This window comes from Oxyura jamaicensis, chromosome 5, assembly GCF_011077185.1.
Source record: "Oxyura jamaicensis isolate SHBP4307 breed ruddy duck chromosome 5, BPBGC_Ojam_1.0, whole genome shotgun sequence".
NCBI lineage: Eukaryota > Metazoa > Chordata > Aves > Anseriformes > Anatidae > Oxyura > Oxyura jamaicensis.
The window spans coordinates 22919054-22989381 of NC_048897.1; the positions used below are offsets into that span (position 1 = coordinate 22919054).

The following is a 70328-nucleotide window of genomic DNA, read 5'->3' on the forward strand; positions in this document are numbered from 1 at the left end:
TGGTCGCCTGCCCCCAGGACTCTGTAACCACCGGTGAGGCCGGGGGCTGTGTGTCGGCGAGAGCAGCCCCCCGGCACGATCCCAGACCGCTCGGTGGTGAAAGGCTGCCCCCGCTGCCTGCCCCCAGGCCCAAGGCTGGGAGAGGGGACCTCCTGCCTCAGCAAGTGTCCGAGCCCCTCCTGCCTTCCTCCTTGGGTTGGCGGCAGCTTGACCCAGCCCTGCAGGAGCCCTGGCAAGGGGCGAGCCTGACCTGTGGCCGGTCTGCGGCCTCCTGTGGACTCCGCAGGGCTCCGGCCTCCTGGGGGCACGGCCGCAGAGCTTGGGCTGTGAAGGAAGAGCAGGTGCAGCTGTGGGCAGCAGAAATCCTCTTGGCCCTAGAGGGGCTTCACCAACAGGGTGTGTTGTGCCGGGACCTCAACCCCAGGAACCTGCTGCTGGACATGGCTGGTAGGTGGTGGCCGAGGTGGCTGCCCCGAGGGGGAGGCTGGCCTCCTGGCCTGGAGACGGCTGCTTGCCCCATTTCCAGGGGGCTTGGGCTTTCCTGAGCCTGCTGGGGGGAGAGGGTGGGAAGCCGGGGATGTTTGGATGTTTCTGAGCCTGGAAGTGTGGTCCCAGCTGGGACTTCCAAGAGGTTATTATGAGAGATGTCCCTGCGGAGGGAGCGTAGCTGCAGGAATGTGCTGCTTCTGCTCCCATGTGGGTCTGGCTGCCTGGGAAATCCCAGCACAGGGCAGCTGAGAGCAGCCGAGCTGTGCCTGAGGTTAGTGGGATTGCTGTTTTCCCCTGCTTGTACTTGTGCCCCCAGGGTCTCCTTGAGCCTGCCCATCCCTTCAAGCCCTGAGCACCACTTGCAGCACAAGCTGAAGAGTTCCTGGTCAGCTGGCAAGGGCTGGGGCAAACTGGAGCAATACAAAACACCTAGGAAACAACAACAAAAGCAGTGTCCTGGCTGTCCCCACTGAGGGCATGTTGCCAGCTGAGGGGCTGGGGCTTGGCTTTGTGCTCCCACCACCCTCACCAGTTTTGTCCTAACCTCTTTGGCGCTGCTCTGCAGGTCACGTCCGTCTCACCTTCTTTGGCCAGTGGACAGAGGTGGCACCACAGTGCTGCAGCCAGGCGCTGGAGGAGCTGTACAGTGCCCCAGGTAAGGCACGTGTCCCCTGCCTTCTGCCCAGTGCCACCGACCAGGGTGGAGGGCCTTCTGCATGCAGCGAGACCGGCCTGGCACCTAACAGCCACGGGGCTGCTCAGGTCCCCTGCCTGCCTCCAGCCCCAATCCCTCTCTGTCTGTCTCTGCAGAAGTGGGGGGGATTGCTGAGCCAACCGAAGCGGCCGACTGCTGGAGCTTCGGGTCGCTGCTGTACGAGCTGCTGACAGGAGTGGTAAGAGGCAGAGGCGCTGCGCAGCGCTGGGATAGGGGGACAGAGGTGGCACCGTAGGGGCCACGCAGGGGCCAGGGGGCTGCGTTCCCGTGCTGGCACCTCAGCTCCATGCCACGCTGCAGTTTCTGGTGCTTGTTACGGTCTTTAGGTGCCAAGAGCCTTGATTTTACATCCTACCGTGCTGGGATGGGGTTGGGTGGTGATGAAGGCTCAGCCAGGTGTTACTGCCCTAGTCAGTGCTGCTGCTCACCACCACCCTCTGCCCCTTGCAGCCGCTGTCCCAAAGCCACCCGTCGGGGATTCACCCTCACACCCAGCTGCACCTGCCAGAGGGGCTCAGCCTGGCGGCCGTGTCACTTCTCACCCAGGTGAGGGGCTTGGGAGGGAGGACAGGGCCGGAGGCTGGCCGAAGCCCACCCTGGGCAGCTTTCCCAGTGCTCCCACCTCCCCCAGCCCCCCGTCTGTTTTTTCTGCAGCTCCTGCAGCACAACCCCAAGCGGCGTTTGGGTGCTGGTGGCGGCGGGATCGCCAAGCTCAAGTCCCACTCCTTCTTCAGCACCGTCCCGTGGAACAAGCTGGTGGGCTAGGCAGGAGGGGAGCGCAGCTGGCCACGGGGCCGCCTCCGTCCCCAGCCTGTGAACCCGCCTGGGGGCTCTGCCCGCGGAGGGGGGAGGTTTTCCTGCCAGGGCTGTGCTGTGGGGGTGTGTAGGGGGGAACAGATGCGTGCATGAGGTTTTTGAGGCATTAGATGTTCTGTCACCACGCCTGTGAGCCTGTGGTCCCTTCCACTCGGTCCCCATGGTGGGATGGGAGTCCGTGCCCTGAGCCCTGCTGTGCCACCCTTCCCACCCTTCCCAGCCTCAGCGGTCCTCGTCTTGGGCTCCCTGGGAGACACTGATGGCCCTCACTCGGCTTAGCACCGTGCCTTGGGATCTTCTCCCTGGGTTTTTTTCTCTGCTGCTACCACTGTTGACCTCCCCTTATTTTTTGTGGCTTCCCAGTGCGTTTCCCCTGGGCCCCGCTGGCTGGTGCCCGAGCCTGTGCTCCGTGCCCCGCACCAGCTGCATGTGTATGGGCAGCACCTGCTGGAGGGCAGAGGGAGGATGCAGCCCGCTGGTCTTACCCCCCCCCAGCTCTCTGAAAAGAATAAACCGCTCGTGACTACTTGCAGACGTGTTCTGTTCCTGAGCTGGGCTAAGCGTGTCTCGTGAGGGAGGGCCCAAAGCTGTATGAAACCTGCCTGGGAGCCCTGGGTTGGAGCCCGAGGTTTACCAGGGGCTGCTGGTTCCAGGACCTGATGCCATGAGCGGCAGCACCCTGCTCCCAGCCTCCCCTCCCTGCCAGCAGCAGGGCTCCTCCAGCAGAGGGAAGCAGAGCCCGGGAGCAGCTCAGCTCCCACAGCAGGCAGCACCACAGCAGGGCAGATGAAATGAACCAGGTTGCTGTGCTGCGGGTTGAGGGCTTGTGCCTGTACATTTCACTGCCTGGGTGGGTCAAAGGCCTCCTTCATTGCAGCTCCAGTAACTACAGGCATCGCCTTTCCCCGGCCTCGTTTATACAGGTACTGTGGGCCCACTGTATTCTACAGGTGCAGGGGTGCTGGGTACCAGCAGCATTTTTTCATCAGAACCTTCTCTTTGACTCCATTTATTTGTGCAAGAGCAGCTAGACATGCTGCTCTTCCCTTATAGCACACAGAGGTTTTTCCCTTCTCGCCCCTCCTAACCTTCTCCCTCCTTCAGGGACGAGGAGAAGCTGACTCCACACACATTTCTCCATGGCTGCCAGGAAGCAGCAGGGACCAGTCCTAGAAAATATTCTCCCTCTCAGCATCACAGCTGTGGGTGCAAGAGTTTTCCCTGAAAAGAGGCTGCCCTCACTCCTAGCTGGAAAGGGCAACCATTCTCTGAAGTTGATGTCAGAAATGGAAAAACCCTACCACAATCCAGGAATGATTTCTTAATGCCCCGGCAGAGACAGCTCCTTGGGAAAGTGCTGTTAGCACCACAGCTGAGAGACAACTTTTGCTTTACACCTCCTTGATCTTGCCTCTTTTCTCTCCTTCCACCCCCTTAATACCCTTTCTCTCACTTTCATGATTTACAGCACCCGTGTTGTTCTCCCTCTTGGCCCTCATGCCATTTAGCAACTGCTGGGATTTCCTTGTTGTCTGTAAATGTTCTGGTGCTAGACCAGGAAAAGGATGACTTCCAGGCCCAAAACCTCATCTTTACTGGGAAGAGACGATTCTGTGCCAGAGGGTTTGAGATCAGGAGAGTTCAGAGTCAGAGAAGCCTCCATTTACTACCACCAGGGAAGGACCCAGCTCCCTTCCCTCTCACCATCAGGTACCAGGCTGCTTACGCTGCCCTCGGGAAGCTGCCGATGCCAAGGCTCACCAGAACTGGCTCACCTCCTCACACACAGCCCACCTCGCAGTCGTTGCCCAGTTTTATTTTGTTTAAAATCCGCCGTGTTAAATATTTTAGTTACAAGTTCCGTGTAGAGAGGGTAAGAGTAATAAACTCCGCAGGCACTAGCAACCCCCTCACTCCCCCGTACATGTGTGCGCTATTGGATTAAGGACTGCCCCCCTCCCCCCCAAACCAGCAGCCTCGGGCTGGGATATACATTACACTTAGAGGCCTGACCCCCAGCTCCCTCCTCGCTGGTAGAAGGCCAAGCCCTCGCACGCAGGGAAACAGCAGTCGGACCCACCATCAGTGTGCTGTGACTCCAGGACAGCTGCTGGGGCTGGTTCTTAGCCGAGTGTCGGGCAGGTCATGGTGAAAGGGTTGCCCCCCACCCCCAGGAACAGTGCTACCCCCCAGAGATCGTCTGCTCTGTCCCCCCAGCCATGAACATTCGTGTCTCCATGGCCAGGCTGGAGAGAAACAAAATCTCCACGGGAAAGCAGGGGAGATGTAACCACCGCGTTCCTGTCTGAGGTGGGAGTGTAACTAGGGCACTGCCAGAGGCATGACACCTACCTCAGCCCTGCTCTGATCAAAAACTGCTGCAATGGGCCTGGGGGACCCCAGACTGCCCTTGCAGAACAGATGAATGTGAAATATTTTCAAGCAAAACAGGGACAGAACAGCAGCCTTTCCTCTCCTCCCCCCCCCAGGAACCTCAGTGCTAGGAAATAAAGCTGAACCTGCCTTGGAGGGGCAGGGAAGGGTACCCTAGCACAGCAGCAGCAAGCATTTTCCAGTGGTATAGGACAAGCTAGAGGTGAGAGGTTGGTGCCACGAGGGAGAGGACGCCATACAGACGGTTCTGGAAAGGCAGTGCCATTCAGTGGGTAGCCCACTGCGCAGCAATCCTGGTGAGAGACTGAACCATCCTTAAACAGAACAGGAAAGGAGGTAGGAGCTATCCTCACGATCCCCTCTGGGACACCTCCGACCTCAGGAGAGGGAGAGAGACTGGAATGACCCCTGCCAGTTCCTGAATGCCCTGTGTCGCCCCTGCTGGTGCCGCGGCCCTGCCCTGGGTGGGTTGCGTGGGGGTGAGGCTGCTCTACAGGTCGAGCAGCAGCACGCGGGGATCCTCCACCGCTGCCTTGATCTTGCGTAAGAAAGTCACTGCCTCTCTGCCGTCGATCAGCCGGTGATCGTAGGTCAGTGCCACGTACATCATGGGCCGCACCTCGATCTGAAGGGGAACAGTGAGATGGGCGTTAGCGTGCTCAGCCCTGCTGCCTGCTTGATGCCTCCTCTGAATTTGGGAACCTGGCTTTTTCCTATCCTGAATCAGGGGCTCCTGGGTGCGTCCTGCCTGGCACTGCACACCACACAGGACTCAGTCCCTTTCTGGACAAGCAGGTTATTCAGTTGTCCCCCTTACAGATACCGCAAGGCCCCTGCACACCTCAGGCAAGTACCAGTGCCAGCCAAGTTGTCCTTCACCCATTAGCCTCTGCTGCTCCTTCACCGTAAAGCCTTGTAGAAAGTGGCATCACCCCCTTGGAAAGCATGTGGGCTACGGTCCTCAGCCCCCTGAGCCCTCTCCTCTGCTTGCTGAAACCTCCTGTGCAGCTCTACTTACTTTGCCTCCAACGGCCACAGGCCTGTCGAAGATGGCATGCATGCCCAAGATAGCAGACTGGGGTGGGTTGATGATAGGCGTCCCGAAGAGCGACCCAAAAACCCCTCCGTTGCTGATTGTGAAAGTGCCACCATCCATGTCTTCGATGGCCAGTTCATTCTTCCGTGCCTAGAAGAAAGGCAAGGTCTTAGCAAGCCACTCACCTCAGAGAAGACAAAGGACAAGGGTTTGCATGCTCCCTCTCCAGGAATAAATGCTGACAGACAGAGCTTTACTAACTAATTTGTACAGCTGAAAACCAGCATAAATTACTTGCAAATACATTCTGGTTTTAAACCTGAACATTGCTGTCTTTGGGGAAGGATTTTCCTGCCTTGGACTCCAACTCCTGTTTTTGCAGGAGAGTTCAGCCTTGGCCTCCAAAGACAAAGGCGAAGACACACGATGTCACTCACACAGAGCTGCCCTTCCAGAAGGCCTCAAACAAGTAGACAGATCTGTCCTGTAAGGCATGGCACGGCTACAGCTGTAACTGGATCACTCCCCGCCACACAACTCAGTGTGTTAGAGGTCAGAGATGACACCACACAGGGACCGAGTCAATTCATGCCAATCCAGCAGCCTCAGCTCCTTCCATTCCTCCCAACCCTCTCCAAAACCACCTCCAGCTTCACTTACCTTCTCCCCCAGCTCATAGATAGCTCGCTCTATGTCAGCAAAGTTCATATTTTCTACATTCCTAATGACAGGAACCACAAGACCCTAGGGGGAAGCAAAGTGCACAATCAGCAACTTCAGGGCAGCGACAAACAGAGAACTGCCACTGGGCAGGAGCCTGGCCTCAGCCCACAGCAGGTGGTTGGCACAGCTGCCTCGTGCCCTGCCAGTCTGTCAGGAAGTCTGGCACGGCACCCACAAAGGGCCCGCAGAGTAAATCAGACTTCTTTGTATAGAAACCCATCCCAGCCAGGACTGTTCATATCCCAAACCGGCATCCATAAAAGCAGGTGAGATGATGAGAAGGGTTCAGCTGTCACCTCTTTCTCTGTGAGAAGAGCGCAGTCCCTTTGTGCAGGACCTCCCCTAGACTTTGGGAGCAGTGACAGTCCTGGCCAAACCTCTGCCTTACAACAGAACCAACTAATTCAACATGCGTATCGTCATCCCACACTCTACCTGGACAGAAAACTACCTTTGAAGCAGCAATATGATTTATGAAAATGGTGGGACAGTACAGCAGGGTTAGTCCAAGGACACGACATATGCAACTTTTACAGACTACACCATATTCTCATGAGTCCAAGAAAAACAGGTTTCCCTGGCTTGGCCTTACTCATTAATCACCTTGTTACTACATCTCCTACTACAGCGGCAGAATATTCTCGGTTCTCCACCTCCTCCCAAAACCCACCTCAGCAGCCCTCAACGTATCAGATGTCTCACCTAGATGAGCAGTTTCAGCAGTTTCTGCTGCAGTGGAGCTCAAAGCTGAGCTGACTCAAAGCGAGCCAATAACCATCCTAAACCTGAGGCTGCAGGAAACACGGCCAAAGCATCCAAGGTACCTACCCGGGGAGTTGCTACAGCAACGCTGATGTCCACGTAGTCCCTGTACACAATCTCTTTGGTCGTGTCATCAATCACTAAGAGACAAAAAAAAAGGAAAAGTTGTTACACACACAGCACCCAAGATTGAGAGCTCTAAAGGCCAGCAATATCCGTTAAATCGTAGCAACTTGCTCATCTCTAGCTCAAGCATAACTCCAGAGAAGACTGAGCCTTTACTGCTCCTGTAGGAGAAGTGTCAGGACAGACAGGAGGAAACCGAATCCAGATAGGTCAGTGCCTTTCAGACATTGCCTGGGTTATTCTCCTCTTCTGGGTTTGAGCAAAGACCTCTGGCAGTCCCCAGGAACTGCACTGCACCTACAGCCGCTACACCAACCGTCAGGCTCTGCCTCTTCAGGCTGGGTGAACACCTAGCATGCACAGCCCCAGCCCTGGCAAGCCCTTGCTAACAAGGCTCTTGGCGAGGTGTCATCTACCTCTGTAAGTGGCATTAGCAACATCAGATGCAGCCCAAAGGGCTCTGTCCCCCTCTTCCCTGTGTATTTGACTTGCTTGTCCAAGCTATTAGCCCTTGCCACATTCACCAACAGGACGTGCAGCTCACCAGTGAGGGTCACCACTCACCTGCGTTCACAACGGGCTGGTCCTGCAGAGCAAAAGCTGAAGCTTTCACAAAAGCTGACATGAAACCTAGTTTTAGGTTGTGCTTTTTCAGGAAGGGATCCTTGTGTACAGCTCTCATCTCCCGGATGTTGCTGCAAAACACAACAGTGGTCAGCAGGGAGTCCATAAAGACACTGTTCCCTCGCTCTGTCACAGATCTCAGTGCCTCCCCAAGGACTGCAAACCTGCACTACCAACTGGCAAAATCCCAGTCTCCTGAAAAATCCTTCAAATGTCAGAGATGAAACGGGCTGAGGCTCTAAGGCCCTTGCCAAAGGATCTACCAGGACCTGGTCCAGGACCATAAACTCAATAGGACAGGATTAATCCGCGTGTCCTGTACTGCCAGGCACACAAGCAAGATGAGGCATGGCGTATTTCCTGCTCGGGCCTGATAAAGCTGCAGACATCCCTGCTGAGCACGGCACTGCAGGTGGCAATTCCAGCTGTGTCAGGGCTGACACCGAAGAGTAAAAGAAATGGGAAATGCCAAGAAAAGAAGAAGAGAATGCCAAGAGAAGAAGAGATGCAAGCAATGAAAGAGGCAAAAGACTTCAACCGCTCCACAAGTCCAGTGCCAGCCAGCACAGTAATGCCTCAGAACCCCACTCTGGCTCCAGGAGTTGCATGAATATGAAAGAAACCTTCCCAGATGCTATGGCAGCAGGTGCTAGCTCACCCACAGTCCTCAAGCAAGTAAGTCATGTTTCTCCACCACTCATGTTTATTAGAAACAAGAACATTCACAAAAAGTCACCCAAGCAGTGGCCATGAGCTCTGCCTCTACTAGGCGAATCCAGATGCTGTGGAATTGCATGGTCCATCCCTCCCGCCTCCAGAGACCTTAAAGTCTTTGAAGAGACAGTTTCAGCAAGGGGCAGAGGTCTTTGTGGTTTAGAGTGTTTGTTTTCCTGCACCTAACCTTGTTTAGGGCTAGGATTACTGCCCAAAGACATTAGTGCCTCCCAAGACACAGGGACTGCAGCAATGAGGAGGAGGTTTGCTCTGAAAGTGGCTCATTAAGGCTTCCTCCTTTCAGACGCTGACCCCCCCACGGGAAGCGGGAGGCCCCAGCTCAGGCCCTCACCAGTCGAGAGCACAGCAATCAATCCAAACCAGATTACCAGATGCAACGAGAGCCCCAGGCCAGCGTAAAGCGACACCTCAGTGAGGCTCATAGAGGAGATAAAGCTGCAGCACTTCCCCTCCAATCAAGACTATTTTGCCAACCTTATTGTTCTGAGACCCAAATATTTACATGTTTTGTCTTAAGGAGCAGAATAGGATTTCACAAGGCAATTTGATTTGGGCACAATTTCCCCTTAATGCACTGTAACATAAGCTGCCCACCCTCCAAAGCCATTAGCGTGCTCAGCCCATGCAAGCACTTGAGTCAGGAGACCCCCACCTGCCTGGAGGGGAGGGGGAAGGATGTTGGTCTGTCTCTGGAAAGCTGAACCATCTGACAGCAAGGGCCTCAGACCTGTGCACTGCTCATCTGAGAGGCTGGCGAGCCCCAGGGAACCACCTCATGGGAGGCCAAACATGCCCAACGCCAAAAAAAAGTAACCTGGTGGAGTGGCAGAGAGCAGATGATACACCTTGTCGTCTCCTGGCAGCCACTCTGCAAGTGACACCAGTAACTCCTACTCTTCTGCTCAACATCTACCTATGCTCAACCAAGAGCCACACAGATGAGGAACTGAGTTGCCCCTTTAACAAGCAGCAGATGACTCCCAAGGAATGAGAGACCCTCAGGAAACTATGCATCCCTCCTGCTGCAACACCTCCAAACCCTGATGGAGATGTACAAGCAGTGGTACTCACCTAAGGAAGATGTCCCAAAAGACTTACTGTCAGTCTCCCCCAAGGGGATCAGCAACGTCTTGCCTGCTATTTCAAGACAACTGCCTGCACCTATTTAACCCAATACAGGGGAAAACAGAAGGTCTGCTCCTCACCTCATATCGATCTCATTGAAAGTGGTCAGCATGGCACAAGTATTCTGAGCCTCCTTCAGCCGCTGAGCAATACGCTGACGCATCCGATTCATTTTCACCTGAAAATTAAACAGAAATAAGCAGAGGCTGCCTCAAGTTCATCCAAGAGAGAAAACACCCAAGAAACTCAAAAGACTCTTCTTCTTGCCATCTCGTTGACCAGAAATGGGCTTAAGGTTTTCACCTCAGGTCTTCCTGAGGAACACGACAGGTTGAGGAGCTGCCCATTTCACTATGGAGCTGCCCCTTCAGACCTGTGTTCCTCAAACTCCAAGCTCTGTTAAGTTTCCAGCACAAGGCTAATACGAGCAGAGCAAGACAGCTAAGAAAGCAGGCTGCTCAACCCATTTTTTTTTTAGGAATGCACAAAACATCTGTAGCACCAACGGGCCCTTGCTGAGAGTTTGTGGACAGAGCAAGCAGACCGCAAGGAGCCATACATTTTCCATCAGCAAAGCTCAGGACAAGACTTTTGCCTAGAACCAAGATCAGACCTGCCTCTTTTCTCCACCCCACCTCTAAGTGGTGCCCTCACACAAAGCATTTCCCACTCTGTCACAGCCCTGTCAAGCTGGGTGTGAACAGGTAGATAGGGACCCATCCCCCAGTTCACAGCTTGTGCCAGAACAAGGTGTCACCCAGCAGCACGAGCAGCAGCAGGGCCCCTATTCCCGCGGCTTACCCTGTGCTCTGATCGGGCACCTTTGCTGGGCGCTGCCTCCCCAGGAGGGGCTGCCACTGGAGCTGCAGCCGGCTTCACTGCAGACACTGAGGGTAAAGAAGACATCAGTCAAAAAGGGAAGCCAGGGCCTGAAGAAAATGCCCTGAGGTGACAGCCCGTTTGAGCCCCGTGCTCAAACAACACAGTGCATAAGCAGCTGCAAACTGGGCCAGACAGATTCCAGGCACAGCCGAGTTCTCCAGCCTGGAGCATCCAGCACAGTAACACAGGGAAGCTTTCCCGGTAAGTGCCAGCCTGCTAATTGCTTTTAACCTTACCAACTCTCCCCTAGGAGAAGAGGAGAAAGCAGCTGTTGCCTCACCTGGTTTGCTGTCGATGGGCTGAGCTGACACAGGCGGCACTGGTGGCATCGTAGTGGGAATTGGTGCTGCAGCAGGGGGAGGAGCAGCTGCAGCTACAGGTTCAGGGGCTGCAGGAGGAGGAGGGGCTGCTGCTGGTTTGGCCTTGGCAGGAGCAGCTAAAAGACAAGGAAGAAAAATCATCGTAAGAGCAACCACGGTTTCTATTGTCAGGGATCTGTGAGTCCAACCAACCTGATAAAAGTTAATCCTCTGACAGATTGCCTTTATGTTCTCAGCACTAGAGAACAGCTAGGAGCCCCCACAAGAGGATCTCGTGGTGTTTTATCTCATCAACACTAGATCTCCTCACTGTGCAGGAGACTGGATGGTAAAGAGAAGAGGGTGGAGAAGGGAGTTGTGTCAGGGGAATTCTCATCTGATTTTAACCTACTGCTGCAGTCTCCTCCAGAGGGAGCAAAAGGCAAGATTCCCCCTCAGAAGGGCTATGACTATGCTTTTTCTTTTTTTCAGCGTTTCTTAGGATCCTTCCAAATGCCTGGCTTCTGTCTTCAGAAAAAGACAGGTTGAAATAGGAAGGTCTGTGCAAGTTATACACGCCTGACTTACCTCCAGTTTTCCTGAGTTTGAACAGAGGTGTCCCTCCTTCCACTTTGCCACCATCAGGTACCAGAAGGGCTTCAATCACACCAGCTGCTGGGGCTGGAACTTGCACCGATGTCTGCAAAATGGAAAATCTTGAGATTCCCCCAGATACTGGATGGGGAATGAATAAAGAAGCTGATATGCACAGATACACATTGTAATTTGGCACAGACAGCACCTCTGTCTTGCACCATTTCCACCAGTTAGTTTGTACAGCCTCTGCTGGGACGTTGTGCCAATACTCGGGAGCTGTAGGAGATGCTGGCAGTAGAAGGCATAGTCTGATCTTCCTGCTCCAGGGTACAATGCAGAACTGATCGTACTACTGCCAGCACCTTCCTGACAGCAAGATGGGAAGCAGAATGTGGCAGGGAGTTTTAGCAAGAACTTCAAAACCCAAGAGTTCTTTAAGGGGTGAGTACATTTAAAGGCTGAATTTAAAACACTCTGAAGACATCCCACGGCTCTGCAGATTTCTGTTTAAACACAAACAGGTTTTCAAGCTTAAAGCACGCAAGTGGGAAGACGAGTGGAATCACAGCTCCCACAAACATCAGCACCACTGATGCTTCTTTAAACGTACGAGGAGGGAAGAATTGTCAAACAACACTCACTTAAGGCACAGCCAGCTTTCACACTAAATGAGAAAAGCTTTTCTCTGTGAAGGGAGCAGGAGAGACAGGCAGGGCCTGCAGGCTCGGCTGCAGAGGAGCCATACAGGGTACTTGGTACAGAACCGGAAAAAGTTTTGGTCCAGAAGACTCCTACCTTGTCTGTTTCAATCTCACACACCACTTCATCTTCCGCCACTGTGTCTCCAACAGCTGAATGACAGATACGAAGAGCACTGTGAGGAAGGAGGCTCCAGCCTCCCCCCTCAACCCACAGCAGTCTCCCACTAACCCAGGATTTTCTCATGCCGGTTCTCCACAACTTCTAAAGAGAAGTCTAACTCAATCTGCTGCAGAGTCCAATTCCAGTTTAAACATCTCCCTTCAACATCACCCAGGACAGAGGTAATGAGGCAGTAACTGCACACCAAAATTAACCTTAACTACCTTGTTTGTCACAGGCTGAAGGACACAGAGCAGGCTCTCAGCCAGTGAACTGCAGTCCACCCCTGGGCTTTCCAGTGCAGAAGCAACGGTGCTGAGGATTGCAGGGAAGAGGTAAGTACTTACCTTTCTCCCACCTGACATCTCCTTCTGTGACTGACTCTGCAAAGGCTGGTGTGTTCACCGTAACCACGTCATCCCCTGTGAGAGAGACAGACAGACAGACTTGAACGCATTCAGAGCTCAGATGTTTTGGCACTGCTTTGTTTTTGTCACCAGGACTCTACTAGAGCTGGCAGGTCAACAGACATCAAACGTTAGCCTTCTTCAACATCAATTAAGATTTGAACACAAGAGAAATTCCCACCTGGCCAAAAGTCACACTGTGACAGAAATATCAGACAAAAGCTTTAGGGCCCAGAGACAAAACCTCAGCCACCCACTGAGGGAGGGCAGCAGCGAGCCTAGACCGAGGATGGAAAAGGCAGCTTCAGCTGTTGTCAGAAGAGCAACAGATAGCACAGGAGTCACCCTGCTGACTCCTGACTTCTTACTTACTATGTACTGCTGTGGTTCTGAAGTAACGGACAGCGAAGACACTGGAGCTATTTACTCTGGAGAGAGAGAAAGATATGAACACAGAAGAAAAAACAGAACACAGAAGAAAAAACACTTTCCTCTGGAGGCTGCCAGCACCAGTCTCAAGCTCAAAATTTACATTTGCTTGTTTAACTGATCTGAAGGCTGCTCAGCTGTTCGGATGTATTTGTTCCAAGGGACTCCTACTTACTGGTTCGAGGTGCAACAATCCCACTAAGAAGCAAGGAAGTAATTCAGTTTACAGTCACTAGTGCTCTCAGAAATTCAGTGAGAACTGCTATTTATGAAATCTTAATTTAGGGAGCCAGCCCAACAAATCTGCTGTATTTTAAATACTGATAAAAGGCTGACCTAGCCCTACACCCAAGATGAGTGCAGGAACCATATTTTACCTTTAGATCCGGACTGTCATGTCTACAGAAGTTGCTAGAATGCTCCAAAAAACAGAATGCATCATTAATTGCTAACATCAACACATCCAAGAGACAGCTGTTTCCCTCCACCATGTCCCTTCACAGGGAGCTGGCAACCACAAGCGTTCAAAGGATTTGTTTTATACCTATAGACACCGTATTTGGAAACCTGAAGTAAAAACGCTTTAGCTTTCCTCCAACACAAGCTGCTTGGTGCAAACAGACCAGTGTTTCAAGGTCTTATGAATGCACTCTTAAGGTAATAAATGTACTGGGGAAATAACCAGACTACCTCAGCAACACAAACCTTGTCGTGTGACTAAGAGCTCCCTGAACCATCCCACTTCTCCTGCAGGAGACCACCTCTTCCCGCATCCAGCAGCAATCCTACCAGGATGCCAGTGCAGAGCAAGGAAGATTTATAGTTGATAAACCCAGAGTAGAGACTGATTTATCACTGCTCTTCTCATTTCTGCCCATCCTACCTTGACATCTCCTTCCAGACAGACCTTATTTTCTTGAAACGTGCCACAGTTCCTGACCTGCAAAAGCTAGAGAGCCCAGATTTTTCTAGGGCTGGCTCCACGCTCCTATGAAGCGCACAGGGATTTTAAGACAGCTGTCTACACTCAGCCTCCCAGTTTTCAAGTCTTGTCAGGGTTAGAGCAGCCTCCACATATCACAGCTTCCTGTGGATACTTACACGAGCTTCCTGCTGTTGGTGTAGGCCAGTCCCTGGCTGCCAGCCACACCTGTGAACGAGAACGGCGTTACCCCACAGGAGCATCACCCAGCCCGCGGGCGTCCCCGTCAGCAAAAAATAAATACGAACTGCAGAGGACACTGCTATCTGCCCTGAAAGAAACTTGGGACTAAGAGGGGACACACAGCCAGACAGAGGCACCTCAGCAAACCTGCCCAGAGCCTGCTAAGAATGGTGGCCTTGTCTTCACTTCGATTTAAAGAGATGGGGAAAAAACAGTTATATCTTGACCCCAGAGCTAATACGGATAACCTTGAAAACAAGCAAACAAAGCAGCAGTTACACCAGTCAGAACAAGAAGAGATAACAGGGGACACCCCAGGACTGCTAAAGCCCCTGTTGGAGGTGAGTTAACCCCACCAACGTGAAGGGGTTCCCTACAGGAGCAAGGCATCAGTCCCCTAAGAGGTGCTCTCAGGAGCCCTCAAAACCACACGGAAGGATTAGGAGGACAAAAACCACAAAAATGGGGCATAGGACCAAGCAGCAAGCCACTGGCTTCCCTTTCTATTCACCACCTGGCCCAAGAACTCCTCTTTTTCAAAGCTCACAATAGGGAAAGTAGGTGCACGACTTGTCGAGTTTCCTGCACCTGGCTGCCCCCTCCCACCCAACTCGCAGTCCCTGACACTGCCGGTTTTGTTACACCCTCAGCTCCCGTCCTTTGCCTCTTTCAGGGCACTGGGCATTCTTCCAGGCTGATCTGAAAGAGAATCAGTGTAGCAATTGGAGAACATAATTATCTCAATTACACAGGGCCAGGAGGATTTATTTGATTTTTAAAAGAGGTGACAACGTTGACACCATCCCCTAGTAAAGAGCCAATAATCCTGGAACTCTGTAACCAGAAAGGTGAGCAGATTTAACTGATTTCTCCCAGCAGAATCAGGGAGTGATGTAATTCGACATAAAGGCAGTACAACTAGAAAAGAGAGCTCTGGGAAAATGCAGTTTAAGTACTGCAGCACTTCCCAGGCATATGAGCTTTGACATTTCACTGAGCATTCACCCATTGTTTCCGAAGCAGTTTATTAGAGAGCTGGTCTTTGCAACAGCGTGTGTTTCCAGCACGGCAGTGCTTGAAATACAATGCTGCTGCTGTGAAGTCTTCAGCACAGCCGAACGGATCGGGTGGCATTTACGCTAGGCAAGGGAGGCACTCACATGGGAACGCCGCACATGCATTTCACCAACTGTTTCTTCATTGTATGATTGACAGAAGTAACCCCCAACCCAATCCCCTCTCGTTTTCCATAACCAGCTCTGTTCTGGCTAGGTAGCTTGAAAGGAAACAAAAAGGTAAGACTCACCAGACAGAGAGCATCTTGCCAGAGTGCAGTTCCCCTGTCAGAGAGAAGAGGAACCATCAGTACCACGAAAAGGAGGCCTGCCCCAGGAGACCATGGTGACAGCACCTACACCCGTTTCCTTCCAGGGTGCTGCCCTGCGGAGGGACATTAAGCCTGAGAGACTGGGCTTTCACTTGTAGCTCCTGCTGCTTCAACCTTCTCCTGCACACGTCCCTCTTCAAGAGGGGACACATTCCTAACGGCCCATTCACCAAGCCTGCTGTGAATGGAAGGTCAAGGGTAGCTACTGGGTGCGATAAAAGGTATTCTGAGATGTTTAATCCTACAGTCACAGCATCTGACACGTAGCATCTATTTTTCAGTTACTTGTTTCTTTGAAGGCCACAGAGCCTTTGAACTGCAGAAGGCCAGAACTTCCCTCGATGGTACAGCTCCTCCTGCCGTCGGTCAGCCAGGAATCCCACCTCCTGGTGACCTTTTCCTTTCACACCCAGTAATCATTCACTGCACTCCTAGGTCAGCATAACATCCTTCAAAAGTAGAAGATGTTTCAAGATAACCCGGTTTCTTTTCCCGCTGTTACTCTACCTTTCGTTGGTAGCGAACCTGCAGATCTGGAGAACCTAAACATTCTTTACAAGCTATGGGGAACATCTCTCTGTAACCACGACTAAAACACAGCCGGCTACGGTTTGGAACCACAGCTGCTCAGCAGCTCAGAGCACCCTCATCCAGCAGGAAATAGAAGGTAAAAATTAGACTTTGTTCAGGTCTTCAGTTTCTGAAAGGAAGTTTGTGTACAAACCCCGATTTCAGCTTCCCCAGAGCAAGCAGGGTAGGGCAGAACTGATCTTAAATACCAAAGTTACTTTTGGAGATGTGTGGGAGCACAAACATCAAGGCCCAGAGAGATACTTAAACCTGCCACACCACCTCCAGGACTGTAGACTGCCAAAGCACGTCCAGCGAACACTTGGCACCGCCAGAACGACCAGCAGCTCCGACCGGGCCCCTCCACAGTTCAGTTATCCAAACCCACAGAGAGACGTGGCTTCCCAGATAGTAACTCCATTATCTACGGGCTGCGACCAGCTGTGCTGAGGACACACACAGCCCGGCTGCTGAGCCCGTGGGGCCTGCCTCGGAAGGCTATGAAGCTGCGTTGGGGTCCAGCAGCATCCTGCTGCTCCATCTGGTGCCCACAGAGCCAGCCCTGCTGGGCCTGGCACGACAAACGCCACGGCAACGCCATTTGGTCGGGAGCCCAGCGCCCCGTGATCCTCAGCCCTGTACCAGCACCCGTATTGATCAAATCCTGCCCGTGCTCCGCAGCGACCCAGATAACGCCAGGTTAATCGCAAATAAAACTCCAAGCAACCTGAGCTCACCTCTATCCATTAATGTTTTCCCGGGTGCTTTATAAAGTTGTAAAGGTAATCCTGGCATCCCAGGCAGTAACTTATTAAGAAAGAGGCACAGCCTTAGTGAACGTTTACTGTAAGTTAAAAAAAAACAACAGCTTAGAAGGTCTGTGCTAAAATAAAGGGCTGGGAGAAAACACATCTGCGGCTCTCTTCCAGGAGAGGTGCCAAGTCTGTGTTCCACAATCACGGCAAAATTAAGGAAAAAAGCAGTGTCTCTCTGCCCTTCTGCCTTCTAGCTAAGTAAGGGTTGAGCTGTAACAGGCGGAAGAAGCTACTCATGAAAGACACCAAGGCGCTTGTGTTCTGCAGAGCCGCTGCGTGTCCATCCCTTAGCCACAGAGTGCCAGCACACGCAGCTCCGAGATGCCCAACGGGGCTGCTTCCCGTTCCTTTTTTCCCTGAAGGGCTCACTGTGATTGTACCTGCTCCTAAAATCACCTGGCTAAGCCTGCCCTGCATCTGATCCCAGAGCTTCTTCAGTGAAAACGGCAGCATGCAGGTCTCGCTAGCTGCCGTCAGCGCTCTGGGTCACTCTCAAGTCACAGCATTCGCCTGGAGAAGTCTCAGGCTGATCTGCTAGCGCCTCACGCACCAGGCGATTAACTCTTCCCCCCAGTTTCACGTGACTTCTCAGAACTGCTTCCACACCGCTATGTCAAAGTGACCCTGGCACACCGCATCCCGGCCACACCTTTAAGGAGCTGTCTCCTTCCAGCAGGTCACTTCACGGTGACATAAGCCACGGAGTACACCTGCTAACGCGGCACCCTGCCTGCTACAAACCCCTTCTGCAGCGGTGGAAACGGAGCAGTTCAGGCAAGGACCCGAACTCAACAGGAGCGTACAGCTCATTTCCCAGAGCCAAAACGGGAGCCCAGCTCTGAGGACAAGCAAAGCAGCAATCAGTTTGCCAGCACCAGCTTCCCCAAAGCCACGCAGCTGCTGCTTTAATAAGAAGGATGAGCACAAACCACTGCCCTGAAGAAGACCCTCCGCGTGTCTTTGAGGGCTTTAACACAACTACATGCAGCCTGGCTGGGCAGGTGCAAGGATAGACTGGGGGTAACAACGCAGAGCAGGCAGGGGATACAGTTATTAGGACAACAGGTGACAACTCCTCCAGCACGTGGAGGATCAGAGAGGGAAGTTCTTTATAAACTCTTCCCAGGAAAACAGGGCTCCACTGCCACAGCTCAGAGCTCCTGATCAACCCCCCCTGCTTCAGAGCAGCTCCTCACTGGGCTTGTTCAGGTCATCCTTCAACAGCTGCCTGCCCCCGCAGCACCGCACAGCCTTGGTGCCAGGGATGCACCTCCACGACTTCAGCTTGATATGCGAGCACAGAACCTCCCTCCTCTTTTAGGAGAGCGTCTGGGTTCAGACACCCCTTCCCAGCAGAGTCAGCAGGAATCAGCAGTTCTCCCGTTCACCCCCCGCTTCCGAATTTCGCGCAGGCCTATTGTTTTCACTTCTCCCAGCACAGGCCTGCCAAGATCCGGCATTTTTGGAGGGTTTCAAAAATCCCGTGTCATCACCCGACTCTTCCTTCCCTCGTCCCTGCTCCAGCGGAGAGCAAGCTGCTTCCACTTCCCGTGGGAAAGCAGAGCTATGCCCAGCATCGCGGCTGTGCTGTACCCACGGCCACACACCTGACGGATCCGTGCTACCCACGCATTTGGATGAGGTCTGGGCGGAGGCCAGGAGCAGCCCCGGCTCCGGGCCTTCGCCCCGGGGGGACACCCGGCAGCACGGAGCCGGCCCCGAAGGGGACAACCGGGGCGGCGAGGGGGGCACGGAGGGACCCGGGCGGAGCCGGGTGCTCCCAGCCCGGCCCGGCCGCGGGCGCTCGGGGCCGGCCCCGGGCGCGTCCCGGTGCCCTTGGCGCCGCCGTCCCCGCCCGGCCAGGCACCACCGCCACCGCCACCACCGCCGCCCGCCCTCCCTCCGTTCCCGTGTCCCGCGGCCGTGCCCCGCGGCGGTACCTGCCGCAGAGAGCGCAGCGAGCGGCCCAGCGCCCGGCCCAGGCAGCGGGACCGCCACAGCTGCAGCATCGCGGCGGGAGCCGGAGGGCGGACGGCGGAAGCAGGGCCCGGCGCGAGGGGAAGTGCGCGGGGCGGGGCGGGAGGAGGGAACATGGCGGGGTGGGGGCGCGGGGGGAGCCTGAGGGGCTCGGCTGGGAGCAGGGGGCAGGAACGGGGCCGCGGGGCGCCTCCAGGGCGGTGCTGGCACAAACACCGGCCGCTGGGGTGTGGCACAGCCTGAAAGCAGAGAGGAGCCATCTCGCTGCTGCACTCAGAGAAATAAATGCGTGCGCAACCCCCGCTCCTCGCACGCAGGCTGCGCGTTGGAAATGTGTAGGCATGGCCAGCCTTCTGTTTTCTGCCTGCTTCCAGACAGGGAGCCGTTTCTGAAAGAATCACAGAATCATCTAGGTTGGAAGAGACCTCCAAGATCACCGAGTCCAACCCCTGACCTAACACTAACAAGTCCTCCACTAAACCATATCCCTAAGCTCTACATCTAAACGTCTTTTCAAGACCTCCAGGGATGGGGACTCCACCACTTCCCTGGGCAGCCTATTCCAGTGACTAACAACCCGTTCAGTAAAGAAGTTCTTCCTAATATCCAACCTAAACTTCCCCTGGCGCAACTTTAGCCCATTCCCCCTGGTCCTGTCACCAGGCACGTGGGAGAACAGGCCAACCCCCACCTCGCTACAGCCTCCCTTCAGGTACCTGTAGAGTGCAATAAGGTCACCCCTGAGCCTCCTCTTCTCCAGGCTGAACAAGCCCAGCTCCCTCAGCCGCTCCTCGTAAGACTTGTTCTCCAGACCCCTCACCAGCTTCGTAGCCCTTCTCTGGACTCTCTCGAGCACCTCCATGTCCTTCTTGTAGCGAGGGGCCCTACCCAAAGAACTCATTGTGGTGTCCGAGAAGTACTTTGGGAAAGCCATAAAAGTCTGCCTGGCAATCAGGCATTTCTCAAGGTGCCAGGTCGAGATTATGCATACATCCTTAATTTAGCCGTTGGTTAATAACACATCATTGCTAAACTGCAACCTTCAAAAGAGCCTCCTAATATAACTTTGCAATGAATATCCTCGGTGTGATTTTCAAAAAAAGGTTGAAGAAAAATCAATAGGGTGTAGTCTCTGAGGCTTCGAAGATGTGCTGACAGCTCTAAAGCAAGGCAGCTGTGCCAGGAAGGCTCTCTGCCAGGGATTTCTCTGTGGTCTGTCTGTAGAGGGCTGATATCCTTGAGCAAGGCCACCCGGTGTCAACTGCTTCTAACCACAGCCTCCTGCCTACCGAGTGAATAAAACAAACATCACGGTGTTAGTTAGGTGTGGGGAGATGAGTTAGATGGAGACCTAGGAAGGGCAGAGGCAGCTCGGTTTTGTTTAGCTCCAGGGAACTTGCACCTGCTCCTCACCTCCTGCACCGAATGTCTGGCAGATCAGTCCTGGGGGTGAGGGTGGGATGTGCTGGCAGTAGGAATGCCTCTGACATACCCTACAATAAACGATGTACTGAATTTGGCTGCTTTTCCTATGTTGTTCTACTTCCCAGCCATTTCCTACATTGCAGACCCCCAGTATCCCCACAGCAGGGGATGCTAGAAGAAACTGGGCACTTTCAGCAGGAGTTGGGTGGCACCTGGAGCTCCACACCACAGGCTCCACTTACCTCAAGCCTGGTGTATTTGTGTCATGTCATGAATAATTCACCGTCCTGAGTCCTGGATGGAGCCCCAAGGCCAAACCACAGCTTCCCAACCCTCTCAAGGTGGTGCTAGGTGGTGGGACAGCCCTGCAGGGGTGCATGAAAGGGTCTGGTCGGAGCTCTCTGGGCCAGAGATTGCCTCCTCGTGAGCCCCAGCTGCGACCAGCCCCTCGGCTGCCACTGCACAGCCGAGCCCCTGGCTCCCCTGGGATGGCAGAGCCGGGCAGGCATTGCCCAGCGAGCATCGCCCTGCTCTGCCACGAGAGGCTGGGGACCGACGGACAGAGCAAGCCCAGAACTGGTGCCTGTAAGCCTGAGAGATGGCTGAGCAGGGTGGGAGCAGAGGGTGGACGGACCCCCTGGACGTCCATCTGCATATTCAGGAGCCATTCCCAGCCGGTTGGCTGCTTCCAGCCACCCCACTCCCTCTTTAAAGGACCTGAGCACAGCAGGAGGACGCACTGGGGTGGCCTCTCCAGCATCCCACAGCACCCAGCACGCTGTCCTCAGGGCTCCCCGCGCCCGGCCAGCCCAGGTGAGTGGGGCTGAGGGGGGTGAGCAGCTCAGGCTGGGGTCCTTGGATGGAGACAGAGGGGATGGGGCAGCTCGGGAGGGCTCTTGAGGGGGATTTGCAGCGCTGGAGGGGCAGCAGGCTGCTCCGTGCCTGGCTCTTCCAGCGAGGGGTGGCTGGGCAGCCTGCGTGGGGTTGCTCCCATTTCGGGGAGGACATGCCTGGTTGCTTTTCTGAGTAGCTTTGTTTTGCTCCTTGGTCTTTTTCTTCAGTTCAGAGGAGCCTCAGGTTCTTTTTAGTGTTTCGGAAGACAGCGCTGGTGAAGGCTGGCAGTAATAGCACCCATCTGTTAACTCGGCAGGGAAAGGGCTCCATCAGTGGGAGCAGTTTGCGTGGGGCAGGACCTCCTGGGCAGGGCATTTTGGCAGGCTCTGAATGTAGAGCAATGCCTGGAAGCCCCTCACCTTCAGTCCCCTTCTGTCCTCTGTCCTGAGGCTTCCCATGCCTGCAGCAAACTGGAGCCTCTCCTTGGGGCTGTGGTGGCCAGGGACTATGGGTTTTGCTCCCACTCCCCACATCTGTGTGGGGAGGCAGCAGTTCAGGTGCTGGAAAGCTTAGCCAAGCTGAGGGCTCATCTGCAGCTCTGAGTCTGTGGGGAATCCTTTGCCCTGGGTTCCTGGGACTGGAGAGCTTCAGAGTAAGGAGCTGGCAAGGACCCTGACCCTGCTTTTGAACACAAAAGAGGTGAGGAGTCATGACACAGCAAGTGCCAAAAGGTGTTTCTGTAACAACAATGCATCAAAAAGTGAGGCTCCAGGACCAGCTTTCTTGTGCCCATGGCATGTGGAAAGACTTATGGGTGGATTAAATATATGAATACATGGCATTTGCTGTGTGCCTTTGGGAAGGCAGCTGGTAGACCAAGGAACAGCACGCAGTGATCCCGAGAGCTGCCAGCACCCGACCCTCACGCTGGCCTCAGGCAGAGTGAGCAGTCAGACCGCTAGGAAAATGAAATCCTAATGGTTAGGAGAGAGCGGAGACACCATGGGAGAGCAACAAACGCTGTCAGACAACGCAGAACACGCTTGGTTTGTCAAGATGAGCTGGCTGAAGGGACACAGACGAGCCCTGTGGCAGAGAGGCTTAAAGACCTCTCAAGCTGAAGGCTGGTGCTGAGCATCGGCAGGGTGGCTGCCCTCGGTGCTGGGCATTGCTGGGTGGGTGCAGCGGTGCTGAGCTCAAAGCTGGCTGCAGGTCTCGGGGCAGCAGGACTGAAGTCAGCAGTTCCCTCTGCGCAGAGAGCTGCCACTCCAAAGGATGGAGCAGCAGCAGGGAGAATTCAGAGAGGCGTGACAGAGGCGGGGAGCAGGGTGTCTGTGTGTACTGAGGTGACAGGACGGTGATTTACAGGAGAGGCAAGCCCGAGGACCCACACTGGGGTGATGAGTCGTGATGTGCAGTTTACAAAAGGTAGAGCTACTCTCCCAAACACTGGCCTGGCCTAAGGGCTGTTCAAAGAAGGGCAACCTGCTACAAAACAGTGAGTAGAAACGTTTTCTACACTGCTCGGCAGCCTGGGGGACTTGCTGTAAAGAGAACAGGCACGGGACAGGAGATTAATAGGGTTGAAAGTCATCAGCCATTTCTGGGCATAGGAAAAAGAACCTCAGGCACTTTAAAGATGCCTGGAAAAGACATAGACCTCAGGTATGGAAAGCTACTGCTAATTAACGTGGTTGATGAGGAAGCATCCCATAGGGATTTTTACTCCGTAATGGCCCAGGATGTGAGCTTTTGCTCCTCCTTTTGCAAAGCTGTCAGAACAAGCGAGTGAAGGAGGTGCCTGCCTGCCTGCACCCAACATGACAATTTTAAGCCTGGGCCTGCTGGCTCGGGAGTTTTCTTATTCCCTGGTAATCCCCATCCCCACCCCTTTTACTCTGTGTTTTAACAAGCCTTTAGCAGCACCGTTTTGTGGTAGCTTCAGCATCCCAGCGGCCACACTACGCTGTCCCTGACCCCAGCCCTTGCCGTGCCCAGCCCTGTGGGAGGCAGATGCTGCCCATCTCCGTGCCCTGGGGGCTCTGGCAGCTCCATGCCACGAACGCCTCCACCGAGGTTTCTGTCCCTGTGCCCGGGCACCCTGCCAGTGCCCAGGAGCACCTGAAAGCACCTTTGCCCAGGCGCACCTTGAGGAGGGCTCTGTCTGGTGCTCTCTGTCCTTGTACCAGAGTCCACTGGCCCAAAGGGGAGTTTGCCAGCAGTGAGCTCCCTTTCTGCTTATCTCCCTGAGCCCGTGCCTTGCACATACTCCCGAGGCACCCGTTTCCTTGGGGGCGGGGGAGATGTTTTGTATTTAAAGCCATTGCAGTGTTTATGGAGAAGCTAAAGTCAAGGCACGGTGAGACAGATCTCCAACCCTTCCCAGGGACACGGCTGTGGTGCAGGAAATCCTTGCTGTTGGGCACATCCAGGACCAAAATTTTTGAAGTGGGCTCCAGACACCGTGAATGCTCACAGTCAGCAGCCAGCACCCTCCTCACGTGTTTTACAGCACCTGGAGATTTCTGTGCCTCAGTCCCCTGGATTTTGCAGGATTTTTGCACTGGGAATCTGTGAGGAAAATCTCTGTCCACATGCATGGAGGGAGGCTGTGTCCGGTCTTCCTGAGTGATGTTTCTTGCTCTTTCTTCAGCTCCTTGCCTCTAGCTGGCCGAAACCTCGAACTCCTGGGACGCCTGCCAGCCCGTCACTGGAAATGATCCCTTACCAGCTGCAGGGCACCCCTCCGGTGTCCAGGCGGAAAGATGACCCAACGGACGGCAGGAGGGCCCCTGAGCAGGACAGACACCCTGCTGCCTCAGGGCATGGCCGGGGGCTGAAAACAGAGCCCTGTTTCCATAGGGACCCTCTGTTGTCTTCCCCCAGTGTGTCCCTCGTGTCACAGCTCCTCAGCCACACGGTGGTTAGCAGGAGCCTGGACCCCTGCACCGTTTTCCCTTCCTCACGGCCAGTGGGGCTGCCCCAGGGCTATGAGCTCGGTGCACCTCCTGGAGAAGGAGCACAAGCCCTGGCTCTCACCAGGACTCGTGCCCTGGCTCCTGTGCCCTGTGCCGGTGACAGGGAGCTGCTCTCAGACGAGCACCTCCGAGCCAAGCGGGCTAGGGTGGAGAGCATCATCCAAGGCATGAGCCTCCCACCGACGCCACAAGCCCCTGATACTGGCATGGAGGGAGGTTTGGGGCAGGACAGGGAGAAGGGCACTGAGATGTCCTGGGAGGGCAAGAGGAAGCCGAGGGTGTCCCAGCCGCAGCGGGGCGCGGGGGTGGCCGGGCGAGGGGCACCCAGCGGGGGCAGCCCCCATGCTGCGGGGTGCCAGCAGCTGAAGGAGCAGCTCTGCTTTCTGGAGCAGCAGCTGCGGTGGCTTCAGGAGAGGTTCTCCCAGGTGTGTGACCCTGGGGATGCTGCCCAGACCCAGGGAGGTGCTGAGAAGGCACAGCCGCTGGCTGGGAAGGCTGGGGACAGACCGGACAGGGATGGTGCTGCTGCCGCCCGCCATCCACACAAAGCTGCTCCCTGGGGGAGCACCCCAGAGGCGGATGGGCCCGACGGGACGCAGGAGGATGAGGGGAGAGGCGATGCAGGCGGCCTGCCCTCAGCAGCCAGGGTCATCTCGCAGGCGCTGAAGCACGAGCTGGCCGGGGTGACGTCCCGCGTGGTGGACTCTGTCCTCACCAGCATGTGGCCGAAGGCAGCCGGCCACCTCCTGCAGCAGCACCCGGGGCCAGGGGCGGGTGCCAGGGGAGACCATTTTCCTGCTGGGAAATGCAGAAAACCCCTTGCTAAGTCATCCCCCATGGGCACACTGTGCTCTCCCCCACCTGAGGCACCATCACTACCCTCAGGGAAGAGCCTGAGCCCTCACACCAGCTCCTTCAGCCCCAGGGTGGTCAGAAACCCCCACCAGGCACCCAGTGTGGGTTACACACTGGGCTCAGCCGTCCCCTCGGCGCAGGAGGGCCGGCTGCTGGGCCAGCTGCTGGGCTACGGCCACTGGGGGAGCCCCCCTGCCCCACAGAAGTGTCCCCCCGAGGCCCCGGACCCTCACTGGGGAGCCACCAGGCTGCGGCCGTCGGCGGTGAGGCAGCAGCGGTGCCCCCTGCCCCTGGGCCCCGGCGAGGAGGACGGGGACGGGGCGCCCTTCGCCCCCACCCATGTATCCTTTGGGGCCTGCCCATGGCCTCCCTCGTCCCTGCACACGCAGTGGGCTGGCTGGGGGCTGCTGGAGACAGGCTGCCAAGGCGGTTGATGCCCAATTCCTGTCAGTGTTCAGGAGAACGCCCTCAGTAATCTGCTTTAACTTCTGGTCAGCCCTGAAGTGGTCAGGCAGCTGGAGGAGATGATTTTGGAGGGCCCTTCCAACTGGGCTGCTCTGTTTGTGCTAAACACCAGCAGCACTTCGTTACGGTGTGGGCTGAGGAGCGCTGGCACGGGCTGCCCAGAGGCTGTGGGGTCTCTTCCTTGGAGACCTTCAAAAGCCACCTGGACGTGGTCCTGGGTGCCTTGCTCTGGGTGGCCTTGCTGGAGCAGGCGTGGGACCTGGTGACCTCCAGAGGTCCCTGCCAGCCTCAGCCCTCCCGTGATGCCAGGCGTGGGGATGGGTTTTGGCAGGCGAGCCCGGGGCTGCTGCGTGCTGGCTTTCCTTGACCCTGAGACGCACCCAGGAGGCGCTGACCCCTGGCCACCTGAAGAAGGCCAAGCTGATGTTCTTCTTCACCCGCTACCCCAGCTCCACTCTGCTGAGGTCCTACTTCCTCGACGTGCAGGTAGAGCTGCTGTGGGACGCGGGGTGCCGGGAGGGACCTGTGGCGGGTGGGATTTTGGTGCTGGTTTGCTGAGACGCCGGTTCTTCCCCCTACCCCCGGCAGTTCAGCCGCTGCATCACCTCCCAGCTCATCAAATGGTTCAGCAACTTCCGCGAGTTTTACTACATCCAGGTGGAGAAGTTCGCCCGGCAGGCCCTGCTCGAGGGCGTCGCGGATGCCGGAGCCCTACGGGTCTCGCGGGACTCGGAGCTCTTCCGTGCCCTCAACACACACTACAACAAGGGGAACGACTTCCAGGTGAGGGGTGTGGGCTGGGACATGGGGCTGTCGGTGCCCACCCGCCCCGGTACCCCCTGCCCATCTCTCCACAGGTGCCCGGGCGCTTCCTGGAGGTGGCCAGCCTGACGCTGCAGGAATTCTTCAGCGCCGTCAGGGCAGGCAAGGACGCTGACCCCTCCTGGAAGAAACCCATTTACAAAATCATCTCCAAACTGGACAGCCACATCCCTGACGTGTTTAAAGCCGTGGGATGCTCCCAGGAGCTGCTCCGCAGTTGATCCGCCGTGCAAGGGGACTGAGAATTTTTTGGGTAACCGCTGGTGGGGTGGGGGAGAGGCTGGTTGGGCTGCACAACTCCCAGGCGCAGCTTCTGGCATCCATTATTCTATTTTCTCTCCGTCCTAAAAGACAGCCTCCTAGGGTGAGGTCTGCTGCTCACCCCAGGCACCAGGATTTTATGCGGTGTGTTTTATTTGGCTGCTCAAGCCTGGTGCCAGAGAGCCACGGAGGGACAGAGGGAGAGGAAGCCAATAGCTTGGAGCCTGGGAAATGGCTGGTCTCCAGGCCCCGCTCCAGCTTCCCCTGGGACCCGGGACAAGCCACCTTCCTCCTCATTTCCAGAGGGCTGCAAATCAGGGCAGACAGCCTGTTTTTGTTTATAAAGCAGGCAGAGGTCCCAACAGTGGGCAAAGTTTTCTTGGCACGGCAGCCCAGCATGCTGTGCCCGCCCCAGCAGCACTCCTAGGGCCTGGTCCAGATACAACACAACAGCGTCCAAAGAAAACATCTGGTGAATTCCAGCAGCCCATGAGAATGGCTGGCCGTGCCTTGGGGATGTAAAACTGTGTGTCATAGCTGGCACAAACAGCCCCCTCCCCTGCTTCCCCCTGCGCTGTGGAGGAGCTGAAGCTGGGCAGCGTGACTTCTGGTGGAAAATGACGAGGAGTGATCACCCACCACTACCATGTAAGCTGTTCCTGCTGGCCTGGCAGGTTGCAGTCCTGTTCCTGCAGAAGTGTAAGCCAAAGGACATCGCTGTTTGCTGTGGCTGGGACTAAGTGGCTGCTTTTCCACCAGGTGAGGTGTTTTGCTCTCCCGTCCAGGCAGAGGAAGCGGTGGGGGAAGGCAACACACCTGGTGGAAAGGCTGTGAAGAGGAGCAGGAGGAAGGCTCAGAGAGGGGAGCAACCATGCAAATATGTATGGGCAACAGTATCCTTGAGCAAAAAGCCTTGGGAAAAGTAGGGCTGGGAAGGGGTCAGGACAGCGCTGGGTGTGCTGCAGGGTGCAAGGAAAATCCAGGCGGCAGCGTCAGAGGAGCGCACAGGGAGACCTGCAGGCAGGGTGCCTGTGGTAAGGAAGCCACGGCAGGGCGGGATGGGTTCTCCTACATTGGGGCAGTTTTACTGTGGCCCTTTGCCATCAGAAGTGGGGCTAGCCACATTTCCTGACTGCATTTGTATGTTAATTGCTTGAGGTTTGTATGTTTTACCACCCTAGCTCCAAATTTACTCAATCCACTTTTAAATAAATGCATAGTTGAGACTTTACGTCCCCAGAGACCTATCTGATAACTTTTCCTCTAACATTTTACCTTGGGAATTTCATACATTTTGTTGGGGAAAAAAATAACACCACGAGAGAAGGGCTTACTCCTGCTGCCAGCATTCCTGTGGGGCTGAACCACCCTGGCTATCACACACACTCATGTAAACCCACAACCTCACCCCAGGGCCTCAGGTCAATCTGCTGCAAACTCAGCAGCCAGCAGGAGGATGAGAAACCATGGGCTGGAAGCAGAGAAACCTATCCCAAAGCTGACAGGTGCCGGATTCAAATGTCCATCACCTGAGAAGTGCTGCTGGTGACACCATGAATGACATGGCTGTGACATTCCTGCAGGCAGCGAGCGCTGCAGAGCTGCAGCAGTGCATCAGGTAGGCAAAACGGGCACCACTGGAACATGAAATGACAGCCTGGCTCAGGGAAGGCATTAATGCATTTTCGGGGGGCTGTAGCTAAACCATTTAGGGGATGTAAGATAGAGGTTTAGTGGAGACATGCTGTTGGAACAGATCCCTTTGGCACGTAGTCCCCGGGGGAAGGAGGTTCTTGCGCAGGCCAGTTGCTTCCCTGCTAATGAGAGTTTATGGGTGCCAGTGAAGCTGCAGAGGTACTGCTGCAAACCACAGAATGGTTGGCAGGGACCTCTGGAAGCCATCTGGTCCAACCCTGCTTGAGCAGGGCCACCTAGGATCACGTCCAGGTGGCTTCTGAAGATGTTCAAGAAGGGGAGAGGCCATGGCCTCTCTGGGCTGCCTGTGCCAGTGCTCCATCACCTGCATAGTAAAGACGTATCCTGCACCAGTTGCCCTTTGGCTGTGATGAGTATCTTGTAGCCATGTGTTGAGTTTTACCCACGCAGGAAAAAAAACAAACAAACAAACAAAAAAAAACAACAAAACCACCAGGCTAGAATGACTCTGAAGAAATGTGGGTTTTGGTGGCTGCGCTCTGTTGACGGTATGGTGTGTATTTTCGTACAGACTACTGGTGTCCAACACATAGCAAGTAGTTAGCAACTGAAGACAAACAGGTGCTTGCCACATGGAGATTTCTAATAGCAAAGTGTGTGTACTTACAGGGCTGGGGGGAAAAGGAAGAGATGGTGCCCACCGTGATGATGGTAGTGACCCCTACACTTGGGTGGTTGTGCAAGTTCCACAATTATCCACTGAAACAATGGGTAGCACACTCACCTCCTGCTGACTTGGTTTCCACTTTTTTAAAAGAAGAGTCCATTCTTTCCACCTATCCAAATGCCCATGGTATATGCAAAAACAAACAAACAAACAAACAAAAAACCATACCACCCAGAGCCAGCAGTAACTGCCTGCTCTGGGAACAGGTCCTCAGGGCTGTCCTGCTACATTTCTAATTGCATTCGTAATCCATCCACAGCAACATGCCCAGCCCACACAGCTAACAATAGCAGAGACCACCGAGAGCTAAATATTGCTACTCCCTTGCCTCTGGGCTCCTAAGTGTCCTGTAGCAGCTGGAAGAGGGAGATGTGACCACATTCACATATTGAGAGCCTTTAGTACTTGTGTATGTTATTACTTATCGCAAGGACTCTCATTACTCACGTACAACTAATTACAGCTTGAGGAAGTCCCTGCTGAACGTTCAGCCCATGTGCCATAATAGCTTGGGGAGGAGACTCTGACAAGCAATGAACCATCTCAGGTTTTTCTGTACTGCTGCTGAAGGCTTGGACCTGTTTGCTGTGACTGAACCAGTGCTAGAGGTTCCCAGCTCAAGCAGAGGTTCTTGAAAAGGCCCTTCCCTCAAATGCCCATCGTGGACAGTGCAGCTTGCTCCAGGTGCACATCCCCCTGTAAGCCAGCAGCTCAGGCTCGTGAAATACTAGCCACAGTTGCTGTCCTGCTATGCGCACTGGAAGGACAGATGAATCCAGCTGGTGGAGCAGCACCCACGGCTTGGTACAAGCCAAGGCCCACGTCGCTATCAACTTCTTTATCATTTTTGTAACATCCAAACATTACACAGATCTAAGGAGCGAGCGTTGTTTTCTCCCTTTGAGATCAGTTGTCACATGCACAGTAAGCAATCACACCTACCATCGGTCTCTGCAGTATTTTCATATACTTCCCAAATTTAGCAACTTGTTTTTTAGCACTCGAGTAGCGGTTCAGAGGGTGATTTTCACTGTGTATATTAGCATAAAACACCACTCTGGGGTTTGCTATTCCAATAAAATCTGCGCCGCAAATGCTTTCTGGGGCTACTTCTTGTTGTGTACTAAGCAACTGCAACCACACAGCAGTAAGCCTAATTGGCATGAGCCAAACCCGGCAGCCTCCCCGCTGGTGTTTATTGCCCAGGCTTTTACAGCTTTCTTTGTAGTTGTTCTGCTAGATTAAGAAGGATCAGCCTTAAAAGTGTCAGCCTGTAATGAACAGGTTCAATCTTACTGTCTTACCACAATTGCAGAAAATAAGAAGCTAAAAGCAAGCGCAGAACTTAAAAGCTTGAAGTAAAGCACGAAAAATACAAGATCAAGGAAAAAAAATGAAACGTGAAGTTTTTACTGTACTTCCCAAAACATGTCACGTGTCGTTCCATAGCTTTACACAAAGTACAGAAATTATAAAAAAAATACTTTGTATTCCTTTAATAAACTAGCTAAGGCAAATATCTGAACACATATATGCACATATACATACATATACTCCTCTCTCTCTTTAAAAAGTCCTCACTGGGGTCTCAGAACATAATACTCAACAGCCTAAGCAATCATTTTCCCTTTCCAGTTGCCAAGTCTGTAAGTAAGGAACAGGAAAGAATAAGGACAACCTTTTGCAGACAAGGTGAACTGATGGCCAAGGGAGAAGTGTGCCAGCCCTACGCACCTGTGCATCTACTGAGCCCCCATCCTGTGCTCAAACACAAACAATTACAAAGGCTCTTCTTAAATAAAACACTTTAGGAATAGTAGCTACAGTTACAAAAATATAATGTCTTATAAACTGTATATTTAAAAGCCACAGCACTCTCCTGTCCTGAGCAGCCCTTATAAAGTAGAATTTAATCTGTTCATGTTCAGAAGTGTCGCAGGCTGGGATCTTGAGGCCAAACAGCAGCAAAACCAGATCATTTCAGCTTTGACAATCCATGGCCCAACTGAGACTTCTCAGTTTGTTGCATTTCTTCCATGGAAAGCCACGACTCAAGCACAGCATGGCGAAGCTGGCACTGAACTCTGTGTGCTTGTTACTGTGCTCCTCACATACCCTTTGGGTAGGGTGCAAGTGCCCCAGAAGAACCATTAGAAAATGTATTTTGTACTCAGGGCTGGGCAGTGCAATCGAGCCATGTGAATCTGTCACGAACAGCTGCTGGAACCGAGAGCAGACGTTTCTGGTGAGAACAGGGCCTAGCAGAGCAGCACGTGGGAGCTGGAAACACCACCGAGGTGAGCACAGTCCATTCTCTGAGCGGCCTCTATTCACGACACGGGGTCCTGGCTTCCCAAGCCATAGCAGGAGTGTTTGACTGGTGACAAATCTTCTGTTTTGGGAACTTCACAGAGCTTTGATTAGTAATTGGAAGTAAAGGAGTGACAACACGGTACTCACCCATCTGTCAGCACTTCGCTGGAGTGTAAGCATCTTCTGTCCCACAACGTGATGAGGATGCTGGCAGCAGTGCTCTCTATCTGAACTGGCATGCAAATCAGGGAAACAAAATCCATTCAGATGGCGGGTAAACTCATAAAGATGCCTGCATTTCATTTTTAAAACGGGTGCGTATACTCTGGAAGCAATTGTCCCTGAACACTCTTCTTGAGCAGCTACTACGAGGAAGACTGCAGTGGCACAGCACATGTTGGGTGCTGAAGAAATTGGTGCCACGTGAACTCTCCAGCAACCGAGACAAAAATGCAGGATCCTCCTTCTCCCGAGCTGGTGTCAGCTTGTTTCCATATAACTGTGCTGAGTAATTCAAACAAGAAGACAGCAATTTCTTCCCTTACGTGCTCAAACACCAGTGGCCATCCTCCTACCTTCTAACAGCCCACAGTCTGTCTGCATCAATGCGCGTCGCACAGCAACCTACTGACGGTATTGAGTTACTCAGATCACCACGATTCTGTGGCCATTCGCTCCCAATTTTACTGGTTAAACAAAAGCAAGTTTTGCTTTCAACTGCGTCATGAATCACAGCCAGCCCTGATGTAGGTACATCCCAACTGCAACGCGCAAGATCCGTTTCTTTACGGGTGCTGACGACTAAGGCCTCAGTCAGTCGGTAGGCTGGCAGTTACCATCAGGAGGTCTCACTGCCCTTAGTGCTTCTGTACGGCCTGTTACAGAAGCCACAACCAGCCGCCAGCCTCAGAGCCCCGCAGAAGTTGCTCTCTGGAAAGCAGCAGCAGCCTTTGCAGAGCAGCTCCTCTCTTTGCAAATGATGCTGGAGCCAGTGGGGAAAGTGTTCCTCGGGAGCATGGCACTGACACCACCTGAAAGCAGTGTGTAATGTCCCCAAAGTCTTTTCTTGAGTATTTACAGGCGCTTGCGCAGTCCCTAGAACATGCTCCAGCAATCCAAGGATTTTGATAGTTGGAGAGTTTGCAAAATTCTGTTCACCACCTCCCAGACCTTTTCCTACGGGCATTCTGGTGCCAGTTCAATTGCCTTTAGTCAGTATACTACTGAACGCTCACGTCTTTGCAAGCAGTAAGTGGTTTCTTCCACTGGAAAAAGACCATAGCGTTAAGAGCCCCACACCCGAAGCACAACAACGCACACTGGGAGCTAAAGCTGAGGAAGGATCCTCAGACATACACAGCAACAGCAGCTCTGAGAGCTGGGGGAGAGGAAGGTGGAGAGGATGGATAAACACAAATACTGTAAGATGTGACTCTCATCATGCAGGTGTAAATCAGAAATCTGCAGAGGTAATGGAGTTATGACAAGGTAAACATGGTGCTACAAAAAAAAAATCAGGCCCTACATATAGAAAACCTACACACACAAGTCCTAAATCCAAATAAAAATAAAGGAGCACTGAGATTAACAGAGAGAAAGGTTTTACACAGAAACCTCCTTAAAGCCTTTTTTCCTTTTTTTTTTTTTTTTCTTTAACCAAACTCAAACTTACTTTTAAAGCCTATTTTCACCAAACCCAGTGACAGTGACATCAACAAAAAAAAAATAACCAAACAAAAAAATCTCAGCTGGTAACAGTACAAGTGAAAAAATGGGAGGCCAACTACTACTAAACATATTTTTCTCCAAGATCACCAAGAGCAGCATTTTAAATGCTATGCTATTTCAAAACCTTTGTCTTTCAGCAAAGAAAGTCAGCAAAACAAGGAATCTGAATTCCAGTTCTTACTTTTTCACCGCATACTTCTACACTTCTGTAATTTCCAGAATTCTTTAAAATATCGTTCAGTCTTGATTGTGTTAACTGATATAATCTTTGCCAGGGAAGATGACTGTTTGTAGAATTCGTAAATAATTTTAACTACTTTAAACTTAACTGCAATTAAAGCACCAGAGGCCTTCCTTTTCCACAACTAGTGAATCAAAAATAGGGAACAACGAAACCAGCAATATTTAAAAAGAAGAAAGCAATCAATTGCAGAAAGTTGATATTTTTTCTATGATATGTGGACTCCATCTGTCCATTCAGATATACCGAACTCTATACCGTTTCAGGTCTATAGGACTTGACACAAATGGGGTGGGGAGTGGATAAATCATACAGACTGAAACTAGAGAAGTGACAGAGGGGAAGGTGCTGGAGGCCAATCCCAGCTGGACTGGACTCATCCGGACAGAGAACTGAACATAAAGACAATCAATTTCAGCATCACACATTTATTTTTGTTTTATATGACATACACGAGGTGGATCGTACATTTGTTCATGACCTGCGGAAAAATGCAGAAAGCATAGAAAAGATAATTAACCTAACTGGACATCAGGAGAGAGGTACTCCATTTGTATCTCCTGTACATCTACACTTACAAGTAGCTTCTGCTGTTGAAAAAGAAACTTTCCTCATATTGATGTACATAGACACGGACAGATTAACATAAAAGAAATGTCAAAATAGTCCAGAGAAGGAAAATTAGTGACTACTGTAAGAGATAAACCACACATCTTTATCTCAGAAAAAAAAATAAAACTCCTTAACTGGAGGAATTAATACACCAAAGTCCCCACCTAAATGAATCATCTAAATAAGAGGCTGATTCAGAACAGCTGCATAAATCATATTTTCCAAAGGAATGGCATTTGGAATCAAGCCCTCTGTGAATAAAAACACCCACGAAGCACATCCATAAACTGCACTCCTGCACAAGTGCAGTCACCTCGTCACCAGCCCTGGGCTAAAAGTCAATTCCGTACATTTATAAATAATGTGTATTTCTGAAGCTCTTTCATTAGGCATGGTAAACCACCATCCACGACAAGAACACAGCGCGCCTATTTGCTGTTTACAGAACTTGTCACCAAAAAGGTCAGATAACGGAGAAGAAGTGTCTGAATAGTGAGAAATTTTTCAGTATTCCTTGAGAAAAGGCAATCTCTAGGAGACTCTCAGCTGTAGCAGACCCTGCTGAGGAACTTCTCTGCACCTGGATGCTACTGCACAGGGTTTGTAGTGCGTGGAGGGCAGCCTTTGAGACAGAAATTCTCAGTGGCTTTTAAAATTAAATACAAGGCTAGGATTTAGATGCAGAATCTAATAAACCATCAAAGCAGAACACAAAACGACAATACGATGTGGTCAGGGTTTTCAGATTTAGTAAAAATGTTAATCACGCCAGTTGTACTGGTTTTCTTCTGGTTTTCCTGAGGTAAATCTAGCTTTTTAGTCAGACTTTTATTTTGCTCCAGGTTAATCTTCAGGTAGGAGACAGTCGTGGACTACTAGCGTACCTTCACCAGGCAGCATACTCACCGTGCTATGTCTTGCCCCAACAGATCTGCGGACGCACTGATTAAAGGTACCTGGAAGTTCTTCTTGAGCTGCATCTGAGCCACATACACTGCAGTGAGGCAAGAGTTGACAGACTTATAAAGAAGACTGAGGAATTTTATACCCAAGTTTCCTTAGGGCCATCCCTTCAGCCTCGCAGCAGATCCTCGCTGCCTGTTGGGAGAAGGGAAGGGAGACACAAACCTTTATATTCCTAGCAGAGGAATATGCAGATTGTAAGCGCCTTAGGAAAGGGTATTGACATTCCTCAACTACGAAGTACCTACTGCAAAATGTACACTAACCATATCATACAACGTGCATTTGAACCAAATTCGTGTTAGTGCTTCAAGGATTTCTTGAGACAGATCTTGGTAACATATCCGATCATGCTGAAGTTCTGCGGTTTCATAGCTACACTGGAGTGAGCAGGGCTCTTCATGTACCCCACAGAAACAGCTTGTTCCTGTCCACAGCTGAGCTTCCTGTGTTGATGATTTTAAAAATTAATATCCTGATATGTGACTGTTACAGGTGATATGACACCCTTCGAGCCTCCACAGCAGCCGCTAATCCACGTGCTTCTGTGTGGAGTAACTACACGTGAGTTTTGGTTGTCCAACTCTCATAAAGGAAGTAAGGTGTTGTCTCAAGCACAAAATAAGAACATAAAATTTCATTCATTATGGATAGTTAGTATTCTATCTTGAAATTAGATCAGAAGAAATGTTAGAGCTTTGGTTCGGACATCCATCCTCATTTTTTCTTCATTCCAAGGGAAAAAAAGTGAAAGATTCAGTAAGAAACCTTGGAAGATTTCAGAAGAAACCATGTCTTGCTACAATATACTTAGATTCTACAATCCTAAAGCAGCTATCAGCAAGTAAAATCCTGTTTTCCATTAGATGTCAGCAGTTGTCAAGCATTTTAGCAAGACATAAAGAAACCATTTAAATTTGATACGTCTCCTTAAGGCAGAATGAAGATCTCACTCCATATTTATGCAGCTTGTAGGTTCAATGAAATGTAAAATCTTGACAGCAGACTGCAAGTGATACTCTACACAACAGTGCAATGTTAACCCACTGCATTTTTTTTCCATGGAAAAACGGTGGCTTTTTCATGAAGTAGAAGTTAATGGCTTATAACTGCACTGGGCAATAGGAAACCACAAAAATGTAATGATGGTGGAAAAATCTCAAACTTTTGGTTTTTCTCCAATTTAATCCTTACATGAAAACAGAGCTGTAGTGCCATCTGGTTGTCATTACCTGAAAATCTTTATTTCTGTGTGATTCAGACTGAGGAGTATACGATGAGATTTTCCAGACAAGTTATCTGTCCATGTCTTCTTCAAAGAAAAGAATTTGGCAACTTCAGTTCAAAGGGAACAGAAAAACAAACACCTCAAAGAACACCAGTAAAGACTGATCAGTTGCACAAGAGTTCTCAGCATCCACAGATGAATAATAAATTGAAACACTGTAGGTGTCTGTCAGTAAAGCTATGCTTTCTGTGCTTCAAATAGTAATATAGTATTTTTAGAAAAAAGCAGCTACATGTACAAAGGCTTACACCTCATCAGCAACAGTGGTCAAACTCCATTATTACTATGTCACCAAAACAGAATAAAAAGATAATTTTTAAATGCTGCTCAAGATACCTTGCCTTCCACAGAGCACGTAGTGCCAAATTAAAGTCAATGCCTGTATTACCTACCTGTCAAAAGAGATACCTCAAGTTTTGTGCTTTACTCATAAGGTAAGGTCATTTGTGTTCTGAAGCAGGGCAGAACTGCAGCACTGCTCTCCCTTTGTGTGATAAACCCTAGAGGAGGAAAGTAACATCCTACACGACTACGGCAGAAGGAATCTTAAGTTTTTGGAAAGTGTTTCTGTTTTTTTGTGCAGTGTTCCAGTTTACACAAAATCTGTTAATGGCTTGTGGTTTTAAAGGAAATTAAAAGAGCACTTTCAAATCACCCTCGATAGGCTTTTTCAATACAAATTCCTTTCAAAAATCAGTTTGCTCAACTATACTTTGACCTGTAGACAAAAAATGATATGGATTATTTTAATTTTCCTCCAGAATTATGTATCTACTCAGTTACTACGGCAGATACCTCAGATGTCAGAGTTGCTAGCACGTTATAGCCACATCAGACAGATTGCAGCTCAGATAATTAGAGTACAACTGACAAAATTCCCATTTTTTTCCCATTTTTTCCCCTCCCCTCCTCTACTTAGATGCATTTTTTTCTTCTCCAAGGAACACTGCAGTTACAATTTCCCTCCAAATGCAGCAACATTTCAAGATCTAGTAAGCAAGGGTCTTCATGTATTCCCTTGAGATTACTGTGTGTTCAAACACAGCAACTTCATGTACAAATACAGGGCTTACAGCAGACAGTCCAGATGCCATCCAAAGTACGCCAGAAATTCCTGTGTAAAACTGAACATCCATTCATATGCTCTTGTGCATAAATACAAGGGAAGAAACATGGAGAAATATTTGAATGATTCACAATCTAGAATACAAACACTAGAGATAGGTCTAGATATTCCACACAAGATTTCCAGAAGTTAAAAAATACAATGAAAAAAACAAACAAGCAAAAAAAAACAATTATGCTATTACCATCCAGGCAGTTTTAAGGTTTTTCATATTAAATTTTAAATCCTAAAATTCAAAGAGATCAGAGACTCCTAACTAGAAACCCAAAACAAAATGCCAAGTACTTCAAAAACACTTGTAGTTTTCTATTTCCAGTAACTTGCTATGTTTTTTGCTAACAGTACTTGGGCTTACCTGGTGTAACCAAAAGCATGAACAGAAGACTACATTCTGCTTCCAAGCAGTATTAATCAACTACAAAGCGATAATCCATCTCAAATATTGCCATTACCAATCTTCCTCCCTACATGCATCAGGGAGATTTAAGGCTCCAGGCTGCAGATCTGGTACTATGGAAATTTGGAAGTGGTAGAAAGAGACATCATAATTGCTGGAAGACTCCACTGGTAAGAACGAAATAATAGGATTTCACCATGAAAGTGATTATTCTTGATCACAAATCAGAAAAGTTACTCTGTGTTCCTTTAGTTAGTGGAAGGATTCTGACTCTCACCTGTAGGAATGGATGAGCACAAGGGAAAACTACTTTGGGTCAAGCTTTATGAGACAATAATCAAGATTGCCTTAGGAAACTCAAAATAAATAGAACTGAATTGTATCATTCATATTTTAAATTCTAGGAAGATTCTCTCTTCTAAGTTCTACAATAAGAAAACTATGTATAATCAGTCTTGCAAGATGCTGTAAGAACTTGAATTTTCCTTTTACCCGCTTACAATTCACGCTGCAGATGTGCGGATCTCAACTGAAACAGCCATCTCTTTATCTCATAGTACGTAGGTTGTACTGGCACAGTTTTATCTCATTGCCTGTGGATCTCAAGTGCAGTATTGCAACCTTGCTTTCCAGGCATAGTGTGAGAAACAATAAATAACAAAGAGAATCATAATAAAAAGGAATAACATACCCATCAGCATTTGACTTCCTGAGGCCGCAGACCACGTGAACATTCCCCATGCAAGAACTCTCAGTACTGCTTCTCCTGTCCAGGCCATGTACACCAAGTTACAATAATCCAAGAGAGCTCCTGGGTTGCAGGTGAGTTAATTCACAGTTAGCTAGCTGGCAGACTTATTAAGAACTTGAAAAAAAAAAGGTCATTTTGTTTCCATCCCAGACCAACCATGTTTTCTTCAAGTCCTGAGGTTTGTCCAGTGTTGTGTGTTTCCATAATTCCATGGCAGTAACATTCATAATTAAATTTCACCATCTGCTATGGGATATTGTGTCCAAGGGGCATGAAACAACTCATGATATCCGCATTAAATAAGTGGATTTATATCAAGCAGAGACCTTTCTTCTTCTGTTAATGACAAAGTTGTTGAGGTGGCAACAAGCTGTCCCACAGGCCAAATTACTTAATTCCTTTGGAAAGAAATCTCAGAGTGTTCCAGTAATGTTGAAATTTCCAATTGGGAAAAACAGATTTGGGCTCAAGAGGTCTTGTTCTAATTTAAAAGCAAGTTAATGAATGAGACTACTTCTGCAGGAAGCATACTTTCCAGTGTGACTTACAAATCATGACCCTTCCTAACTTTTAACTATTCAAAGCAACTGGACTGGATGTGGGATTTTTGGGGGTAGGCTAATCATTTCAGTGCAATAATACTATTTTTTCCATTTCAATCCTTTCATAAAAAAACACTATTGGAATGATACTCAGGATCTGAATGGTATCTAAATGGTCATTCAGCAATTAAAGTGCTTCAGAAAATAGTTAATGCAGTGCCCTTAAAAGCAGACAATAACAGCAATGTAACGTTTACAGGCAGACAGGCAAGAAACATAGTTAACGGACAAGGATCATAGAGGTGACTGAAGCAAGTCCAAAAAATACCAAATCCAATCTGACAAGTGAAAAGTGAAAAATCTAGCTTGTACCAAATGCAAACTTTTCTCCTGTAAAGATGGGGAACTAATAATGCAAGGTTAGTTGTTCATCTATGTGATGTAAACGTCAGAGAAAAAGCAAACCATGACATTTCCAGGTGATGTAATACTATATGCTGGATTTTTAATCTTGCATACCATAGTCAGGCCATAAAGCTTAATGAGCAAATCTAGAGTAAAACACACAAGACGACTGAAGACGACAACTACGCTCTATGCATGTATCCACACATTGTCTTAGATTACACGTTTCCTTGCAAAAAGCACGCGTACTTCTTACATGAGGTAGGTAGTTTCAGTATTCTTAACAAAGCAGAGTCTTGAGAAACTGAAGTGTCATTAAAAATTCTAATTCACAGAAAATACTCTTAACCGTCAACTTTGCTCAAGAGGTAGCGACAGCTCCATTCTGCAGCAGCTGATGATTTTTTTTTTCCAAGGTTGTATTTTTAAATGTGATGCACTACACAGGAACAGTCCAATTTAGAGTTAACGTAATTGCATGCATAGAGAAAGATGGATCTTAAAGTGCTGGATGCATAATTTCCTATTTAGGCACTTATCAAAATGGACATTTTTTCTGTTCATTGCTGTGAGAGATTCTAGAGCCAATATTGGTGAGCAGACGAGTTAAGAACTAAATCAGGATCAAGCCTTACTGGGTTCTATAGCAACTCCAGACAAAACAGAAATCACTCAACACCAAACTCTGACTATTAAGCCAAGCATTGGACTACCCAGCCATTCTCATTTCTGTGCCAGCAGCAATGATGAATTTCTAATTTTTGCTTGATTTCTTCATTCAATGAAGGACTAGCGTATGAGGAATCTGTTACATGCTGTAGCTATGGCAAAATGTTATTTTCTTTGAGAGCCACTTCCCATCAAGCAGATGAAAACTAACCTGCTAAACTTTCAAACCAACTAAAACAGATGGCAATACCGTTGAAATGGAAAAGGTGGAACTTTAGGGAGCCAGAAAAAAAAAAAAAAAAAAGAACAACCACCACTAGCACCCCCTAAGGTATTTTCATAACTGAAGTTTTGCCCTAAATTTGAAAACTGATACATTTTCTTTCTTGTATTAAAGATAGCTAGGTGTATTCTCTGTCCATCTCTTTAACTCTGTGTTAACCACACAATAAAGTTGATGTAACCTGAGTGTTATCTGCTGAAAAAGTTTTCAAAATTGTTAATAGTAGTAAACAACATGATCAGTTCTGTCACATGCTATCCCTTTGCATGCTCCAGAAATATTATTTATCCTGGAAACGAAGTCTTAGAAAAGGTCCTGGTTTAGGTTTATCACCAAAAATACAGACAAAACAATTAACAAGTCAAGAAACTTCTTAAAAGTCAAGAAACAGCATCGAATTTAACAGTGGCATGTGTGTCATGAGAACTCCAGTTCTGTTAGGGATGACTTATGGTAGACTGAAAGACATTTTACACATACCTGAGAGCAGCTCCTCTGAAGTGAAGCTTGCCTGATTTCCACAACAATATACAAGGCCTATTATTTCTTAACTATTATTTTTCCTTTTTGAACAACTCTCAGCCAGAATTCAAAGATCACTTGGCAACATTTAAAAGAGAAAGTGTATGTGCTATGTAATAGCATGCAAACACAGAAAATGCATATTCATTACCTTCCATTTTAAAAACACTGCATTCAGGGAGCTTAGTTTTCTTGTATTAAACACATTCATGGCATAACATAAGTTCACATATTCATATATTTTCCAGAGAGCTTTCAATCGTGCACCACAGACAAAGCTGAGAAACATCCAAAAACCAAGCCATTAGAATGGCAAACAAAACCATCCATTACCACCATTAGCTCTCCCCAACAACATCCTCAACAACATAAACCATAACCACAAAAGAACCAGCTCATTTCCCAACCTAGAAGAAAACCACAACGTAATCACTCAGCAGAGCAGCAAAGAGTAGCAGAGAAGGAAATTCAGGACTTCATTTGCTTCCCTCAGAAAGATCAGGAGAAAAAAATTCAGTTAACCACTAAAACAACAATTATTTTCAGATTTAAACACCTTGTCTGGTCACAACATTGTTAACACAAGGTATTTGCTTCAAAACCGGAGAGGACAAAAGGTTTTCACCAGCAAACCTGTGCAGAAATGCTATGTCAGCATCTAAGAAGAATTTGTACCACTTTTTATAGTGTGGACTATTATTTTTCAGCAAGTTAAATGTATTTATTAAAGGAATAGAAGGGTATAACTTCTGGTGTTTGTTGCTTCTTTTTATGATGTTTCTCTACAAGACAGTAGACTTACAAATGGAATGAAATGTCCTGATAGGGACCAGAGTTGACTAAAAGACATAGTAAGACCAAAATGAGTTTTCTATGCTGCCCTCCAGAGAATGCTATAGTTGAATGCCATAGCTTTCAAGTTCAGCATTAAAGAAACATTTTTCTTACATTACTACCCTGAGTATTTCAGAGGCATCCAAAAGAATTTATACTCACGTAGTAATGGAAATTTGACATAACTGAGAAACTAGGATCCAGAAAATGATTATTTCTGCTCTCCCAGAAGAAAGAGAATGATAATGGCTCCTAAAGACCAGCAAAACCCGGGGCCTTAATGGAGCCGTCTCTGAGAGGAAGAGCAGGTGATAAACCTAGAAGACAGGATACATTCCAGAGTATGAGCACCTCTTCCAGGTAAGGACAGCTCTGAGCACTGTCAACATGTGAACACACAGACCACATTTAAAACGTGAAACAAAAACCATGCTATATGGTCCACCAAGAACACAGAGTTTATAGTGAAATTTATTGTTCTGCTTCCTAATACAATAAGCTACAAGGTACATACAGTATAAAACGAGAACGGCCACAAAGCAAAGGTGATAAACATTCTGTGACAGTACAGTGGAGGTAACATCTGTCTAAACCTTCCACTTTATCCCACAAACAGCAGCTAAAACTACTGGCCCTCCCCTTCCCCCCCCTTCAAAAAATATTAAAAAGTAAACTGTCTCTCTCACTTAGGAGCAGCGGGATTTTTTTTTGAGGGCACTGGTTATTTGCCAATATCTCAAAAAAATTGCTGAAACTAAAATAACAAAAGAAAAACTGTGAAGGTGGGAGTGACATGACCCATGCAAGATGCTCATGACACCTTGATTCACTTCTCCTCAGAGCAAATGGCCTGTAAAGAAAGGAAAAGTTTGTTACATCAAGTAAAACAGCAGTTAAAATGGTCAGAGTTAAGATACATATATTAAGCACAATCTGAGCTAGACAGGACCAAGCATGCAGCTAAGCCATTCTTATAATGAAAACACTTTTCCTTTTAGCAGGGTTTAGAGACTCTGAGAGCTGACAATTTTTCTCCTTTAATTTTTAGATGCTGTATAGGGGAACGCACACTGAAAAGTGCACAGCTGATACCTACTATATAGGGTTCCAAATCAAATAATCTTGTCTGGGAGAACTCTAACACAGCCAAGACCTGCAACCTCAACACTCTGAAAAACCCAACACCCAACCCTAAAACAAACAAACAAACAAACAAAACCTAAAACAAATAAAAAACCAATACCAAGGCCATAAACATGCAAACCCACCGTATACTTACCTTAAAGGCACAAAATTCCCATTAACCACTTTTTCATATATACTTGGTACGGTTGAGGGCTCTCTCAGCAAGATGACCACTTTCATCTGTTATCTTCTCCCAATCTGTTTGTCCAACAACAAAACCAATGGCCCTTTTCCTGTCTGCATCTTTTTTTTCTTCTAGATCTGCCCACCGCACCTATGGAGAACATACTATCAGTAGGACAATCCCTTATCAACTTCTGAGACACATCTAAGCTTCGCACTGCAAATGAGAGTATAAGAATTCTAATTTGTACTCATTTTAATTCCAACGGTTAATTATTTTGTTCTCTGATGAGTAAAGATGGAAATTGCACCAGTTACATTGTTTTTAATTGAATGTCCTGAATGTTCAATGAAGTAGGAAAAAAAGGTACGTATGATTAGCATTTTCCATTTCAAAGCTATAGTTTTGAAAGACGAAGAATCACTAGTTACTTTCCTATACAAAGCAATGCTTCCTGCAGGAAGAATTATCAAAGATTCATTTAGTGTCTTCATTTCTGTACAACCTGTCTTTCAATTGCACATTGGAAACACCTAGGAGAAGACTATGAAACTACAGGAAAAGAGCATAAAGAGCAACTCAGCAGTGAATGACTGAATGAGGGTCACTTTTCTTTATCTTCTGTGATTGATTTTTATTTAAATCTTTTTACTGATTCTTTCCACTAAATAACTTCTTTGTGCACTGGTTGCCTCCCAGAGGGGAGTGTAACTGCAGGGAGGGAGGAAGGTGATGATGAATGGCCACTGTCCAGGAACTCAACAGCAACACACAACTGCAGGACAAGAAAAACAGTAAGTGAAGGAGCTCTTTCCTGACATCCTGCTGACTCCCATTCAAATTGATCTGTTACTTTTGGACATACCCATATCACCTTTCTGCCAGCACCCCCCTAATTCCACATTCTAACTGAACTTCCTCAGATATTCATACTGATATGCAATGCCCACTTTCTTCCACCATCACTTCCTCTGAAAATGTCTTAGTAACTCTTTTTCTCTCACACGCTGTTCAGTACCACTCATGTTTTCTACTTGACTTTACAAAGCAAATCAACAAACCCAAACACAGACAGTCAACTCAAACTACTTTTAGGGGCAAAGTTGAATGAATTGCATGGCTGAGCAGCTCATTCATTAAAAAATAAGTATGAAAAATAACTTTGATGCAAAATCAACTGTAGTCTGTACAAGACCCACAGTTCCTTATCAGCTTTAATACAGAGCTAGCTGTAGCAGGTATTTCTAGGAGATTTGTATACATATACACACATCATTCTCTCCTCCCTCCCTGGTTCCTTACATTTTCCTTGAAGCTAACATAAGCTCCACATGCTTTTAACCTCATGTTTTGTTTTAAACAGATTACTACTACATATATTCACAGTGGATAGAGATAAAAACCCAGACAGTTGAGTATCTGTTTGAGTACAAAGCTTATGGCGGAAGCAATGAATTAGAAAGCATGTCCAAGTATCTTTATCTGGTAGTAAATATACTTCTTCACATACTGTATTGTTTGCACAGATGCAAATGATGTTCCTTTTTTGTTTGTTGTTCTTTCATCCTTAAGTAAAGGTTCATGGGACATATAGAAAAGCAAACTACAAAAAAAATAGTCTATAGTTATTAATGTTGGCTAGGCTCTGAATGTAAGCTTGTATATTCTTTTCCACTACATAGTGGTATTTGTGATAATCCTAACGTTTAAGAATACAGAAGAATACCAATGTGCTACCCATGTCAAATGGTAAATTTTAGCATGTTTTACCAGTCAGATTTGAAGATGTAATTCTGAAAGCAAAAGCTTGTCTTTCTGTTTTGAAAAAAATAAGCATCCTACTTATTACCTCTTTCATCTTCCTCCATGACTTTTTATTTATTTTTTTTCTGTGGTATTTGAAAATGTAGCAGTTTATGCTCAGAACAGAAGTACATATAGAGTGGCTGAAGCCACTTTCTTAAACACCCTCTCCCAGGCTATATGCAAGGTATATGCAGGAGGTAACTTCAAGGTTTTACTGATAATGGACCTACATAGTTGATGTTTTCCTCAGCTGAATCTTTTTGAAAGTTAAGTTTTTTCTTTTTGAAAGTTAAGTTTTGTCACACGTAATTAACTTTCATTATCTATACCTCCTCACTTCATTATATGTAATCTGTTTACCTCTGGAAGACTCTATTCTCCAAAATATTCTCCTACAGAATCTAATGGAAAATAAAAAGCAAGTCAATGAAATTCCCATATTCATATACATTGACTTGATACAAACTCTTCATCCCAGAAACCTTTCAATGATCATCTACAGAAAGTCATTTGAAAGTTTATTACCCTTTTCTTTCCAGGTTCAGAAGCACGAGTATCATAGTCATCTGGAAGCTGTAGATAATCTTCCATTCTGCTGGCAATGGCTTCCCAGTCACGTTTCCTTTTAGTGCCAGTCCGCAAACCATCCAGCTTGTCTGAGAACAAACACAGAGCCTCAGAGTTAAAGGGGATTTTTTTCCTATTATTCACACAAACAAGATGTGAGAGGAAATATTTTCAAAAGAATGATCAGCAGAACTTGTACATCCAGCTTATCTTGATAGGCAGCATGATGAGAGTTGAAATAAACTAGAAGACTCAGCACCATTTTCAAGTTTTATTGATCTTTCACATTAACTGCGTGGCAACAACACTCAGTCTTGTTATTTGTACGAGGGAGAAAAGCTTGCTTTGCTGGATGCTCATACCATATAGAGTCTGTACTTACAAGTACAATGCAGCCACCCATAGCTCTTTAAGGAACTACAGATCCACCTGTTCTATATTAGAACACAAGACCAAAGCTGTAGCATCTCTTCCAGATTTGGGGTTTAATACTGTGTCAATCATTACATACATGCAATATCAGGGAATAAGTGACGATCGTATCATTTTACGCATCGAAAACAAGTTTTTAAGGTTCTGTTTCTGCTGAACAAAACCGTCCCCTGAAACCCTGATCTCCCATTTTTCTTCTCCCTGCAAGGACGAACCACCCCAAAAAATCCTCCAGGACTGGAAAAAAATATCTTGGATTTTTTTTGTTTCATGGTGCAAGAAGTCAGTCACAAATATTTGAGAAGTATGTTTGTCCAACAGCCATCATTTTCTTCTTTTTCTTATTGAACAAATAAATACATGAAGAGAAACAGTTTCATTCCTAGGTTCTAAAATTTTGTTCCTTTTTAGACACTTATTTTCAGTGAAAAAATAACACCTTCTTGAAATTACGTGGTCAATTGCTTTTGGAAAGGAGATGAAGGAATTACTCATTTTAAGATTATGAACAATAAGACATGAAAATGAAAACAGGCTTCACAAGTCAAAGAAAATCCTAGTACTAATTCTGTCGCTGTATGCTACCATTTCATAAGCCCAAAACTAGGCATATGCAGAAGGAACACTAAGCTTGGTAGTTACGTTCTGTAAGCCGTTTCCAGTGATGTCAGTAACAGTGCTTCAAAAGTCACCACTGTAATTAAATTTACCCACAACAGGTCTCTGAAATAAACCAAGTACAAAGCAACACATTTTCTGGAGAGCAGAAGAGAATGTTCAAGAGTATGTATTTAAAGAAGATCAGTTCAGAGATGAAGGTTTTTTACTTAATATTGGAGAGAGAAGAGCAACAACAGAGAAGATGTGAGGCAATGGTGATGTAGACATGATACTGAAGTTTCAGTGACATAACCTGGTGAAGTAATTTCTCTCTCATACAACTCTAAAGCTTCTAAGAATCCACTTCTGCCCCATTTCTCTAGAACAGATACAGAACTTCTTCCAAGAAAACATTTTAATCCCTCTCCGAAAACAAAACAGAAAAACAAAAAACAAAACCCAAACCAAACCAATCAAAGAACAACACTTAAGAAAACTGCGTGCAGAATATTTGTATCTGTTACATGATATCTCGTGACATGATTCATTTAAGGTTCTTCTTTGCTCTAAGTTAAATCTGCCAAGTTTGAAGCTCAATCTCCACAGAAAGCTGGCACTCCCTCTAGAAGACAAAATTAATTTACAAAATATTCCTCTGTTACTCCAGCACATGACATACTCACACTATTCCTCAGTATTACTCTCGGATCAATCAGTGTAAAACATTCACACAGTAAGGGTTACAAGAAAAAGAAGAGATATTTAAAGGGATAGCAACAAACAGATCGAGGATCATTTAGGAACATAAAGAACTGGAAGTTCAGGAGCTCTGCTGACAGTTATGCATAACACAGACATATTCCTGTTGGAAGGCAACCTGCTATGATGCTAGCACATCTTATTTGCAGCGTGCCACTCCCTGCTGCACACGGACCAACTGAACACAGTCCCAGGAAATGTGTAACTCATACCCAGGGGAGTTCAGGAAGCATTCAATTCAGCATATGAGTTTCCCTCCATCCGTTTTTGTTAGTGCTATACAGAATTTATTTTAAAATGTTATCTTCTTCCATTTTTGAAGTTGGATTGCCTTCCTTTCCAGAGAGATCTACTTCCACCCATACTATCATGGTTCACATGCAGCAGACACACTCTAAGGAAACGTCAGAAGCCTACCACAAAATATTTCTATATTTTTTTCCTAAAAACAAGACAAGGTGTCATTCTGTAACAACGGTGCTTGTGAATATTTATGGCAGATGATTACTGAGTGTTAAACTATCAAACAAATCACCATTTCAATTTTAAAAACAATGAGTTTTTGAAAATCTGTAGAATGAAAAACTCACCTTTAGAATTTTAATAGTAGCTTCTGAAAGTAAATTGCTTACTTTGCTCAAACTAAATGAATCGACTACTTTTTTGCCCCTTATACAAAAGCTACAAAGTTCTAAGTGAAAGGTTTTTACAATGGTTTTTACAAATTTTACAATGGTATCAGAACTTCACCTATAGTAGAAGTCATTTCTCCTTTTGTAGAAGTTTGTCCAGCTCACCACCAAGCCGCACTTTGAAGCAGAGTACAGTACTAAACGCTTAACACAGTCAAATTTTAAAAACATTAGTCCATTTCTGTAAGTTTAAGAGCCTGGGTGTATGATGCACTGAGACAGACTGAAACAGTAGTGACTAGATTTTAAAATAAAAACTTGGCTTGCAGTCACAACACATAAGGAAATGCTATACCAGCATACATAGTCAGAGGAATGCATCAACCCTGCCAAAGTAAATTTGAACTAAAGCAAGTGCTCTGGGGCAAACAGCATGGTGACTGGCACAAGTCAGCACTGCAGCTAGAAGAGTCCACGCTTTACAGACCTTTTCTAAGGCTTTCTGTGATCAGTAAGATCTTGTGTCCTCCTGTAACAATATCTATTCAGAAAGAAAACCAAAATGCCAAAGAGGACTTACAGAATTATTTTTGGATTCTGCTCTTAGACAACCTCTACGAATGCACACCCGCCGGAACTAATGCAATAAACCTAATGGGCAGGCCAGCTCCCAGGAAATAACCCAACGCGGGAATGACCAATGCATACCACAGTTTACATGCCTTTCAGGAAATAATTTTGATATGTCATCTACTGAAATGGGCCTCTGAATAACCAAACAAAATCCTACTGAGAGTTAAATATAATTATTACTCACAGACTGCAAGTGCTTATAAAGCATACCCTGAGCTAAAAGCTGTCTGCCCTCACAAAGTAGTTTTTCAAAAATAAACAGACACACCAGCAGTTGTTACGTAGGAATGCCAGGCTTTTTATAATGTATGTTCTGTCAGAATTTACTTTTAATCAGTAGTTCTATATATTTATAGATATAAATCTAGAGGGTAGTTATGAAAGTAACATTGTGAATACAGATTTCATAGAAAGATCTTCTCAGCACCCGTGACTTACAGTCTGCTAAGATCCAGTTCGTTAACTGATTGCTATTATTCCAACAGTCTTGCAAGTAATTTATCTTAGAATAAAACTGACTGTGCTGCTCTCTCCCAGTTTTACGTTTATGTTAACTGGAGACCATATAAAAATCCTCTTGAGTTTTCTATTATGGATTTTCCACATGGAAAGAAAGTCAGCACAATTCTGTCATTAGCAGTATTTGATCATGAATGAGGTAGATTTTGACAGCTATCTGCAGATTTCTGCTGTAACCACAGTCCCCACATTACTAGAAACTACCCATAAAAACTTTTAGAACATACTCTGGACTCCTGCCATATTTATAAAAGGCATAGGATGACTTAAAAGCTCTCTATGCAGCACAACACATCTGTTCCTACTTTGTATTTAAAGAAGAGTCTGTATTATTTGGAATAACACACAACACATCAGAGCCTTGCATTCTTCAACAATGCAGAGTTGGAAAAAATCATTACAAAATTTAAGAAATAATCCTAAGATACAAAAAACAATTAACTTGTATACCAAGAATGCAGAAAAATCTTTGTCTTGAACTGCCCGGCTGTTCGACATGCTGCAAGCATTGAGTTTGAGTCTCCTCCAGTTTTACTGCAGGTGTCACAAAGCCAATATATTCCACAAATATTTAAATGACTTAAAATAGAGCACAGCAGCAGAAGACATGGCACAGCTAAGCAGTTAGCAGCAAGAAATGAAAATCTGCTTTATGTAAGTCAGAACTTCTGATGCTATTTCTGTTGTACAAATGTGATTTTGGTTATTGGAAAGTAATCATACACAAGGCTGTATCACATGCAGCAGACCTCAAAAAAATGCTAAGACATACTGTATCCCACTCAGGTATTTGTTACTTTTCAGAGATGTGATAAAAAACGGTAGTTTTACACACTTTCCATTCATAAAATCTTGGCTTAGTACCATTACTGTTCACTAGGGAAGAAAAACAAAACATCCCACAAAAACATAATGACTAAAAACTTCTTTCCACAGGTATATATTGCATCATATCCATGGTGTCTGCATTTCAACCTGAAGGTCGTCGCTTTTGACTTTGATAGAACTGTAATATTAGCACGTATACACAATGCAGCCAGCAGCACTAATCAGTACAGAAGTGCAGCAAACATCATGCCCTTTGTAAGTCCTGGAAAGTCCATTCTGCATCCTACTAAGAAAAATTCTAGTACCTCCTAGAATTTGAAATGCTTAACAAACTTTAATTTATTAATACATAACTTGTTGAAAAGATGACACCGATTCAGTCAGAACCAATTTTAACATATGGTACTTTTCTGTCCTCACACATGCCAGTTTGGGAAAGTAAGATGAATCATCAACACAATTTTACCTACTATGCAAGTCTCCAAGAAAGTGAGTAGTTACTGACGACATTTATGCTTGAGAAACACATATGCAGTATGAACAAGAATGCAGTGCAATGTAAGTTGACTCTTCACTTTTTATAATACAGAGAAGATGAATATAAAATAGAAGTACCATTTCAAAAAAATTTACAACACAATACCTTCCTTGAACAGATGGAAGAACAATTAATGAGTATATAAAACAGTGATGGTTAGAAAGTCATAATTCCCGTGCCTCTGGTGGCAGAGAGAAATTCCTTTTCTGTTTTGAAGCTTTTGCAGTTTCAGATGTGTATGAGACCAGTACATTTATTTGTCTTTGGTAGGGAGGCACAGTGAAAATGGAAATTAAAGTTTTGCAAATATCATCAGATACCAACTATAAGAAACAGGAAAAAATAAATACCCACCTAGCTTTGCCTCAGAAGTGTCCATCTCCCATTTGCTTTTCGGAATGTAACCCTAAATCATACACAGAGAGAAGCTCGGAGGATTAGAGAGAGCAACACATGCATATCACTTTTGAACTGGAAACAGCATGACAATGGGAGCTAAGGTATTTCTTTCTGTAAGGCACAATTCTTGTTATCAGATGAAGGAAACAAGTTACTCAGTATTTTAGGACTTCTGCATCCACTTACTTCCCTTTCAGTAAGTGACTTTAGCAGCCCTTGCACATCATTACAAGAATGCTGCTCTGCCAACACAGAACTCCAGAACGAGTCTAACAGATAGCAATGGTGTTGTATGCAGTTACTAGATTATAATATCCCAAGAGGCAAAGTTATAGCGACACAATTTATCAGGCATTAAGAAAATTCAAGGCTTTACAAATGCAAGTTATCTTAGTCAAATGCAAAATATACCTTAGTCAAATGTTTTTAATATATTTCCAGATTTACTACACACAAGTTTCACTTAATAATCCTTTCAGATGATCATCCTAAATTCTTGTATGAGTAGTCAGTCCACATTTTTTTTCTAGTTTAAATGAGGTAGTATCTGCTGAAACTGAGATTTAACCATTTTTTTCATTTAAAAATAACCCTTATCATGGTTCAAAGATTATTTCCAAACACTTTTCCCCTATACATCATCATACGTTTTACATATAATAATCTTTAGCCAGTTTATTCCTTGCAAATGAAAATAATATTAAATTTGGCAAAAAAAAATATTTTAGGTATTTTCTTGTAGTCTTTTCATTTTATACTCTTACACAAATAAATCCTTGCTAAGCAATTCTTTATAACTCATATGAGTAGTTTTATTCCTAATCTGAACAGCTGAAATTTTCTCTGCAATCACATAAAAAGCTCACTGTGGTGAAATGGAACCCTTGTGAGAGTTTCAATGTTTTAATGATTTTTAATATGGAGGGAAAAGAACTACTCTAAAAGATTTCAACAAGAAACCAAACAATCCACAGACCAATTTTAATATACGAATCCCTTTCCTGCTCTATTTATAGGTTGCCTCCACTGTGAACACCTGTGTATTCGTTAATGCTGAGTTATTAAATCAGTGTACCATGACAGAGCGCTACACTGCTTTTGTTTACGTTCAGCATTGCTCTTCCAAAATCTTTTACAGATTTTTTTTTTTCTATCAAGCATGTATCAGTGATTTGAGATTATCAGATTTCTCTATTTTAATGTTTTTAATGAAGTCTGTAGTTAATACAAACTAAAACAGTTTGTGCTGCAATATTTCACTGTGTCAAATAAATAAATTTCAGGTATATATGTATATTTATACTTTTCAAACATGTTGCACATTAAAATATGCTCAGAAAAGTTACACCACAGCTAGGAGCATGTATTGAACAAAGCAGTGTGTGATACATTGGTGAGAATGCTAAGTTAAATGTGTCAATAATTCATACCATCAAGCACAGAAAAGCAAGAATTGTCTGAATGCTTCAAACAACCCTATGAGAGTTGACAATAGCAACAGAAGAGTGACTTTGATGGTGTGAAAAACCCTAATGTGTGCTGAATCTGTATAATCTCCCAGTCTTTGGATAGGATAAGAGAAGATTCACACTTCATCCTTTGGTACAAGACAGTTGGATATCTCAAGGACGTTTGCCAGATGGAGCTTGAGACCTCTCTTTGTCCCCAGGATTAAGAGAAGTACAGGAGAATGAAATGAAGAACCTTTAACAACTGTTCTCAAGAAGGCGACAGATACCAAATACTTTTCTGTCTGACATACCTCTCTGAAATCAGCCATGTGACTGAATGGTAAAGATTACATACGGCAGATTATTCTTTGTTGATTTTCACCTCTTGTGAATTGGAATAGAAAACATTGTTTTATGTAGTTTACTTTTAGATATTAAAAATTTGCATAGCTTTCACCACCATGCTTTCTCCTTGTCTTATAAAGAAAACGCCCTGTTCTTATGATGTGCTGTGCAACAGGACACTCCCCAGAGCCCATTAACACACACACACAGAATTATGCACAGATTTCTCTCAAATGCTAAAAGACAACTTTCTATTCTAGATACAACTCATTTTAAAGAAATGAGAAGCTAGCAGCCATATTCTTGTAAACATGGATGCATCTTTAAAGAGTTCTAATCCCACTTTATGTAGTCTCATACTCTGTGCCAGAGAATAATTTAGTAGAGAATGAGTCATATTGCTAAAAAACAGAAGACCAACCAAAAAAAAAACAAACCAAAAATATCCACAAGTAAACCCTCAAACCAGATGTTTATTAAATCCACTCTTCCTAAATTTTATTTTTGTTATTCTGTATTTCATCCATTTTCTATACTACCACTCATGAGGAAGAGTAATTTTCCATCAAGAGAATGGACTTTGCTCATCCCAGACATTTTTGGTTACTTCCTGTTTATAGGAATTTAACTGCTTGGTTGTGGGAACCAGGGTTTGACACATTCAACTCTTCAAACACTGACCAGTTGTAGCTCCAACACATACCAAGAAGTTACATTCAGAGACCTTCTACAGCCTTTTAAATACATACCCAAAAAAGCGAGCCCACAGAACTAATCTCTAACCTCCATTCATCCAAGAGATCTAATCCCTCAGCTTGGAAATACCTACTGACAAAGTCAGAAAGCCTTGGCAGAGAAAACATTCTTTGTAACTGTTGTCATATACTATGACAGTTGAGACGAGTTCTTTAGACGTGTGAAACAAGCTAAATGAATCTTTGCCCATTCTTCCCATCCCTCCACTTCGTATGATACTTAGGCAAGCTGGAAGAGAGAGCTAGAGTGTACCGTAACTTATAAATAAATGTCTGCAAGAGGCATGTTGCCATGATACTCTCTCTGGTAATGCTGTTTGTGGCACACACTCGCAGATTATTTAAAAAAATAAGATACGAATAACATGATTTGACATTAAAGTTCTCTTAGAAATGTTTAAGGAACAAATGACTATAGATGTGTGTATTAAAATTGCACTGCTAAGAATGGCAATGGGTTGGCATTTACAAGATCGAGACTCTCCCTCAGACATATTAAAAAGCATTTTGTTAGAGATGGCTGATGTGTCTCCTACCAGTTCACTCTCTTCCTCCTCTGCTGCATCCTTCTTGGCTTCTTCTTTCTGGTCTTCAATATTTGCATCAAAATCCTCCATCTCCACCTGTTACAAAGCACAAGCACAGACTTGCAAGGCACTGCTTGACTTCTAAGTCTCATCTTTTCAGTAGGGTAAGCAGAAGATTCCAAGCTCAAATAGAAGAGGAAAGATGGAATTAATTTTGGCAAGCACTATGTTGCAGTTTATATGAATGCTGGCTCTACTTTGGCTTTGTTCAATGAAGGTTCCCTTCTTGCTAGAGTGAGAAACTGTGTGGGGAAAGTAGCAATGGTTTGTGATCCTCCTTCACATGAACTCTTCATGCTACCAGTATTTGTAACAGTAAAATACCTCCCTTGCTTCATATACAATCATGTTTCAAAACCTCAAATTTCGTAAGATCTTAAACTTATCACTTACATATCACTTGAATGGCACTCTCTGTATAGAATGCATCTTTATCAAGCCTCTATCTTAAGTATTTAATTATCACAGTGGAGATTATTAATCACAGATTAATGTAACATAAAAAAATGTATGTTTTAAAATACATCTAACCCTGGCTATCTAATGGAAAACTTTCTGGGGCCCATATCTCTAATGGTAATTAATGTGTATACTCTAAAACGCTTGATACTGTCATACACATGCAGTTATGAAAACCATTAGTAAAACCTTGATGAACGGATCAGAGTAAACCCCTAATAAACCCCGCTTCTCTGGTTCTACTTCAGAGCTGAAACTTTTGCTCTCCTCTTGAAGATGACTATTTTACAATAAAAAGTATCTGTAGAGTAGAAAATAACCTGCTGAGATCATGACAAGCTGCCAAGAGTAAACACCTTTCCTACTTCAGCAGGTCAACAGTTTCTATGGCCACGGCAAGAGCTGTTCTGACAGCAACATGCAGCTCTGGTACATTCAATACAACCATTAACATAGTAGTTTATTTCCAGAGCTCCTGAACTATCTGTCAAAGAAGAACGCAACAATACAGAAAGATAACGTATCCAAGATATATGTCATGGCAAACCATAAATGGATTTAAAGGTAGCATTCCTCTACATTAAGTGTAATTTTCTGCTAAATGCGTTTTATTTGCTACTTCTCTGCACAGGTCTGGATTTCACAAAGCAGGAATCCAGAAGAGTTATCAGCTAACTATTTCTCAAACTGTGAACCACTAAGCTGAAAAGGTGCCAAGGTTTGTATGAGGGAGCAAAAATACTCTTTAATTGCTACTAAGCAGTTGCTAAAGTGGCTTCAATTCTTCCTCAAAGATGCACAAGTTGGGGCTCCAAAAATGCCTTAAAAAGTAGCAAGTACCTTTGTATTTAGGTAGTTGATAAGAATAATGGAATACACTTAACTAACAGCAATTCCATCTTTCTATAGTGCCAAGTATACGGCAATCCTGTTTGTCATCATACCTTCCTCTGCTTTATTTTTCCAGTACAGCTACATCTCCATAATTCGTCATTTTAACAAGCAGAGATACTCTTACCTCTTCGATAGCAGCATCTTGCAATAGAGAACGAATGTCCAGGCGCATCATGTGACGTGGCGCTGCCTCCCAGTGATCAGACATCTAAAAAAACACACCAAAAAAACCCAAAACATAAAAATGAAGAACCTCCAAAAACATAAGCGATTGAACAGAAAATTGGGCTTCTTATCACAAGATCTATCTGCACTTAAGTCATTTCAGTCGATCCTGTGAAATAACTACCAGCTCTTCTTAGAAGAAAGGTGTAGGCATTATGTAGAACAAAACAAGCCAAGTTTTCCAACAACAGCAGGAGCGAAAACACAAGGAAACTTGCAATTAATCCTATGACTCCAGTTACCCTGCTGATTTCCTTTAGCTTGCGTCCATGAATATTCCTCTTGGAACATGTCTGGTTATCTGCACTCATTTCAGCTAAGTACACCTAGAAAGAGAAAGACAATATTAAATGTTTTAAATCGGTTTTTAGAGTTTTTCTATCTGGTCACACACTCCACAGTTGTACATTCTAAGAAAGGTAAACTTGCCTCTTGAGACCATAGAACTCTTCCTTAACTTAGGAAGGACTTTGCATTCAAAAGTTTAGAAATAATGGTTTACAGGTGCTAGGAAATTCAAATGCCTTTTAGTTATTTACCTCAAAACCCTTGGTTTTCGCTGCACTCCAAAACTGCTCAAAATGTCGCACTCTATCATTGATAGCATCAAGGATAATGAAGGGAAAGAATCCATCATCCAATGTCTTTTTGAAAGTTTTAAACATGCTGGTGCGATAGGTCTCTTCCATATCAGCTTCATATTCATATTCCATCACCTGGATCAATGACAAAAGCATTTAAGAAAAAGGACACCTATTAAGCTGTTAACATTCATCTGCTGAATGCCCTGACCACAAAGTACATTAGCAGGAGAAAGCCATCTTCCAAAATCAACTTTCAAATATTTGCCCATTCTGCCCCTACATTAGATTGACTTGTTTTGAAAAACAACCCCCACATATCTGCATTCTTCCAAAGCAACAGACTGAAATTCTGATTGTCACTGTGCTGTTCCACAGTATCTTGCTTCTTTGTCAAAATAATAAACTAAATTAGGAGTACCTTCTTTTTTACTTTTTTCCCTGTATCTGGGTCTCTCTCTTCCTTTTCTACTTCAGTGATGAAATAGTCATCCAGGCTGAGCACTCTTGGTGCAGGTCCTCCACACTCTACTTCTTTATCCTGGGAAGAAAGCAAAACAGAAAACATACACTCTTGGGTACCTGTAAAAATTCCATTCTGTTACAATGGCAATTCCCTACTCTTTATTCAAAGCAAGAAGAAAGCAGCATTCCTAGCAGTTACTAGTAGTGGACAGGATTCACATGCCACATGAGTACAAAGAACATGAAATAAGGACAGACTGAAATTCCAGGTCTTGATCTTGTCTCTTCCAGGTCTTCCTGCCTTTTCCAATAAGTCTGACTTAATTTTTATCTTGGTACACTGCACAAACAGAAATGAAACAGTAGAAAGTACACACAAGAGACAAGCAGCACTACACAATGAACAGTCCTTTACGTACCCTGATGAGTTTTGCTACATGTGTCTTTCCACTGCCAGGCAATCCTCTCATTATGATTACAATCTGAAACAAAGATAATGTAGAATAAGGTAGGAGACTGTACTAAATTTAACAAATCTCTTACACAAAGAAATTCTAGAAAATTACATGCCCTGGGCTCACAAAGTTGCGACAATGATTTTGTCTATCATCAAGTAAAGCCAGTACCATGCCTCACTCCCAGGTTTTACAAACCAGGTTGTAACGTATGGTGGTAGTTCCACGGGAGTAATAATAAGATTGTGTGATGTTAATCGTCTCAGCAGCTCACACTGCACAAGATCTTATGAAACTGTTTACAATAAAGTTAATTGAGTGAGTCTTGTCTAAATGTTTTATTGCCTGGATCTTATTCTTTCTGACTTTTACATGGCATACTGCCAACTCTCTGATGGGATAAAGCCAAGTCTTTCCTCTGATACATCAAAAACCCAAGTAAAGATCTCAGAACAATCTAAAATACATTAATATTACCAACTAGTAGGAATTTCATATTAGCTTTCCTAGGAGGTTTACATCTCCTGTGGACTCCTCAGGCCTAGGCTACAACATTCTGAGTATTAGCAATGGAACCAACAGAATTTACAGTGCTATCCTGAATGTAAGCTTCTTCCCAACGTATTACACTCATGAGCATTTTATCTGAATACAGACTTCATAGAAACTGATTGTTGCTGTTGCAATGCATACTCACCCTCTCTGGCCTGCTATCCCGTCCTGGTGGCTTCAAAATATCATCTACATTTTTAGATTCTGGCTTTCTTTCCACTCGTGGAGCAGGTGGTGGCTGACGAGGCATTGATGGAGCAGAAATAGGAATCCTTTCCTCAGGGTAATTTCTACGATCACCTTCAAATTCCAGTGATTGGACAGAAGAATTTTCTTAGTTCAGTGAAATTAGAAATTTTAACAGACACTCATTACTTTAGTATAAATTCATGGATGTCTCCCCAAAACAATTCAAAACTCTAATCTTGAAACTACTACAATCAAAGACATCTTTAGCAGAGTATGTAACTGTCTTTTCCTGATCTCATCACTACTGAGAAACTAAACTATAACATTATCCAAATAAATTTTCATGAATTCTATATTCTTAACAAAGAAATAACTTTTCATAATATTTTAGCAGGTATTCAGGACTGAGAAACCATACCTCCAAACATGGAAGGCCCATGATCATATGCTGGACGATCTGTCTTTCGTTCATATGGTGGCCTTTCAAAACCACCCCGCCTGGAGGAGGGATGTTCTTTCTTGTCACGGTAAGACTGAGTCCTTGAAGGTGCAGTAGGAATAACCCTGCCAAAATAGTATTCTGTGTATTCGTAGAATTTTTTTACTATGGATTCCAATGAGAAATTAATATGTACCTCAGTCAAAACAGACAGCCTGACACACAATATAGCTTGAATCAGATTGATTTCAAAAATGTTCCAAAACTACATACCTATCATCTCGGGGATGACGCTCTTTTTCAAATCTGTCTCGATCATAGTCCACAGAACCACGGTCTCTGTGCAATTCCCGATCTCTCTTGAAATCCCGGTGATCTGTATTTGAATTACCTTGACGCTCAAAATAGGGTTCACGATCTCTTTCTCTGTTGTAACGACCAGGGTGCTCTGAAAGGAGAAACCCATGGAAATCCAAACTATAAAAACATATCCTGAATTTATTATTTCTGAAGGATAAACAACAGAAGTACAGGAAAAATATATAGAAATTCATGATGTGAGGGCTAAAACTCAGCCACTGAATCTCTTTCCCAAACTGTAAGAGACAACCATAACATGCAATCCTACTTAAAGCTACTGAATTGAGTCTTTAACACGGCTTTGTCAGTGACCGTATTACTCCTCTTGACAATATAAATAGTTATTTTTAAGGGCCTTGGAACGCAAGAAAGTGGTTTTTATTTAAATCAGGAGTTACTTAGTTTAAAACACACTTGTAGTGCCTTACAACCTTTCTTATGGGCTAACTAATGGCCTGTGAGCTAACCAAGGGCTCCCTACCTTTTTGAAATGTTTGTCTCTCCGGCAAAGGTTCTGGACGCAGAGTTACCCTCTCCCCATATGGAATCTGTTCCACTTTACTGGTGGTTATATCTGGTTAAAAATAATCAGAAAACTAAGTAACGTCTTAAAATACCCCTCTTCCATTTCCTTCCCAATGTTGTGAAAAGCACTCAGTCAATGGCATTAGAAGTGACTGAAATAGCTTACCAAAACATACATAAATACAGAACACCAGGGTTTTTAAAGTCTTAAGTATGTTTGTGTGTGCATAAGCATGCATACCACTTTACCTAACAACGGGACTTTATTTCTTTGGATGAGTTCAGGTAGCTTGCACAATTACGTTATATACATTGATGCTATGAAAGTTTCAGTAACTCAAACTACTATAACGTTGAGAATATTAACTGAAAGGCTCGCTTAAGACTCCCAACAGTTACAGTTTTTCTAACTGTTTTTAGAGGAACATCTACTTAATGGAATTGATATGCCTTCAGTTATAGAGAAAAACTCTCTTTAATGGCAACGCACAATTTAGGTACAACTTTACAACACAATTTTACTTTGTAAAAAAGAAAACATAAGAATGAGAGAAATCAATTTATTAAAAAATAGTGTTGAATTTTAGCTTTGATAAACTCAGTACTAAAAATCAGCGGCTCTCACTGCTTAGGTGTTAAATGCCTGGTTAGCATGCCAGCTCCTCAGAACCAGGACATTGGTTCTAGAGGGCTCTAGGTACTGTTAGACGGGTACCTCATACCCATTAAGCAGTATATAAATAATGCAAACATTACCCACGTTCTGCTTTAAGTCACTTCTCAGAACTGTAACAAACCAAAGTACTTTCTAACACAGTTACAGTCCCCATACTCAGTTTCAAAGGGATTAAGGGAAAGTCTCACTATCAATCTAAATATAACATGTTGATGTGACCGTATCAGTTAGTGTTTATTAGAAGCAGATGTGGATATACCATTCAATTCATGTGACATAGCTTTTCAGCATTAGAAAAAACATTAAACTCAAAACTGAAGATTACTGACTCCTTAAAATTGCACTGTTTAGTATTAGATCACAATGTACGCAGCTTAAACATCAGCTGCAAAATATGTGTGGCATATGTTGCATGCCACTCTCCATTAGAAAGCAGCTAATGGAGCTAACTATCCCTCCATTATAGAATGGACAAATACATTCACTGTAATACCCACCTCGCCCGTGGCCATAATCCACAGTTTGCTGAATTATAGGTGCTTTAGCAACAGGTGGAATGACTGGAGGAAGTGACACTGGTACAGCTGACGGAACAGAGGTGTGAACAGCAGGTACTTTCACTGGTGAGGATACTGGTGGAGGCATCATTGACTCCTGTTTACATAATTCGTACTCCATATTTGCTCCTTTATCCTCGTTTGTGTCCCAGAGGCCGTGGAAAGAATCCTCATCCCAGCGTTCCTGTTCCACAGCAGAAGGTGATGGTTTTAAAGACTGACCATGACTTGGGGCTGTAGTTGGAGTAGGAACTGGAGCATGTGGCCTTGTCATAGGTGTAGCAGGCCTTGCCAGTGGGGCAGTTGGTCTTGTCACAGGGGTGGGCTGTCTGAACAACACGGGAGGCTTTATAATAACAGCAGGAGAAGGTTTAATAGCTTGGGCTTCTACTGATGCCTCTGAAGATAGCTGAGAAGAGACCTAGATGCAGAAAGCACTTTAAATAGAGATCTGTAACCTAATCTTCTCTCATCCTCTGCAATTCAGTAAGCACAACGGCAATCTGCAATTAAACTGTAAGCATTTTCTAGTGCCTCCATCAAGGTTCTACAGGTAGGAGGACAACATTTCAAGAACTGGTGGCCTGAACTAATTTGGTGTTTGCTCACTCTGCAAAGGCTTGAATATTATCTATTTTCTCCTTCAAAATAATATTAATTTAAGCTCCAGTGGGCCTGTCTCAGTTCAAAGCTGTCTACAGTTTCATTCCCAAAGATTCTTGTTTGTGGGGAGGCTGAAATAGTGTGGAAGTAGGGCGGCTTGGTGAGGAACAAAAGGATTGATAAGGCCAGCTTCTTTCTGGAAGTCACTGGAAAAATTCCCAGAGAATAGTATCACCTAGAAAACCCTTAATGGAATCAACATCAGACCAATATCAGAAATGGGGAGGTGTTGCCCAGTGAAAAAATCCGGTCTTGAACCAAACATCCCCGTGGAACCCCACATACTGTGTCAGAAGGGTCTTTTCAGAATCAGCGCAGATGCCAAGTTAGAGGCAGCCTTACTAGCAGCATGCAAACGAACTCAGAGAACGGCTGTAGATACAAGCTGAGATTTGTAGTAAGTTCACAGACATGGCAGAAATCCCAAGAAAGATAACAGTTGTTTGAATACCTCTGGGCAGATGGGTGAGGTGGGAAATACCAAAGTTAGGAAGTAAAGTCACTTCCTAAAGATGCCAACATATCTGCAACTCTTGGAAGCAAATCTGTTCCATTACTTTACTTTATAGACACTGTAAACAATGAAGAGGTCAGCTAGGCAAAAAGAAAACTTGTAGTGTATCATGCACAGCATAACACTTCTCTGGAGGGAGGGACAAAGAAAACTTGTTCTGGCTAAACGTCAGGCTTGCAGGTCAGTACAGCCAAATGTATTGGTACCAGTAACTTTAGGTTACAATGTGATGAAGAATGAAGTCTGTGCATCAACTCAGCATCGACTCCAACATACATTTAACAACACTGTTTTATTCATTCTAGAAAGGATTTATGAACCTGAGTAAACATGACTGGAGAAGTTCAGCTGTTTTCTGACCTGGTACGAACTATCAAAAAACAAATTTATGCACCTAAGAAGAGTTCCAAGGACCAACCAGAAGACTGGACAGCAGAGGAGTAAACTGTATCACAACAGGAGATGAAGGCACAGAGATACACAAATGTGTATCCACACACTTCATGATACTCCATCCAGTAATGAGTATTCCTAATAAAGACAGCCAACAGAAAGCTAACATCCACTTTTTCTGAGTTTCTGATGGAACTATCCTCAAATTTCTTTTTTAACCTCTTCAGAGAGGAGGGAGCACTTAAAGCAGGAAAAGCAAAGCAATCTGGGATTCAAAGATAATATCAGAACGTAGTTGGTGGTGAAAAGTAGGGTCTTCTCATGAGCCTTACAGCCTTTTTTCCTAAGAGCTCAACTCTTCTTGCACATTGTCCTACAACAGCCTAGGCTGTTAAACCTCACGAGCTACTGTCCCCAGTGGGTTATGTTCAGAAGATACAGTGGACTGAACGAGTAAGAAAGACTTTGGAAAATCTAAAGAAACCACAAAGTTTCTTTGCCTCAACAAAAGACTGAAGAGGTTGTAAGGATTGCTGGGGAGGCATTCCACAGAGAAGTCTGAACATCAGAGTGCAGAAAAGATCTGAAACACACAGAAGTACTACCCACGTTACAACGTTGACTTGAGATGGATTTACCTGAAAGGCACCTCCTGGCCTCGTGCTGGTGTTCTGTGATCTTGGAGAGTCCTGTGCAGAAATGTCGGATTTAAACTCTTTCAACTTTTGCATCTGTTCTTTTTGTTCTCTGCACATGAATCACAAGAAAATGTTATTAGTCAGTAGCCCAAATGAAAACTTGAAAAATTGAAGACGCATTACACTACCATTAGTGGCCAAGTCCAAAGTAGAAAAGGACATAAGCAGGCTTTATGTGGTCAACACTGATTCAGAAATCCCTGTTGCGCATCCACGTAACCATGGAGGTATTTAATATATTATTTACCTCCTTTTTTGACCACAGATTTTCTCTGTGACATACAGTTATGATTTAGTACTTGGCCAGAACCCCTCTGCTTTGATAGTAAAGAGCAGAGCTTGACTTTTAGGTTCTGCCACGACCTGCAAATGAAGCCCGTGGGAGATGCGTGCCTAAGTGCTTTCAGTGACTCGCTCTGGGTTGCACACTAACAAGACTGAAGCCAACTCGAAGCACAACAAAGATTCCAACATTTACACACAAAGTGGTGATGTTAGCTTTTCTTGCTTTATTTATCTAAATGCTATTTAATACCCAACCTGTGGAACAGAAATCAGGACTAGCAGTGAAAGCTGTGACCACCAGGCTACAAAATTCTATTCAATGTGATTTTGTTTCCTTTCAGTTTTTCTTAACATCTTTTTATCTAGTTTTTCTTTAATTGTAGTAACTCTTTGTTGATATTTAATTGCATGTACTAAAGCAGTGCCCAAAAAACAACTAAAGGATCCCCTCTGTACTAGTAGACACAACATAAGCCATCCTGACTAGCAATGCATCTGCTCAGCATCCAGGGCAAGGGGAACATGGCACACAGAAAGGGATCCCAAGTGCTGCATTAGTGCAAAGAGCATGAGGAATTGCCAGCACTTATAAGGTCTTCTTTACGCTTGGCTGAGGAAAAATTAACCACACGATAAATATAGAACAGCATGCAGCTCGTTGTCATGTACGTGATCCAGATGAAGGCTTTACCTTTGGAGATGAAAGTGATTATACTACTGGTGTAACTCTTGGTTAAAAAAAATAAATTAAAAAAAAATCATAAGCAGTCTCCTTAAAGTTATTTTTACCATTCAGACTGGGGTCACCTGCTCAGAAAAACCTGATGTGAAATACCAGTGTAACTGATTTAAATAATATCCTCAAATGAAAATTAAAAACAACAGTATCACATTTATATTTCCCCTTTTTAGTGAATTAGAAAGACGTATAAATCTACTTCCTTACATAAAACGTTTTAGTTTCTATGCTCACGTATCTCAGCTCTAATAAATGATTCACCTAGGCACTGATTCCCAAACTATGGTCCTTAAATTAAGTCCACTGGCTTGCAGCCATTCACATTAAACAGCCCAACTGGCCACCTGAGGCTATGAGAAAGCCAGGAAGCTGAAAACAAGCTGTTGCTCCAAAACTTTTGGCAAATGTTGCTCTATAACACTGATTTCACAGTTACTAACACCTGTTGAATTAATCTAATTGCAGTGAAATATTAATTTATTCAGAATAACAGTTCTCTCTTCCCTTTTTGAAATCCCTTTTCTTGCTATTTGTGTATGCAACTAAGGCCTTCCTTCCATATGGGACAGATGCTTAGCAATTGGACAGATGCTTAGCCATCTTAGGAGTTTGGAAACAATACAGCTTCAAGAAAAGTGCAAAAATGTCTCTATCTTTCAACATGGTTTAATGATAATGTAACAGTGATAACTGAACATTCATTTTAACTACTTATTATTTTAGTAAAACATCTTCCTTGTGAAATTAAATTCTTGTCTTTACTAGGTACATCTATCTCACAATATCTCACAATAGCTATCTCACAATAACTCATGGATAAGATGAGCCATGTGAAACTCTAAGAGATTTTTTCTTTACAATCTTCCCTGAAAGATCTCACTCCTCACTCACTGGGCATAATAAAAGAAACTTATCTTTCCAGTTTTCTCATGAATGCACGTAATGCACCAAAACTCAGGCATCAAATCATAAAGAAAACATTTGGATAGAGGGTATGTGCTCTCTTCTTATATTACTAAATTTACTGAGCCCTACCCTACTGGATATTTCTGATGGTTAAGAGGTTATTACTCTATTGCTTATTTTAAAATAAATGCTTATTGAAGTCTTTAGGAGTCATGTCCTCCTCATTTGACAACACTGTTATGTTGATCCTCAGAATTAAGATCAACCAAGCTTAACCAAATTACTCATCAAGGATGCTAGAGTTCAAATGAGAACATTGTAAAAAGGAAAAAAAAAAAAAAAACACCTATGCCTTAATTAAGAAGCAGTATCCAAAATTTTAATAGGTCCCACTGTGTGAATTAGGAACCACCTTAATGCAGATCTTGACATGTATTTAAAAGCAATTATCAACAAAGTCATCTGAGGATAACAGAAAGATTAAGAAGCAATTATCAACAAGCTCCTTTGAGGATAATGAAAAGGTTGGTCCGGTGATGTGGACAGATCTATTCTTGGAAATTGGAGACGCCCTATTTGTGGGGAAAGGGGTGACCATTTATTTAAGGGAAAAAGCCCATCCACAAAAGCTGTGATGGAGATAGTCCAAATAACTAGTTCCACATGAGCTCCCACTACCATACTGTAGCGAAAGGAAACAAAGCCATTACTGCGTAAAGGGAGGAAGAAATCAGGAAAGGGGTACCATCTTCACAGAAGCACCAAACTATTCTGGTAGCTTGCCTTTAAGTATTTTGTTGGACAGTTGCAGGGGGAAAAATTACATCCTTAAGGAGCATCAGTATAAGAAACACCATGCAAATAGGTTCTCATGGCACCTATCTTGCAACTCCCTTAGTGATTAAGTGTCCAAAAAGGAGGTTCCAAAAGCTTGCCAAGGTCATGAATTTTACAAAATTACATCAGAACAATATTTTCTTCCAATAAAACAGTGAACATTATCATTAGGCTTGGAAAAGTATCTGAGTAATTGAGACAACTCCTGGAGCTGGAAACAGAGTAAGAAGCCTTGTTTGACACCAGTCATTCACTCTACAAATATATAAAGTGCATTCCCCTATACAGGGACCCAGTTTTAAAATTAGAACTTAGGTGTAAAGAAAAACAAGAGAATGCTTTAAAATGCATATTTTGTTCTTTGAGAAAGGCATGAAGAGAGGAGGGAGTCAATAAGTTTTGTTTTAAAAAAAAGCTCTGAATCTCAGAGGCAGCCCACTACTGCTTAAGATTTTGAAAATTTCATCCACATCCAAACTGCCCATATGGCTGGTTAGAGCTACAATAGGACAGACTTGTCCATTTAACAGCTGAAACTGGAGGCAGATTCACAATCCCAAGGAAAGCTTGGGGCATCAAAGTTTAGCTGCTTCTAGTCAAACCCAGGGTATTTGATTTGCATTGGAAAGAACGAGGAAGATAGGTCAGAAATAGGTCAGCTCATCACAACATACTAATGCAGGACAAGTAACATTTAGCACAAAGATGTCCAAAAGGAAATTAACATCCTCCACACAACACCATACAACTGGAGCATGCCAGCTCTGTTTCAAAAATCTAGAAAACACACAATATCACAATGTAAAAGAAAATCCAGTAAGCCTACTTAGTCATTTCTCTTCCCCAAAAGAGAGAATCAAGCAACTCACCGAAGCATTTTGAGCTCCTGCGCAGCTTTCAGTATTATCTCATGCTGTCTTTGGCTAAGAACCATCACTCCCCCCAAGGACTGTTCCGAGTCCAGGTTTGAATCTGCTCCAAGCATATCAGAGGAATGTGAAGGTGGAAGAAGGGATGAATCTAGCTGATCACCCATAGGTCGCAGTCTGTCTCCATCATCTGGATACCACCTATCCGTCAAGCGTTCCCTCTCCCAGTCAGTCCTTTCAGGAAGGTAGTCCTGCTTCTCCCGCCACGTGTCGTATCTCTCTGGGTACTCTCGAATCCTCAGCTCCCCCCTGTCTCGGAGGTCTCTGTCATAGTGATCTCTGTTCCTATCATCCCTCCACCTATCTTCACGGTATCTGTCCAGAGGTGGGAGAGGTGGTAATGGTGGGAGAGGGGGGATATCTAGGTCACGATTCCCCATTTCTCTATCATCCATGGGTCTCATGTCCCAGTCTCTATTATCCCATTCTCTGTCCACATCTTGATCATAAATATCTGCGGATCTTCCCGTCCTATCTAGATCTCTCTCTAGTTCCCTCTCCCTTGGCCTTTTCCAGTCATCCCACCATGAATCTCGTCTGTCATGATCAGATGATAAAGGAGGTAGTGGTGGTAGGGGAGATAACGGAGGCAATGAATGGTGAGATTGCAACCTGTCATCTCTATCATATGGATCTACAGAATCATCCTGATAATCAGAGTTGTGATCTCCCCAGTATCGTTCTCTTTCCCAGTCATCCAAGCGCTCATGCTCCAGAGGAAGGTCATCCCTACTATCTATAGGAAATTCCTCCTGCATTCCCTCATCTTCATGACTCCAAGAACCCCTGAGTGCATCATCTCGATGGTACGGAGGTAATTTGTCAGGATCGTCTCCTAGGTGAATTGGTTTATCTATACTGCCCGTGTCAGACCTCCCTGCTTCCCTCTCCCGGCTATCTGGCCTCCTGACATGTCCCCTCTCGTGGCTACCTGCCCTCCGGACAGGACCCCTCTCCCGGCTACCTGCCCTCCGGACAGGGACCCTCTCTCTGCTGCCTGCCCGCCTCACAGGGACCCTCTCCCTGCTCCCTGCCCTCCGCATGGGCTCCCTCTCCCTGCTACCTGCCCGCCTCATGGGCTCCCTTTCCCTGCTGCCCGCCCTCCTGACAGGTCCCCTCTCCCTGCTGCCCGCCCGCTGTGCCCTGTCCCGGCTGCCTGTCCGCCCGGCGAGCTCCCTGTCTCGGCTAGACATCACCCTCTCCCTGCTGTCTGACCGGCCACCCAGTGTCCTCTCCCGGCTGCCAGACCGCCCGTCTGGCATCCTCTCCCTGCTGCCCGACCGCCTGTCTGCCATCCTCTCTCTGCTGCCCGCTCTCCTGAACATTCCCCTGCCACGGATAGACGCCTGCCTAGCCTGCCCTCTGCCCCTGTACACATATCCTCTGCCACGGCCCTCGTCCATCCTGCCCATTCCCCGGCCGTGGCCATCATCCATCCTGCCCATTCCCCAGCCACCGTCCATCCTGCCCATGCCCCGGCCACCGTCCATCCTGCCCATTCCTCGCCCGTCCATCCTGCCCATGCCCCGGCCACGGCCCATTCCCCAGCCACGGCCATCCCCCTGCCCCCTGCCACGGCCATCATCCATCCTGCCTTGCCCCCTTCCTCTGTTTCCTGGTCCCTTGCCTCTGTCTTCATGCATGAATGGCCCTTTCCCTCTGCCTTCTGGCCCAGGCAGGCCCTGCGTACTGTCCGAACCAAGCAGCTGGCTCTCTGAGGAATTCAAATCCTGGTTTCCTGTTACAGGGGTCACCGCACCTCCCGGCCTTGCAACACCTGACTGCAAAGCTCCAGAGGTACTAGAAAGGGATGTCGAAGTCTGGTTCTGCACAGGTGGAGTAGTTGCTTTGGAGTCTTCTACTTGCTGGTTAGGATCGTGTGAACTCCACGTCCACTTCTTAGGAGGATCTGAAATTGTTTCTTTGACTTCACCTTTGGATGGTTCCTGCTGAGTGCTTGTGAGGTCCTCACTCGGCTCAACAGAGCCTGTACTCGTCACGTCAGCAGACTGCGTTCTACTTCCAGCCTGCTGATTGCCACCCATGTCTGTAAATGGCTCTTTGTTTTCTGATCGTGAGTCTGTCTGTGACTGCTGCTGTCCTAGAGGAGGCCTGGGCCCCCTCCACCGTGGACCGCTAGGTCGGGAACCATGTGCATGTGATGTGTTTTGGGAAGTATAAAATTGTGCTGCTGGTCCACGTGGGATAGTTCCCCATCGACTTGTGTGCTGTCCATCAGTGTTCTGTCGGTCAAAACGTGACCTGTGTCCTTCTGAGCGCTGGGAATCAAAACGGGGCCCTCTTGGTCTTGAGCCTTCAAATTTGTCGTATCCTCTTCCTCGAGGTCCATCAAATCTGTGCATGAAATAACAGCAATTTTATTCAAATGAACATGTCAAATAAAACTTGTCTAAAACACATTTTCACACTCCCTCTGTTTAACAGATGCATGCTAATGTGCCTTAGGATCAGATCCGTTTGAACCAGTGCAGAAGCACAGAGACCTTCTCCACCTCAACACTTTCCAGTGAAGACCAGTCTAAGCCACCTGCAGACAATGTAACCCTAAAAAAAGACTTGGCTTAAGTATCCCAGGATTGAAACTCACCTTGAAAAAAAAACTTGCAAACTCAATGGAGAGAAGCTTTGATCTTTTGTTTAAAGACAGTTTTGTTGAAAACAATAACTCCTGTTGAAGGTTTGTTTTAAAACTTCGCAACAAGCTTACCTAACTACTGTGACAAAGGCCTTATAGACAAATCTATAAATACAGATCCTCACAGAAGGTGCAGTGAGCTCTGATATTGTCCAGTTCTACGTAAGACAATATACCTAAAACACACACATTTTTATTGCATCACTTTTTTCCTTTTCTACTCTTGCTCAAAGACAAGGAAATAGGTCAGGCAAACCAGCAGAAAGAATAATTTATGCAATCATATTTAGCAAGGCTCATCTAGTCAGAAAAACAACCTTTAGGCATATGCTCAAATATTGATTTACATAATAGACTACAACACATCAAATTAATTTTACATAAAGCGTAGAACTTGTTCCTGAAGTTCAATTGCTTGGATATTTGGGATTCACAGTTGTCTCTCACTGGATATTAAGTCAGTATTGCCTACTTATCAGCAGCAGTTGTCTTTTTGCAGAATTTAATGTTTCAGTGAGCAATTTACCAAATGAGCTCATTTACACAACCTCAAAGAATTTTAATAATCCTAGTAAGATAATACGTCAGTAGAAAAAGTGGAAAGCACGTTTTCTGTTGGAACAAAATTGCCTTTTGTTTGGGGTGTGTGGTCAAGGTGAACAGAATGAAAAAAACAAAATGCAGTAGCAAGATATCTTAGATTTGAAGGACCAGCTTCTACGTGTGAGGTATAGCAAGAAGAAAAGGCTGGATACCTAAGACATACTTCATCCCCAAGATTCTGAAAATTAGTTTCAGGGAATTCTTCAGAATTTCTTAAGAAATGTTAATTGCTAAAAAGTGGTGGGTGGGAGTGTGTCTTTTTCTAAGTCTAATCATTACCTGGGACTTTGGAATAGCACCAGGTAACACACAATATTTCAAATTTATCACAGGTTCAATTAAAAACTTATTACAGCTCTGTTTTCTACTGCCCGTATTGAGAACAAACAGTAATCAGATTTTTGGAAAAGCTTTGATAAAGCCATAGAATAGTCATGCAATTACAATATAGGGATGCACAAAGGTTACAGTGTTATTTAAAAAATCATTTTTTTAAAGTTTAAAATATTTTAATGTAAGTGGGCTCAAAAATAAAGCCACTGTATGTACTTTCTAGAAAGTTCTGATTATCCATAGTCTGTGGTCACACAGCACTGAGCTCTAAACTAATGCACACATAAAAGACACGCACTAGCAAATCACTGAAAACAGTCTGCAGAACTGCGCATCCAAAAAACCCCCAGGACTAAAAACTACGCTTTTTTTAAACCCATGGGGAGACAGAAAATTATTCAAAGTTATAAAAATTCAAAGATGATGCTTGTACTTCATGAATTACTATTCATGAATGATCACTTTGGAATCAAAAAGAAGGGAAATGAACATGAAGATGTGTCTGTAAAAATCTAGCGGAGTATGCAAGACAGAAACAATTAAACAGAATAACGCTGCTTTTTGGTTCACTAGGCATCACATCAGTCTCGAACTAACGACCAGA

At 45.8% G+C, this 70328-nt stretch overlaps 4 protein-coding genes across 4 annotated transcripts in view; 2 read left to right on the forward strand and 2 right to left on the reverse strand.

Moving 5' to 3' along the window:
• The window catches only part of RPS6KL1 (ribosomal protein S6 kinase like 1), a 4985-nt gene extending 2749 nt beyond the window's left edge, over positions 1-2236 (forward strand). Inside the window, exons 6-10 of the mRNA XM_035327568.1 lie at positions 1-447; positions 1055-1144; positions 1300-1382; positions 1655-1750; positions 1859-2236. The exon at positions 1-447 is cut by the window's left edge and continues 207 nt beyond it. Of these exons, the coding sequence (XP_035183459.1) occupies positions 1-447; positions 1055-1144; positions 1300-1382; positions 1655-1750; positions 1859-1969 (827 nt within the window). The 3' untranslated portion in view covers positions 1970-2236. The remainder of the gene's footprint in view (positions 448-1054; positions 1145-1299; positions 1383-1654; positions 1751-1858) is intronic.
• A 1975-nt stretch (positions 2237-4211) lies between these two features.
• On the reverse strand, positions 4212-19019 carry DLST (dihydrolipoamide S-succinyltransferase). The gene is made up of 15 exons (XM_035327852.1): positions 18898-19019; positions 15492-15525; positions 14122-14170; positions 12964-13019; positions 12532-12606; positions 12119-12174; positions 11315-11426; positions 10708-10863; positions 10347-10432; positions 9626-9723; positions 7626-7756; positions 7002-7075; positions 6111-6194; positions 5433-5600; positions 4212-5039 (listed from the first exon to the last, which is right to left on the reverse strand). Exons 1-15 carry the CDS (start codon positions 18964-18966, stop codon positions 4905-4907), a joined length of 1383 nt encoding a protein of 460 aa, XP_035183743.1. The 5' UTR covers positions 18967-19019; the 3' UTR covers positions 4212-4904.
• Positions 19020-23909: 4890 nt separating this feature from the next.
• PROX2 (prospero homeobox 2) lies at positions 23910-27121 on the forward strand. Its single transcript, XM_035328981.1, has 4 exons — positions 23910-25367; positions 25876-25977; positions 26080-26274; positions 26349-27121. The coding sequence occupies exons 1-4, from the start codon at positions 23910-23912 to the stop codon at positions 26532-26534; spliced, it is 1941 nt and encodes a 646-aa protein (XP_035184872.1). The 3' UTR covers positions 26535-27121.
• An 8752-nt stretch (positions 27122-35873) lies between these two features.
• Positions 35874-70328, reverse strand: part of YLPM1 (YLP motif containing 1) — a 45614-nt gene continuing 11159 nt past the window's right edge. Inside the window, exons 7-23 of the mRNA XM_035327569.1 lie at positions 66073-68487; positions 62377-62485; positions 60109-60589; positions 58892-58984; positions 58324-58498; positions 58030-58151; positions 57568-57722; positions 56835-56897; positions 56372-56491; positions 55909-56085; positions 55612-55695; positions 55269-55352; positions 53741-53827; positions 50609-50660; positions 45272-45402; positions 42911-43090; positions 35874-42481 (exon numbers count right to left, since the gene is read on the reverse strand). Of these exons, the coding sequence (XP_035183460.1) occupies positions 42944-43090; positions 45272-45402; positions 50609-50660; positions 53741-53827; positions 55269-55352; positions 55612-55695; positions 55909-56085; positions 56372-56491; positions 56835-56897; positions 57568-57722; positions 58030-58151; positions 58324-58498; positions 58892-58984; positions 60109-60589; positions 62377-62485; positions 66073-68487 (4495 nt within the window). The 3' untranslated portion in view covers positions 35874-42481; positions 42911-42943. The remainder of the gene's footprint in view (positions 42482-42910; positions 43091-45271; positions 45403-50608; positions 50661-53740; positions 53828-55268; positions 55353-55611; positions 55696-55908; positions 56086-56371; positions 56492-56834; positions 56898-57567; positions 57723-58029; positions 58152-58323; positions 58499-58891; positions 58985-60108; positions 60590-62376; positions 62486-66072; positions 68488-70328) is intronic.

Bases quoted from the DNA above. Each gene is read 5' to 3' on its own strand.
- PROX2 (XM_035328981.1), top strand. From the start codon at position 23,910: ATGATCCCTTACCAGCTGCAGGGCACCCCTCCGGTGTCCAGGCGGAAA. The intron at 25,978-26,079 runs GTAGAGCTGCTG...TACCCCCGGCAG, and splicing joins CCTACTTCCTCGACGTGCAG to TTCAGCCGCTGCATCACCTC. The intron at 26,275-26,348 runs GTGAGGGGTGTG...ATCTCTCCACAG, and splicing joins ACAAGGGGAACGACTTCCAG to GTGCCCGGGCGCTTCCTGGA.
- DLST (XM_035327852.1), bottom strand. From the start codon at position 18,966: ATGCTGCAGCTGTGGCGGTCCCGCTGCCTGGGCCGGGCGCTGGGCCGC. The intron at 13,020-14,121 runs GTAAGTATCCAC...CTCTCTCTCCAG, and splicing joins ACCAACAGCAGGAAGCTCGT to AGTAAATAGCTCCAGTGTCT. The intron at 5,601-6,110 runs GTAAGTGAAGCT...CCTTTCTTCTAG, and splicing joins TCTATGAGCTGGGGGAGAAG to GCACGGAAGAATGAACTGGC.